General features: G+C 39.1%; 1 protein-coding gene across 1 annotated transcript; it reads right to left on the minus strand.

Annotated features, from left to right (window-relative positions):
- Positions 1–11,075: 11,075 nt before the first annotated feature.
- Positions 11,076–52,695, minus strand: RAB11FIP2 (RAB11 family interacting protein 2). Its single transcript, XM_082720265.1, has 5 exons — positions 51,749–52,695; positions 45,704–46,146; positions 44,508–44,976; positions 21,483–21,528; positions 11,076–15,445 (listed from the first exon to the last, which is right to left on the minus strand). Exons 1-5 carry the CDS (start codon positions 52,099–52,101, stop codon positions 15,218–15,220), a joined length of 1,539 nt encoding a protein of 512 aa, XP_082576391.1. The 5' UTR covers positions 52,102–52,695; the 3' UTR covers positions 11,076–15,217.
- Between the last annotated feature and the right edge of the window lie 19,394 nt (positions 52,696–72,089).

Raw genomic sequence — 72,089 nt, forward strand, 5'->3', positions numbered from 1 at the left:
TTTATTGTTTTTCATGACATTGAAGATTTAGACTAGAATGACTAGAATGTAGTACTTCTGGATTTATCTGATTAATTTCTCATAATTAGATTAAAATTAAATATCTTTGGCAAGAATACTGCATAGGAGGCAACTGTTTTCTTCCTAGAAGGAGAGCATGCCTTAATTATATCTCACCTAGAAGACAGAAAAGGTTCTCATCAGAGTGACATTCAGCCTGATCATTTCTTTACAGTTTACTCTGCTGGCATGGTTTCCCCCATAAAAGATTTACAGTAAATGTCTTGGTCCTAGACCAGATCCGTAAATAGTCATTAAGCATCCAGTTATGTACTGAATTCTGAATTTGGGGCTAGGATTCCATGAAAAAAAAAAAAAGGCAACATTCTGGTAAAGAAACTGAATTTGAGAACTTTATGGAACAACTCATACAGAAATTTTAAAAAAGAAATTCCTGGACTGATTTCTGCTGGAAATTTATCCTAAGAAACATAACGGGCAGCACCTTCCCTGTGGTTCTCTAGCAGAGAAGCATCAGTCCTCATGAAGGGTCTGGGTCCCAGGGATTCTGTGCTCCAAGGAGAAGGGCCCCACGTGTTCTGGATGCCAGATGTGACAGTGGGAAAGCTGACAGTGGTGGAGCCTGACTCCTATTCTTGGCCAGGTGGTGAACCCCTCACCTCAGCAGGGCAGCGGTATAACTGAGGTTCTCTCTGTGTTATTTTCCAAATGCCCCCAAATTAAATAAAGAATGGCTTACATCTATCATCAGATAACAGTCAAATATTCCTGAAATGGAGCAAAAGATGTATCTTATTTCATTCTGAAAATGGCACATGGATATGATGAAAAATTAAAACAGGCCAAAAAGGGCTTATGAAAAATTAATCTTGTCTTCTATGCACATACCCAGTCTTATGCTTCATAAATCACCACCATCCGGGAATGTTCCTGCAACTACACATAGCCGTACCACACAGAGTTTAACAAAAAAATTATTGGGGCTCGGTATTTTTCTGTTGCCTTTTCCTTCTCCCTCTACAATGTACCTTGGATATTTTGCTGTATCAGCTTATATACAGATGTCCTGCTTTTTAATTGCTGCATAGTACTCCATTAGAGACCAAAAATGTTTGGCTAGTGACCCATTTCCAGTTTTTCGTTTTCATCAACAATGTTACAGTCAGCATCCTGGCAAGCACATGTTTGTATATGTTCCAGAACATTCGTAAGATAAATTCTTAGAAAAAAAAATCACTGGATCAATAAGAGATGCATTGAAGATATTAATGGGTCTGGTGAAATTGCCCTTAATGGGTCTTGTGAAATTGCCTTCCAAAGAGCGTCTCCAGTTACACTGCAAATGTCCTGAGCACCCACATCCCCTTCTCCTGATCAGCCGGTGTGTTGATACGGCCGAGCAGTCTGCTAGATGAAACATGGCATCTTCTTTGTTTTTTCTATTTGTAGGTGTTTATAAGGATCTTGGGGTTTCTTCTGCCTGTTCATCTACTGAATATTTTCCTGCCGGTTTGCCTTTCTCTTACAGGTGTGTGGTGGCAAAAGTGAGACCATGTTTGCCACATGGGGGGTAGTCTTTCACCATTTTACCATTTGCCTTTTGACTTTAAGGTACTTTGTTGATCAAATGTTTCAAAAGGCTTATATAGTCAAATATATCTATGTTTTCCTTCATAGAATTTAGGTTTTGTGACTTAAACTGAAAGGTCTTTTCTGCTCTCACATTAAGAAACAAGACAAAAACAGAACAGAGATTCCCATGCTTTTTTGGTGCTTCTCGTATTGTATGTTTAAATTTTTTAAACAGATAGAATTTATTTTGGTATAAAGAGTAGGGTTTGGATTTGAATTTCTATTTTTTCCAGATGGCATTCAGTTGCCATAAATCTATTTATTGATTGGCCCATCTTTTTCCCATTGCTTTGATGTTCAGTTTTCATCTTTTGAAGGTAGTTATTCTCAATAAAAAGACTAAATCAGACATCATTAGATCCTGGGTATAAAGATTTTTCAGTTAGTTCATTCAGTTTAGAAGCTACTGAAGAAAATTCCTTTTTGTATACAATTCTTAATCCATTCAGCAGTTTGATTCTTAATTTCTCCAAACCAAAGAAATTATGTGTCCTAATGTTGATGAAGGTTTTTTCTTTTCTTTCCTTTACTTTTCTTTTCCTTTCTTCTTTATTTCTTTTTTTAAGAGAGAGAGAGAGAGAGAGAGAGAGAGCATGTGGTGGGAGACAGGGAAGGACAGAGTGAGACAGAGAGAGAATCTTAAGCAGGTTCCTCACCCACTATGGCCTAATGCAGGGCTGGATCTCACAACCCTGAGATCATAGCGTGAGCCAAAATTGAGATTTGGGTGCTTAACCAACTAAGCCACCTAGGCACCCATTAATGAAGTTTTCTTAAATAAAATATACTTTCTTCATCTTTTATTTCTAAATGAGAGGGTCATAGGAGAATGAGTTTTCCGCAGTGCAGAAAAGGATATCAGTTGGGACACCTGGGTGGCTCAGTCAGTTAAGGATCCGGGTCTTGATTTTGGCTCAGGTCATGGTCTCAGGGTGATGGGATCGAGCCCCACATGGTGCTCTGCACTCAATGGGGAGTCTACTTGTGGACTGTCTTTCTCCCTCTGCCTCTCTCACTGCCTCCCCTGTTCTCTGTCTCTCTCAAACAAATAAACAGATTTAAAAAAAAATGAAAGAAAAGGCTCACAATAGTCCATTTACATCATTACCCTTAATCATTCAAGAATTGTCTCTATACTGGAGACATTTCAGTGTTTCCTTTTTTTCTTCAATCTTGTTTGGAAACATCTCTCAGGTTTCAACTAAGTTTCATCAAAATTAAACTTGAGAATTAACTAAGAGAGTCATGGAAGAATTGCACGTGAGCTCATCATTACTTCTTTGTCATCCTGGATTCATCTGTCATTAGCTGTTGGCTAGTCCCAGCATCACCAAATGACATAAATGTCTATGCTCATAAGAAGATAACACCTAACTGGTTACTCCAACTCGAGTAGACTTAAAAGACTCAAAAAAAAAAAAAATGAATGTCTCTTAAAACATAGGGTGAGGAAGAGAGATCATGAACTTCCTAAGACCTTGGTAGACATCACTGATTCTTATGGCTCTGTTTTTGTTCTTCCGTCTGTTCAACTCTGTATCATTCGTGTTTAAGACAGTACTTCACACACAGCAGGTATTGAATTTGTTGAGTGGAAGGAAGGACAGGGGGGCTCTAGGGTGCAATCAGCAGATGGGTGGGAGGTTTTGCCCATGTCCACAACATAGCAGTAACTGTTTATTGATCAGTTAACACGGGAGGGGAAATCTATTTACCTTGGTGCACCGATGTTTTATTCTCGACTCGTTTTTCCTGACTATGCAATGAAAGATAGGTGCATTACATAAAGCACTTCCGTCAGAAATGCCCACCTAGCTTAGTGTCCTCATCCAGATGGCATGTTTTTGCATCATGATGTAATTATAAATAAACTGTGTTTATATCTAGAATTTCCATAAGATTCCTAAGCAAAAGTGGATCGAAGTACTCCCCGTTTCAATTAGGGACCACTCAAGGTTTCTTTTTTTCTCATTAATTACAAATAGAAACCATATTAGAATGGGAGCTCCTCCCTTCATCAAGGACAAGGAGTGTCTTTCTAATAACCATGGTTGCAATGTTTTAAAGTGCAGATAATTAAAATCTCAGCATGCTGCCATCCAAACCACGTAGGATACAAAAAGTAAGACCTTATATCGTATTTCAAAGAACGAGCTACAGAACTCCTCCCCCCCCTCCTTTCTGCAGCGCACATCCAGTGAGGGCCTGGAGCGCGATGCGTGGCCCATGAGTGGTGGCGAAGCAAAGGTGAGCAGCTCTTCCGTTCTGTTGGGCTCATGACGCGCAGGACATGCAGACTAGTGAACAAACACCTGCAGCAGGACACGGCAAGCCCTCACTAAAATATGGAGTGAAGAAGTTGATTAAGCGTGCTTATTAAATTTTGATAGGTTGCCTATAATTTGAGAATTTATTTCTGCCTGCTCCCGGGTTCCCCTGAGCAATGTTTCGGTAGCTGTCATTCCTCCTCCAGACCCAATTCCGTCCACTTATCCCACACCCTTATTCTCATCCATTTCAAAGAGGGCTCTCTTCTAAGACAAAATCCCTCTTTATAATACATATTAGTAATAACAAATGGATCTTGGTAAAAGTAATTTGATCACTCGTTCAACAAATATTTATTGAGCACCAGCCTATATACCAGGCAGCGTGCTCCCTGTCAATGCCGGGGCTCCGATGACTAGAGGCTCAACTCCTCACCGGGAACTCTTGGTGTATTTTTATAATATTTTTAAAAAATAACGATTAGACTCAAAGACAAGGGCAAATAAATGTGTAGGTTGGGGGTTTGCTGGAGGTCGGGAGAGATCAGATGTGGCAATTTGTGTGGAGTGAAACCAGCAGGGTTGGAAGAAATGTACTCAAATGACGTAAATGTCTTCATGAAAACTCATTCCACAGAAGAGCTGAGGGGACTTGCAAAGATACGTAGGATTCAAAAATGATGAAACAAACTGAGCTGGGACAAAGAAATAAGGATATAAAGATAATAAAGATTGGCGTAAGTTTACCATTTAAAAATGCATACTGAAATTCATGTAGTTACTAGGAAATGCCAAACACTAGTGATTGCCAATCTGAAGGGTAACTTTGGGAAAGTCTGTTCAACTTGACGATTCCCTACAGATATAGGAAGCACTCAGTGGGGAGACAACGGAGAGGCCTGTATAACGTGGCCCATTTGTGGGAACCAACAGACGAGAGAATCCCAAACTATTTTAGGTGCCTAATAATAAATACCTGCGGAGTCTGTAAAAACGCTGAGAGCAAGGATCAGACAAAATGTTGAAGCATTCTGCTGGTATCCTAAAACAGAGAGCTATTTGCAATAGCGAATCAGAAATTGAGGTGTGGTCCATTGCTGTGGTCTTAGCCTGGCTTTTGACAGGAGATGTGCTTTGGGAGTCTGAGGGGCACCCGTGAGTAAGGTCACGCCTGTCATTATGAGGCCACTAAATAATAGGCACTAAAAATAGGTTTAATTCCAAGGGAGTCTGGTTTCGGCTACAAAACCCAAGAGTCGAACGCAGTCAGAGAAGGCACCGCCGGTAGGTGAATCCCAGGTTGAAGACTTACTACTGTTAGCTGGACATTCCCTAGGTCTGGTTGGGGCTAAATTTTGTCTCATGTATATACTATTCTGGCACATTCTTAGAAGGCACATTCTGGTGCCTTCCTGATAGGTGTCTCTGTGCTACCTCCTCTAGTGGTGTGACCCCAAAGTCATGACAAGCCTCCCAGGAATGGGCAAGTCTCCTTCGGAATCCCTTCTGGCTAAAAGGAAAGTTAGGTGGTGTAAGAGGCCGGGGTCTCCATGCAGCTGCGTGACTTAGGACACCTCTGTTTTCAATTTTTCACAGAAGGTCCCTTGCTCTGGGGACCCCCATCCATGGTGCCAACCTGACCCCGCCCACTTCCGTCCTCCGCCATCCAGAGAAAAGAAAAAGCCTCAACCTGCAAGGATTGGAATTAAAGGATCCTGCACGACCTCGGGTGCCACCCTGCCGGCCCCGTGTTTCCAAGCCCACCCAACTAAACCCAATGCTCCCTGCAAACCCTTCGTCCAGGCATTGGTCCCGCTCCGGGCCCCTCTGCACAAAGCAAAGCGCTTACCATGGATCCTTTGTCTTTCTGCGAGCCCCCCTCACGCCTACTGAAGAGCTCATATAAGCGCCATTCCAATTAGTATGAATTCCCATGTTTTCATTTAAAATCTATTCACTTAAAGTCAAAATGACATCTTAATGCCACTCAGCAGAGCAGTTTGCCCAGAATAAGAAGTGAGCTGCATTTTTGGAAAGACTTACTGCTAGATTTGTCCACTTTTTTTTTTTAATTAAAATACACGGATTGTCTTCACAAACTCTTCCTGAATATTTCATGTGTTTTGTGCTTTACTAGCTGCACAGATCTTCACAGCACGCGTATTATTCAAATATTCCCAACAGATGGTTCCAAGTGCTACATATTATATAGCATTAAGTGAATAGCTTGGTAAACAAATGAGTCAAGGATTAAAATATTTTACAGCTTATAAATCATGAAAGATGTTCAATAACAGTACATTAATGAAAAAAAAATCTTTAAATGTAAACATAAAAACATTAAATGCTGCTCTTGGATCAGTCAACTGTTTATGACAAATGAATTTTTTCCTAGAACAGGTGGTTGTCTTGTACGGTCTGAGATTAGAACCTAAATTAATCTGAGGCTGGCAGCTAGCTCACCTGCAGGCCTGGTCTCGACCCTCGCCTCCTGCGCCCACCTTCCGTGGTTTCCTCTGCCATCTTCCCCTCATTAATACCTCTCTCATAACTAGCAAAGGAAATGCATGAGCCAATTCTGGTAGTCTTTGGACAAAGTTGAGCAGAGTTTTGCTGAAAGAGATTCAAACTACAAGTTCAAGTTGAGGATTCTGAACTCGCTGTGACTTTGATGCCCTGAGCTCTGGGTTCCCCATCCACAATCGGCTAAGCAGGTGTTTGGCACTGATGTCTCCACGGAGAAAACGAACAAAAACAACAACAACAAACAACTCCAACCTACAACTTTTGCCAGTGTTCAGATGGCTTGGAATCCATTTTATGCAGTTCCTGTTCTAGCCCTTTTTCCACTGAGGAATTAAAAACCAATAAAATGCTCTCCTGCTGGATTCGCTCTGTCCTACCACCCTTATTTTCGATGATGTTACCTAAACCTAAGGCATAATGGTGTTTTCTAACTCGTTGGCATTTCTAGTAACTGATGCAGGATTTTGTAAGACTTTTAAATTTCATTCTAGATTTTCCTGGAAATGAGAACTCAACCCAGTTTTGACTGTGAAAACAATACAAGCTTTCGTAACTATTGGTGCCCGTTAAATAGATCTGTATTCTCACCTACAGTCATAGGCTGCCTGCTTTTGTCCTATTAAGGTTCATTACCTGATTTTATATACAGAGTCAGACTTTATCCTACTACATTCCATAATGCTGCTGTATTCTCTAGTTCTTCTCTATCTCATATCTTTGACTTCAGATAAAGGCCTCTGTGAGGAGGAGACTGTTGCACTCCTTAACCAAATGTGGAATAGCCATGTCACCACAAAAGAAAAACACTCTGGCATTTTTGCAGGGAGGCCCATAGTCTCAATCAGAATCCCAAATCTTACTGCACAAACCAAAATATGGCATCAATAAATCCATAGTATTTATTATGTATCTACTTTACATAATGCACTATGCTTATCTTAAGACATTCTATTATATGACATTTCATTGTACTTGAAGTTAAAATATGAGACGTCCATTTCACCAAAAAAACCCACAAAAAAACAAAAACAAAAACAAACCAAAAACCAAACTAATAAAAACAAACAAACAAAGAAAAAAACTCTCCCCGATTCATAAATTCAGGACTGGCAAGGAAAGTTACGTTAACTTAAAAAAAAAAAAAAAAAAAGGATTCTCTATGATAAGTTACCCAAAAAAGGGCAGGGGCTTTAGCTCAATGGTTCTCAAATTTGAAAGCCCATTTGGAATACTTGGAGGGCTTATTAAAAGAACAGTCTGGGTCCTACCGCCAGACTCTGATTTAGTCCGGTCTGGAAAAGGGCCGGAGGTCATGTGTTCTAACAAATTCCCAGGTGACAGTGACATTGCAGCTTTAGGGACGACACTGTAAGAACCAGGGTTCCACACTATGCACCTTTCCTCATCTGGTCAGAGTCAAATATAGTAGAATTTTTATTTCATTATTCTTTTTTATTATAGTAGAGATTTAAAAGACTAATGTATAAAATCAAGCAAACTATGGAATTGATAGGCTTTATATTTTCACTGAAATGTGTATGTATTTTAGGTCCTAAAAAAAACATGAAAACACATCTACTCAATACAAATTAAGTACGACTGGCAATTGTCATATGCCTTATGACCTTCACACAGCACAATATTAGGAGCGTAACTAATCTTTGGGACACTGAGCTTTTTGGTTTCTGGATTTTGTTTGTTTTTTTCTAGGGGTTGTTGGTTGATTTTTAAAGAATTTTAAATACCATAGAGTTTTGCTTTTTTAAATAGTTTTCATAGTTTTATAGTTTTTTTATAGTTTTTTTTTAAGATTTTGTTTATTTGACACACAGAGAGAGACAGTACAGTGAGAACAGTAGGTAGAAGTAGGGAGAAGCAGGCTCCCAGCTGAGCAAAGCCTAACACAAGGCTCGATCCTAGGACCTAGGATCCTTCTCTCTCTCCTAGAGGGAGAGAGAGAAGCAGACTCCCCACTGAGCAGGGTGCCTGAGACGGCTTGATCCCAGGACCCTGAGATCAGGAGTTGAGCCAAAGTCGGACATTTAAGTGACTGAGCCACCCCACAGCCCTGTTTTTGGGGGGACACTAAGGGTTTTAATACAATTTTTGCCAAAAGCAAGACCATCATATATATTGAAAAATTATAATTGCCACAAGAAGGGCACATAACAGATCCCGAGCTAGCATTCTAAAATGCTTTGAACATAAGAGCAGAGGCCCTTCTACTGGAACTTGGATTTACCCGTACCATTTCCTTCTTAAAAGCAATGGCAGGTGAGGCTCAGGGACAGGCTAATCAGGGAAAGTCTTTGTTCTTTTGCGTAGTAAGAAAATGTAATGAGACCCAGCCTCTTAACTTTTTTAAGTGTACAAAACAGTGCTGTTAGCTACAGACACTAGTTTGTACAGCAGAGCTCTAGAATGTAGTCATCTAGCAGAAGGGAAACTTCATACCCATTGGTTCCTTCTCAACCCCTGCCAGGGTCCTGAGCTGGGACTCTTATATCCCACACATAGCCCACACACCCCTTGGCCAACACAGTTTATGATTAAACTGGGATTCATTTGTGGGGGAACTAAAACATCCATAGTCTGAACTGCTCTGACGATGGCTAGATGGTAAATTAAAAATAGTGACTCAAGATGTCGCACACTGGCAGCCCTTGGTTTTGTTTAAAAAAAGTGAATTAATTGCCAACACTTGGAAATCGTATTTCATACAGAAATCTGTATTTTCATTTTCTCTAGGAAGATCAGGTTTAGCAACCCTGGACTTATCTTCATTTCCATGCGGCCACATGAGCCTGAGCTGAACAGCTGCTGTCCCCTCTCCAGATTGCACACCCCCCGCCCCGCCCCATTAAGTCCTACTCTGCTATACCTGGCCTGCCTGGTTGTCCATCGTACTTACCTGGCTCTGTTGACTCTGGAGTTTGCAACCCCTGCACTAAGGCTGTTGCACAAATAAGGAGGTTGGCTGGGGACTGCAAAGGACCTGTAGGCTTGGTCTCCTGCATGCCCCTGTCCCGTGCCAGAGCCTAACAGAATGCAAGTAACGCTCTAATGGTGAAATCTTGATTCTGTTCTAATTCGTTAGAAAAAAAAAAAAAAAAACAACTCGTTTGCAAACTTTGGTACTAATGTTAGTAACAAACTGGACCACAGCTCCCATTTGGCCACAACACATTATCCCTGAAAACCTCTGATAGAGAAATTTGATTCTGTGTTTCCCAGCATCAATTCTGGCTTTTGGGTATGCCTACAAAATGATGAAACCATTGAACATCAAACGAATTTTAGGGTGTGAAGAGTAAAAGAATAGAATCAAGACTTTCTAGTTCATGTAATTACAAATGTTTCTAAAAATGTTGCTTCTAGGGGCACCTGGGTGGCTCAGTGGGTTAAAGCCTCTGCCTTTGGCTCAGGTCATGATCCCAGTGTCCTGGCATTCAGCCCTGAATTGGGCTCCTTACTCAGAAGGGAGCCTGCTTCCTCTTCTCTCTCTGCCTGCTTCTCTGACTACTTGTGATCTCTCTCTGTCAAATAAATAAATAAAATCTTAAAAAAAAAGTTGCTTCTAAGTAAAAATTTGAAAGCATGACATTTGCGTTACCATGTAAAATTATTTGGGGGAAAAATGCAGAATGCTAGGCATCCAGGTTACAAGGCCATTACCTTGAAAAAGTGACATTTCTGAGACAGGCATTGCGTTACAACAAATCCTACAGGGGAAATGGCCACTTTAATACGTCCCTATTCTCAAATTACCCAAAACATCTCTGTCTCAGTAGACTAAGGAATTACAAACCTGGGGAGAGGCAGAAAGGGGAACAATCTAGAGATACAACGGGGGAAATACAGAGGTGTGTTAAATGGGCCCCCCAAAACAGAGAGCAGTTAAAAACAGGAAGACTTTCTAGGCTGCCGAGAAAGCCCTTGCTCCAAATGTGTATTTGTGTCCAAAAACTTACTGCATCCGGATCGTGTCTCCCAGTCTGCGGTAACCCTGCTGCCTGAGACGCTGCCATCCGCGCCCAGCCACACCACGGCTGTCCTGGCCCCGTTGCGTGCCTGCCTCCCGCAGCTAACATGGGACGGACAGGTGCAGCCCTGCACTGCTGAGCTGGGAGGGTGGGAGGGGTGTTGAGGAGTCACTTCTGAGTAAAATAGACGATGAGAAGTGGTGACAAATGCTGTAGGTTTGTCAACTTGATTCTTGAGTTTCACCAATCGATTGTTCATTCGTTGTCTTACATTTCTTCTGAACCCCTAAATGGTCCTGACTGCGAGGAATAAAGGAAATAGTGCATAAATAGGAAGCATTCGGGTTCGGCCTTAGCCTCCATCGAAATACTCAAATGTGATTTTCTACCCAAACCACGAGCTCCAGCCCTCTGAAGGCAGGCATCCACACCTGTCGAAGAATGTCCAGTCTCGGGTGGTTGGAAACCACTCTCTGACTTTTCAGAACTACTTTCACAGTGAATTGAGTTTGTAGGTCTTACAATACGTTTGCTGTGATACACCAACCAAGAGGCATCCTAAGTATTGTTCAAAGATAAGCAGGACTCATGTACGAATGTGTGCGTCGTACAGTCTTCTCTGCGTTAAGAATGTACAACAACTGAATTAAGATTAAACACTTTAATCAACTATAATAAATTGATAATTATATATTATATAAAAATTCTGATTCATGCATCAGATTACATAAATTATACAACTGTCACATTATGCAATGCTTACAGACTTTTGGGTTTGTACCTGTAAAAATGTATACAAGTTACCAGAGCATTTTACTTAATAGGATGTAATACTCTTCAGTTATAAATAATGCTTGTGTCTTTCAAGTACCTGCTAAATATATACATTTCTAGATCTGCAGCATTTTTTTTTTTTTGTACCTCAAAATACAAACCGCCTGGAAGATTCAAAGATTAATAGGTCCAATGTATCGTTTTTTACGGACCTCAATTCCATTGTAAGAGTGGAAATTTTCAACACAGAAAATAAATGAAATAAAACGTCAACTCTAGTTTAATGCTTGAAAGCTTCTACACTTCTTATTAAATACATCAGAAAACCCTTCATATGCAGATTAATTAGTTAAGGTGCTACCTATTGCATATTAAATACTTCCAATGATTGCATCTGGATTATTAAAGTTATAAATCTGTGAAAATGGGGGCTTTCGATGGTGCTGACAGACCCTTACATCTCTGTGAACCAGCGGCACTGTGGTCCTTTACCTCTTACTTCAAAGAGCTCGAGTGAATGAACATGCTTTATACTTCACTTACACACACACACACACACACACACACACACACAGACACCCACCATATCTATAAGACATATGAGTACATGGACATCAAAAAGTTTCAGCTTGAATTACAAATCCAAAGTAGGTTGCTTCTCCTAAAAAGCTACAGGGGAAAATAAAAGCTCTAGTGTAACAATTACTAGATACATTAAAGACAGCAGCTTTTTAAGATTCTCCTTGCTAAAGAATAAGCACCCTTATGGGGGTGGAAGGAGTGGGGTGGAGGGGGTTCCGAGGATGGAGAAGTAGGTGAAGGTAGGATGGAGGAAAGCAAGTCTGTCACTAATGAGCTGAGTTTTACTTGGGTTTCCATTCATGAAATCCTTTTAAATACAAGGCAACATTTTCACAGCTGGAAAATTACAACAAAATCTTCATTTACTGCCAAAAGCAATAGATGTAGTTATGCATAATCTCTGGATACTACTACGTTCACGGGGGGGGGGTGGCAAAACGAGGTTCTATGCACAATGTAGTAGCAAAAAGCAATACTTGAACGTTTTTCATGAATGGGTGACATGTCACTTTATGTACAATTCTAAGCTATAACCCTGGGATTCAGTAAATGCAGTTTGAAGCCTAAGTGGTCAGACAGGAGATTCAATACTGTCAAAGCCAAATTTAGAACTGGTAGGGGAATCGGTTGGAAAACAATACTGCTTTGAAAATAACAGCAGAAATACTTTAGTCAGTAACAGAAATGCGTTAGCTCAAGATAGGTTTAGGACAAACATCGGTTCTGTGATTTAAAAAAAAATTCTCTTATGGTGGGAATATTCTTCAGCATGCATTGTTTACGCCTAAAAGCAAAATCTGTCTGTAAGTCTACTGTGCTGTGCATTATTTAACGAGTGCGTATCTTTTATTTCTATGTCTAAACTACTAACAAAATATACCATTAGAATACTTAAAAGTTACATTTTGGAGAAATTAACTGAAGGTGAACTTCTTGGCTTTTTTTCTCCACAATACTAGAAACTAAAACTACTCTGTTTGCTCTTCTGCCCAAACACAGGAAACACTGACATGTTTGCTTGGGAATTCATTTTTACTTTTTTTAGTGTTTCCTATTGACCAAATTATGAAAACACATAATAAGTCTGACTCCAGGTCATGAGCAGAAGTTCATAAACATTGGGACAGCACATTTTCAGGCAGTGACAAGTGCGGATTCATTTTCAGCACAATTCTTGTGTCAGGTTGAAAGATAAAAACATTGATTCGGTTATAACCAGATTATTCACGTCTGGTAAGTTTAATCCTAAACACTTCCAACCTGGCAGAGAACCTCTCCATAGAAATGAACTTCCTCACAAAAAGAATAGTAGTATTTGAACAATACTTTTTAACGAATTCTATTTACATAAAACAAATCCCCAATACAAAACTGGCGTCTTGGTTCATTTTATAAAGAATAAATTTGGCCCAAGCATATTAAAATATCTGCAGATAATCTGGCATAATACTGAAAACACATGGATTTTAGTATTTTACAAAAGTGTAAGAAGAGGTTCAGTTATACTAACAGAAAAAAATGCTAAAAATTTCGTAATATTGAATAAAACGCTAACTAAAAATGGCACTGTGTTAAAAAATAATAAGTACTAAGACCTCAAGGAGAAAATAGAATTCTAAACCAGATTTTGAGGTTTAGTACAGAAATTCAGAAGTGGAAAAAAAAAAGTTGGTAGAAGCTACTTTTCCTTCTCCATTTCTCCATTTAAAAAAATTATTTAATTTTTTTGTGTTTAGGAAAACTTCCTAGAATTTCAAAACGTATGTTCCCATAGGAAAACTAAGGAAACTCAGAAAATACAAATGAGCAATTTTAGCTCACGAATATATACTTGGCCAAGATATCTGACTCAGAATATTAAAATGAGCAAAACTATTCTATCTGCTTTGTACCGAATTTTCAATAAAGTCTTTGTGGAGAGAAATATTCGACAACAGTGCAGTTCATTAAAAGCCTGGAGAATACAGGTCTCCACATATAGATGAAGTTTTTTTCTTTTAAAACCAGAAACACAGGTTCAGTGTTTCATAGAAAATGTATTTCAGATTTTTAAGGGAAAAAATAAGCAGATGACTAGTAATATTTTCATACCATTGTTTTCCACTTTATATTTCAGGCTTATTTTGCACAAATCTATGAGATAATTCACGGAAGTAATCGATATTTTGGGGGAGAGACTTAAAAGAGCTGACACAGAATTTTGCAATAAACCAATTCTTAAGGGTCCATGTAGAACAGTGTGTACGGTGCCATGCTAGCGAAGGGCGGTTCCAACAACTTACTCCTCCTTTAGTGACTCTTATTTTGGTTCAAGACCCAAATGCAACCATCTGTTCTATTATTTACGTAACCTGAAACCACACGGAATTCTTCATTCCTAGAATTTGCCCATTGCTCTGGGTTATCAGGCCTCAGACGATCCCCTACTCCCCCCCCCCCCCCGCCCCCAGAATTCTTTTCAGATCTAACTTCCTAATAATGTCCTTCAAGATATTCAGAATCTCAACAGGACAGACTACATTAGCTCCCCTTCTACTGAACGAAAGCAAATGTTAAAATGCAAATGTTAAAAGATGAACTTAAGAAATTTGTACTATTGTGATGCTAGTCAATTTTCCTTAAATATGTCATGCCTAAAAAAAGAAAACCAAAAAACCCTGGAATCATTCTTTTTAGAAAAAGAGCAAACATCTGATGCTGGAATAATATATAGGAGCGGCTCTCACTGTGAAACCAAGATTTGCAAAGTCAAGAGTGATCTGAAGCAGCTTCCCTACAACAAACTGTACTAGTAGCAATGATGGCTTATTTTTGCATTGATAGAGCACACACGGATTTCCAAATTAAGAAACTGGTATCCTAATTTTTGAGACAATCAGCTGTTTTTAAATGTTCTAAAAACACATGTATATGTGAGGTATATGCATGTATTTTATATACAAAGATATATGAACATATATTCATGTACATATATATGCATATAAAATGTGAACTTTTTTTAGTGTTTATAATAAGCAGTATTCCTGCAGCTAAGTCAGTCTACAAACTGACTTCTAAGAAACCAGCCCCAGCATCGATTCTGCTTTATGAGCTCTAGTCCTGAGGAATAAGAAGTCGGGTACTTCTGAAGTGATCCCTAGGCCTACGGCAGGTTAGGAGGCCGGCGCCCGCACCTCAGTGAAAATCCTACGGAACTGCTTATTCATTGAGAATCTGGCCCATTTTCACTTTAAATGTTTAAATTATTTAGCTCACTTCAAAGGTCACTCTTGATGGTCCCTGCTAATATTTACAGGTAAAGGAATTTTTCACAACGGAGTCGAGTATATAATGAAGCCTGATAATGTAGTTTCTTGCAGTACCAAGATTTTCTTCTTTTTCTCTTTCTTCTTTCCTTTTTGCCCCAATCACAAATGCAGTACTCCTGGCTGATTAACTATTGGCGAATTTGCCAGCTTTCCGGGACGGTTCGTATGGCACTCTGAGAATACTGGGGGTCTCCTCCATGACCCTCACGAGGAGGTTGTCGATGTAGTCCTCGAGTTCCCGGATGTGGGTGTCTTTCCTCCGAAGGAGCTCTTTGTGCTTCACTAGCTCCTGGAGGACCTCCTCGTAGGTCAGACCACGATACCCTGCCGTGGCATCAAAAGGATTGCTGTCCTGGAACAGAAAAGATGGGTCACTTTAGGAGACAGAACGTGGGGGACAAATTCAGAATTATTTTAAACAACTTTTGATTTTTCAAACCCTGACCAAGTTTTTTCTGTGTCCGTGGTTAGAACCAATGCGACCGTTCATACTGCAGCTACTGAGTCCTGAGGCAAGAAGTAGGGCAGATGCACCAAACCATTGACTGTAATTCTAAATCCTGCTAGAATCATTTTTTTTTTTCTTAAAACACTGTGGACAATGTCCTAATATACGGAACTGACCATATAATTTAGGATTAAGAGATAAAATGTTCTATACCAGATATAACTGAAATAAATTTAAACTAAAGATCTCTAAGAGTTTACTTGGAAAAACTCCTAAGAAGCTACTGGAAACTATTCCTTTGGACAATGGCTTCGTCATCTTGGAATCGCTTCCAACAAACTATCGTTTAATGTTATGACTTCGGCTTTTTATTGAAGAGGGCTTCAAGCAGCAGCAGTATCAAGTGTGCTTCTCCGCTTTGCTACGAACTGTTCAAGGCCTCCAGCATTAAATCAATGAGCAGCCTTGGAAGAAGCCCCATGGGGGTAACTTCTGTTTTAATTTAGAGGCAAACGGAGCTTTTTCCCCCTGAGGAACCAGTCTATTTCCTCCTCCTAGTGCTAATCCCCACATAACTTATTTCCCTTTTTGCCTTGGTTATTGGGAAACTCAGAATTCAGCTACAATCATGTGAAGGAACACCGAGGATCAGTGTATCTGTGTCCCTGCAGTTCACTCACTTACTTATTTTGCTAACCTTATTCTATCGGTATTCCTTTTTATACAAAAATAATATAAACAAACAGAAAAAGACGCTGATTTAATTCATTTTTACTACAAGGCACTCAAATAGTAAAAGAAATATATTTGTCGGAAATTTCATCAAAATAGCACTGGAACATCATCTACAGTGTCTAGGATTTAGATTTCTCGTCATATAAACACCCAAATATAAAGCAGCAACCTTTATGCTTTTTTATTCATAGTTCTAGCCTTAAAATTCAACAGCTTAGAAATGGTTTTTATCACTTTCTTTCAAAACATTTCCATTCAGCTTTAAGGAAAACAAGCTAACACTGAGGAAACAGGCCTTGCTCCAAGGACTACCTGCTTCTGATCTATGCTGCGGAGGATGGAGAGCAGTGACTGGAAGGTAAATGCGAAAAGGCTTTTCTCCCTTTTTTGATTTCATTGGATTAAATTTGTCTTGACTCATTTTCAGGATCTACTTAAATTTGATATATGTCTCCCACTCATGAGGAAAGCGAAAGTGTAACTTTTAGCCTCTCCCCCTCCAGACACCCCAACTCTGCCATCCAGAGAAACACCTGAAGAGCAGGTGGCAGTTGGATGCTTCTGTTCCCAGAGTCACTTCCTTCTCAAGCAAAAAGGGAAAAATTCAGGATCGAAAACTGCTCCAACCTCATGGAATCTGTCACGTTTTATAGGGAAGAGAGAGCTCATGCCAGGCCTTCAGAGACTCGGCCAAGCAGAAATGGTAACAGGCAAGCAGTGGGCTCTGCTTGTTTAAAGGAGGAAACCGGGCTGAAGGCACAGGGGGCCGGACAGCAGGAGATCGGGGAGGACGGGCGCCGGGAACCAGGGTTCGGGGCAGAGCACGGCGAGGCTGAGATGGGAGGTTCCGACAGACTGTCAAGGATGCTGGATTCTTGCAAGGGAAAACGGGAGGCCACTGAAGGTTTCTAAACAGGGGCAGGATACGATTGAAGTGACGTTCTAGGAAAATTAAAATGGCGGCAGTGGGGAGGCTCATTTGGAGGGGCTGAGATTCCGTGTAAAGCAGCTGAAATGTTCAAGACAAGTGAAAAAGTGAAAAGAAAGTGAGCCTCCACTAGATGAACAGAAAGAACAGAGGGGATGCCAGCGGAAAGTGAGCTTCGGTTCTGTAAGACTGTATTTAAATGACTGACTTTAGCATAAGAAACTGCGGACAGATAAAACTTTAGCAGCTGTATTACCTTTGTCCCTAAAAGCCATTTAAAAATACTGCTTTACCACAACTCTGGAGACAAGTGTTGGTTTACTTTTCTTCTCTTTCTCAATCTTTTGTAATAATTAGAGTATACACACGACCCCCCCCACACACACACTCTCATGTATTTACTAATTTTTTTAATTGGTCATGAACAGTTTAGACATTTCAACCTTACAATTTCCTAACCACACTCTTACTAAACATTTATTATATTAAGCAAATTTCTATAGAAAACACAAGATACAGTATTGAGGTTTAAGTATATTTTTTAAATGTATTAAAAATAAGCTAACTTTCTTACTGTAACCCAAGTAATTCTGCCTAGATTTGAGAGTGATACCGGCCTAGGCCTCACTTAAATGAGATGTTCTCCACGGTTCCTTTCAACTCTAAAATTTCCTAGTCTATAAAGTAATTTTTTTTTTGAACTGCATTTTAGAAAAGTAATAACATCCAACTAATGTGATTTCATTTATCTAATAAAACATATACTTAAAAACACGTGTTCTTGTGCGAATTGCATGGGTTAATGAAATCGACTAAATGGGTTTCATTACTGACTAGCTGACTGTTTTATGTTTTCTTGGTTTAACAAAATAACAGCATCTCTCTAATCTTAATCAAATTATACATATATGAACTAATTTCTCCAAACTAATTAAGTGATGATATTCAGTTAGAAAATCATTTATATTGTTATATTTAACCACATCAGCCTACCAGATAATGTGATTAAAAGTTTTTTTAAACATTTCTCTAAAGACAATGATGAAAGACATGTTGAAAAATTCTTATTCTGACATACATAGTTTTACATTAATGCCATGATATGAATCAATCTAACAATTTAATCTCTCAAAATAATTAATCATCATCCCAAGATACTGTTCAATGCTTTAAAGTCATAATCTAGAGTAGAAAAGCCATTCTTTTATTTGGCTTATCCCCCTGCCACCATGACCATCTAATACTTATGTACAGTCAGATTCCTGGAAATACATTTCTGACCTTTTCAATATATTTTCCATTTATCCTTTTATATGAAAAATTTCCCCCAAATTTCTGCATCAAGTTTCTAGGCAGGAAAACATCTTAGAAACGCACGTACTATAAACTATATTCTGGAAAAGAATATAAAATAATTAAAAACACTTTTGTGCTTAGTTTCAGGTTTTATCCCATATTTGAAAAGCATTTAACCCTTCTAATTTCAGGCATAAGATTCTCAAACTGACTGATATACTCAATACATGTGTATAGATCTGTGTCTCCTTTTGGTGTTGACATAGTTCCCCCCAAAATAATAAGGATTAATATTAATCAATATAATAGGATATTAAATAATTTTCTGGTCACAAAAATTATTTTGCTTAAAAAGGAAAACTCTCAGGCAAATACAAAAATTGGTTGTTTTTCCAAAGGATAGTCTAATACTGTCCTTGGAAAAACTTCTAAAATTGAGAAACCTCCAAACTGGTAGAGACTCGCGTAACCCACAGTGGGACTCCGGACTACTTAATATTTACTCCCAGGGCTCCACACAGATAGCACATGTGTTCTTAAGATGTCTTCTTATATTGCAATTTAATGTAAATTTGTCTTCTCTCTTCCCCTTTCACAACCAATCCTTTGTCATTCCCACCCAACCTCTGTTCAAAATTTCCATATGCAGATATCAGCAAATAGGGAGTGGGTGAGAGATAGCAGAATTATTACACGAAGTTTCCCGATCGGAATTTTAAATAGCAGACTTGTACAAAAGACTTTGGAGAATTCCTAGTGATCTATTTTTACTTCACAGAGAGCCTCGCCTTTTAAACTAGGAAATGTATATTTTTTGCAATATTTAAATTTCAACAAAAGCAAATTATCAGGACTCAAAATAACTGAAGATTTAAAGAAAGGTTGTCCTGGTAACCAAATATTGGTGGGGCACTAACTGACATCCAAGGCAGCTCGAGGAGAGAGAGAGAGATAAGAGGAAGGCTTGGCATTCTCTGATCATCTCATTATTGTTCTAATGAGGAACTTTGCTCTGGGAATATCATCTCAGCTACTTTCACATCTTTTGTCCTACTGCCTTCATCTCCCTTTCAGTTCTTAATTAGGCCTTAAAGAGCTCGCACTGCCCTTTCAACTGGCTACTGGTCCTGTTTAAACACTGCGCTTTCACAGACAGGTGTTGGCAACAGCATGGAAGACATACAAACTTAATTACAAAATACTACGTCCAGAAGGGGGAAAAAATAACTTGGTGGATGGCTATTATCAGAGAACTTAATGTAAATTACTTCAAACATCTTATAATCTTCAACACAAAAATCGTTCAAATACTTTCCCTCAAGAACGCTCGCTAGAAGGATGAGCTGGCTCCTCTTAATTGTATCCTGCAGTAAATTAACAACACCTAGTAATCCTTTCACTGTCATTTAGAATAGTTAGTATTCTGAAGAAAAATAATCACACATCAAGGATTCTTTTATCACCTTTAAATCCTTTAACTAAAACAATTTTCACATTTTATTTCTTTAAAGAATTCTAAGGATGCTTTTACAGCAATAAATTACAAGATTGGGAAAAGTACATTTACAAGCACAGAGAAATTGTAATTAAGGTTACTTAATAAACAATAGCTGCACATTCGATCGATTTTTTGATGTTGCATTTTGTTTGAGATTAAGTAACTGCCTGATAGAATTCATTTTACTATCTGATCAAAGGCTGGCTTCATATATTCTGACATTTCTCACCAGACTGCCATATTCTAAAGACTTGAGTATTTATGAAACATCAAAACTTATAAATCATTTGCATAAAACAGCAAAAACGCAGTACAAAGTCCTCGGTTTCTACAATGTTTTCTACAATTCTAAGTACAAATGACTACATTTAGAATGGTTTATACACCAAGCCACACTGTCTTCTAGGCGTATCACATCACAGAAAATTGTGATATGTTATTGCTTTAAAAAATTCTTATTATACATCTGGATCACACACATTAAGGACAGATGGTTCAAACAGCAACCACCAGCCTTTTGGAATAAAGACTCTATTTCTGTTACTCAGTGAGAATTCAGTTTTCTACCAAGAACATGTGCCCATATTTTTGTAAAGTAACGTACTCTCTAGGTCTGATGCATTTAGAATTAATTGACTGAAGATGCAGTGGAACTCGGAACAGAGAGTCAAATCTGGACTTCAAATAATAACAAAATGAAGTTAAGATATCTGAACGGTCCTTGCAAAATCTGTGAGTTAATCCGGCTGGTCACTTCCAAGCCTGTTAATATATTTTGGTTTTGGGGGCGCCTGGGTGGCTCAGTGGGTTAAAGCCTCTGCCTTCAGCTCAGGTCATGATCTTGGGGTCCTGGGATTGAGCCCCGCATCGGGCTCTCCACTCAGCAGGGAGCCTGCTTCCCCCTCTCTCTCTGCCTGCCTCTCTGCCTACTTGTTATCTCTCTCTGTCAAATAAATAAATAAAATAAAATATAAATATATTTTGGTTTTGTCTGGACTAAGAAAGTAAGTGTCCTAAAGGTCCCTTCAAAGCCTCTCCCAGTTAACTAGACCTCTTGCCAGGATGCTTTCCTTATTGTTTAATAAGGCAGTTATTCTTTCTTTGATTTTGCCACAACAACAACAAAAACTTGTTCATTTTCTCCACATGCTCTTATGTCCTAACTACAATGTTGACCTTGACATACAGCTTTCACATCCATTTTAAAACAATCTGTAAACAAAATATGTGGATATTAAATCGGCTTCAATGAGAACGATCATATTTGCTTGAATTTCTACAGATCATAAAGCCACACCCTAATCATATATTAAAGACAAAGCTGGAAGTTTGCTTTTCTTCTTTCTCTCCAGATCGCCACATTAAACTATAATCCAAAGGTAACTGGGGGATTCGGGATGAAGGTCTTTTTAAAAATGTGTACCAGACAGAAGGCAGGCTTGTGGCTTCTTTTCCCGTAATGCAGTAACCCCTCTATAACTTACCGGGATTTTCCTGAGCTCCTCATTACTTGTCGGATTCATATGAAAACTAAGGAACAAAAGACAAACACAAATGTTAAAAGTGTATTGCACAGTCCACGTGGTTGAGGGAACATAAAACAGAACCTTTCTAACCAACACTGCAACATCCTCAATGACGTGGATAAATGAAACTTAACCCAGGATGCAGGAGAAAAGCAATATTTACTCAACATTGTAAAGCACCTACAATTTTAAACCTTAAAGGAAAACCCTTCAGTTATTATCAGAACTGAAGAACTGTACCTCTAAATGTATAGTTTCTAAAAATCTTTAAACTTGAGTGATTTTATCACTTACTATTCACTTTATACACACACACTCACCTGAGGCTCTTCTGATATAAACTGTGGAGAATTCAATAAATTTTAGTTGGAAAGACTGTAGAATGCCAGAGTTAAAGCTATCTTTAAAAAAAATTATATAGGCATTAGAAATATTAACTTTTAAATATTACCCTAACAATGAGTTCAGAGTTGTAAGAACTATTTCTGTCATTAATGTGATTTCTAAGTAAGTGATCCTCAAAATTTCAATATCCAAATGGACCAAAACAAGATGGATTTCTTCCAGGTGGAGAGTTTAAGAGAACATCACAGCTGAATGCTGTAATCACTTTCTTCTTTGAAACGTGTCCATTAGGAAGGGACTGCAACCAAAAAGAGGCTAAACTTCAAAGCCATCTGATGAGTAAATATTTCATCATTGCTATTCAAGTTTAACTTTTACCCAGCACTTAAGAGTATTGGGCATTAGAGCCTCTACAAAGCCCTACTGTCTTAGGAACCTTTTTATCCCCCTCCTCCCTCCAAAAATACTTAACTGTAAAATAGACATTTTTTTTTTTCATTATCTGTGTTTTATCAGCCAAATAATTGGGATCCTCTGAAGAAATTCACTCCTACAACTTCTGGTGGTACACACGGAAAGTCTGAACACCGGCTATAACATCTGGACAAACTCTATTCCTACAGGCACATGTCCCAAGCTATAAACCCATGGGGCACACTTGTGTTTCTGGATTGAGAGAATGCCTCACACGTCCAACATTTCATTTGTGTGACTAAGATTCCTAGTATGAGCTTCCCCAACTGATGACTGACCTTTTCTAGCAGAACTCCTGTGGATAAATTTGAGTACTTCAGTAGAGCTGGGTGACACGGTGGAGAAGATTAAAACATATTTTAATTACACACAAATGAACACCGCAGCAACAGGCTAATGCAGCTGATCCACTTTCTCATCCACAGTCTTTATGGTGTTCTGGATGGTTTCAGACTAGCGTCAGTGGACCAGCAAAACCCTCAAGAGGGTGACCAAAGAGTGGCTTAAAAGAAATTAACAAAAATAAAATCCAAAAGCCATGATCATACGGCACACACAGGCCTGGAGAGCCGCGGGAGCGGCTGTTAACACATGGGGTCCCCGTCCTCCCCGATTTCGAGTCCAAGGCAGTCAACGTCAGGTTAGTCTTGGAGGGCTAAGTCAAAGAAAGGCCAAAGTCAAGGAAAAAGTTGGATTTAAGATTACACAGGTTTGCGAGAGAGAGAGAGCAAGCGCGCGTGCTCTGAAGACAGACGTGTGGCCTGGGGCGCAAGACAGCAGGGCCACTGAAGGACACAGAAGAGACCAGAACACAAGGCTGTGCGGAAGCAGCAGCCCTGAGGGCTCTTGATGCAAAAGATGGGGTTCTCGGATCTGATCCCTTAGAGAAGCGGGCGAGTTTTTGACAATTTCAATCTTTCATAAAAGGTACTTAGACAGTTCACTCCGGTAGCATACCCCACAGTGTTACGGTTGACAACAACGATGACTTTATGAATATCACGAGCAGTATTATGACTGTACAAATGTCATCCTGTGTCTCAGGAAGAAAGCACTGAACTGGGAAATGGAACTGCCTGCTTTATATTTATTGTAATAAAGATTTTTTTTCCAAAAACAGACATGGAGGACACAGATTTTACCCGAATCACAAAACTATCAGTGTGTAATATCCAGGAGCTTTGGCCTGTGGAGCCCAAGTGAGACTGAGTGGCAGCCGGAAAAATGTCTGCGATTCTTAAAAATGCTGAAATCACAAAGGTCGCCTCCGGGAAGGGGCAAGGGTGTCGTGCGCAGCCAGCCCGGCTGCCCCCCACCACGGCTGCCAGCAGTGTGCAGAGCAGAGCCAAGGGACAGGGCCCTCGCCCGGGGCATTGTCTGCAATCCAAAGGCACGGCCCCTCCCTTGTGGCCGGCTTTATTTTCACACACTGACGTGTCAAACACACGACACACTCAGTCATTCATGGCTGCCTTTCTTGATCTGTCCTGAAGGGGGGAAAAAAGAGTTAACTGAACTGGACTGAATTAGCTTGGTGAAAAATAAAATGTGTCTATTTATGGAAGTGTGGCACCAATTTGTGTCATCTTTCTCTTTGGACTGCTGTCCTCCTGTCAGACAAGATACTGCACAATGCGGTCTGACTGCTCACTGAGTTGCTGACAGGTTAAGGGAAATGGCGTTTTTAATCAGGTGTAAGAGAGACGTGCTCCTACCCAAGAAGTCTATACAACTTTCAACTTCGTGATTAGAGAAAATTAATTTTCAAAGTCAAAACCGGAAGGAGTTTGAGGGTGACTAAGAAGTTTAAAGGAAATTTTAAGCTGATGGAAATATTTTAAATTTGCATTTTCCAAAATATTTTAAGCTAAGAAGGTGTTTTACCTGAACATTCTGAAGTTTTGGTCAAAGTTTATTTTTTTACCTCCTGATTATTCCCCAAATTTTAAAGATTTTCCCAAGTAAACTCTATTTTACAAGTTTAAATGAATACTGTTCAAATATATTTCAAGAAATCATTAGTGTCTCTTCTATAACGTCACTTATCAGTTTACTGTGAAGTTAAAGTACCAAGTAAGGAAATAATTGGTGAGAACTTGAAACTGTCCTAAAATAGCGGACGGGCCAGCCTTCCACAGAGAGGCCACAAAGGCCAACCAACCTTTACAAAGTGATAAAACTAACCACTGCACGAATCACTAAGGCAGCTGGCTGCATTCATTTTCTTCTCTGTCCTTCCTTTTCTCTACCAAATATACTCTTTGAGAACAAGAGTACCTAAGGAAGAGTAGAGACTATTCAGAGTGAAAACGCATAAAGTACTTGTCAAGAAAAAAACCCAAAAGCCCCACCGAAGAACAAAGCTGAGTAACGGTTTGTTAGCATCAGACAATGCACACTGTGCAAATTCCTGGCTCTTGGACCTTCGATCTTTCAGTGAGAAGTCACTTAACCACACTGGAAGCTCTTCTGAAGGCATTTATTATTCTGAAGTATTATTACATCTTCCATAATATCTCTTTCCAAGCCCCATTACTGCTGAAAATTATAAAGCTAAATGCATTTTTTGGCGTATACCTTGGCCCATTTCGTGTTGGATAAGGGAATTCAAGCTATTCGCAAAATCCCGGAGGTGACTCAGCCGGCTGGAAGGGGGCGAAGAAGGAAGGGCAGTGGAGCAGAGAAGTCCGATTTTCAGACACAATCCAATTCCTTATTGTGGAGGGGAAAGAAGTGTAACTTTGAACTATCACAGAGGAACTTCAAAGATCATTTGCAAAGGACACTATTCTATTGCTCTTGTTTGATTGTGAGAGTGGACACTAGAGACCCAGGGCTTCCTCTGGTGATAAATGTAGTTGGGAGCAGAGAACTCTAATGTAGGAAAACTTGTAAAGGATCAGAATAGAGGAAAAGGAAAAATAACGCAGGGACAGTGAAGCAGGGGCAAAGACTGACAGTAAGCCTTGCGACAACTGGTGTTTTACTGACTGTAACTGTGCTGACAGACTCCTTTCAGAGCACCTCACATGCTAACTCACTTAATCCTTGTAACATGCAGTTTTTGTTTCCATTTATGGCAGCAGAAAGAGGCACAGAGAAGTTAAGAAGCTTACTCAAGGTAACACAGTTATCAAGGGGCAGAGTCAGGATGCCAAGAAAGGCAGCCGGATTCCACAGTCCAAGCTCCTTAGCCAGGGGCTGGGCTTCTTGCCCTCAAGTGTTCTAAACCCTCAGTCCCGCCCTGAGCTCAGAGAGGGCTCGCTTCAGGGAATGCAGGATAATTTCCCGAGGTTTCTCCCAATCAGAAATGACTAAGAAAAGTCCATGACGATCTTAAAAGAGGTACAACACGGGCTGCAAAGCAACAGGCTGGGAAAGAACTGTGCCCGCCGCCCTGTGTGCCCTTGCTGCTCCGTCCTCTGCCCCTGCCCAGACCCCAGGAGGCTGACCCCTGCAGCATGCAGTCCTCTGGGCCACCTTCCCCAGTGGCTTCCAGTTACTCTCTGGCCCTGGGAGGCATCTGAAAGACAGGGGGACAGCAATGGGCAGCAGGGGGCAGGCGTGTATTACCCCCAAGGCTCCCGCTCCAGCCCCCACTCACTGCTGCCTCAGGCCCTCCCCACCGTGCTACAGTTTTAAGCAGTAGCTTAGGTCCCTTTGCACCGAACACGGCAGTCCCTTCTAGACACTGCTGGCTCCTGGGGCTACACCTTCCATCCTCCTTCCCTCAATCCCAGGCACCCCTCTGTAAATGGCCTCTTACTAAACATTCTGGAGTTATCCGTTTTGAGTATGTCATCTGGTTCCGGCTGAGACTCTGTAACTGATACAGGAATATGCAATAAATACAATAAACTATTAACTTCGTAATAAAAAGCAGTTAAGGCCAAAGGTTTGTCCTATTTAGCTACTGAAAAGAAAGAAGAGAGAGCCAAAGAAAAAACCATATCCCACAATTATTCTTACGAATTATCTACACTTCCCTTCTCCCTTCAACTTCTGGCTTTTGCTTTCCAACTGCTTATTTTAACACTCTTTTCTTTCTTCCCAGGATATACAGTCTTCTACTTTGTAAATGATAATTCACATTTACATGCTGGCCACAAAAAAGTTCCCAGCCTTCATTTAACAACACTTTCCACATTCACAGAGCTAGAGCACTTTATGTTCAGAATTATTTTCAATTTCAAATTACATTATTAAAGACTGCTCTTGTGGTTTTGAAATGGTGTAATTGCTTAAAGTGACTTGAATTTGAATAATACCACCTCATATTTATATACTACTGTACAATTTATAACACATTTCCCCAAACTGAATTTCTCTAAACACATTTCCAAAGGAAAAGTAACCAAGGGGGGAATATGGCTAATCATGGTCAGGTCCATTCAATCAAAACCGCATTTGATCCATTTCATCTCTGATTCCCCCACTCGCTCCCTCTGAGGGACCTCTTTTGTGGACCCACCACCATCCCAACTGTTCCCTCATCTACTGTATTTACACACTTCTCCCCCCAGAGCACGCTGACAACCTGTTACCCCTCCTACGCTGTCCCATTTTTTATTTTGCCAATTTCTAATCCCTCCTGAGTAACCCCTGCTGACTTTGTCACTCACGTACCTTTTGTAATCTGCAACACATCCCCCACCACCAACACTCACTGCTGCTTTTATAAAGGTCACCAACCATTTTTATCAAAGGCAACAGCCTCCTTCTCTTTAATCTCTCAGCTCCATCTGATTCCAATGACTGTCTCTCTTTGAGACTCTCTGCTGTGATATCTGGTAGCTGAGATTTTCTCCTATGTTTCCAATTCCTCCTTTTCCTTGTCATCTTTGTCTTCTCACCCCTGCAAGAGAGACACTGGGTATTTCTTAAGGTTCTGCTTTCAGATCTCTTTGTATTCTACCTTGGTCATTTCATATTCTTCCCTCCACCTCCCCTGCCAAAGCGATATGGACCAGCGACTGCTCAATCTTCTGTTTTCCACTACAGTTATGGAATACCTTTGAATACTACCTTTACAAATTGCTTAAAGTCTCAGACTGGATATCCTACCTGTACCTCAAAGTTAGTATGTCCCAGACTAACCATCACCTTGACTTTGATATCAGTTCGATCTGATGTTCCAATTTCTGGCATAACCAAGTATCCTGGTCGCCCAAGGTAAAGCCTTCAGGGATGTACTGGCCACCTGCCTTCATTCCGGCTGAAAGCTTTGGTCTCGTCAGTGAGCTGCCAGACTCTCCCCATTCAGCTTCTGGACATGGATCTCTCATGTCTCCTTGCTACTCAGGGTCACTGCTACCTTTCTGATCACAAGACCTGCAGATCACATCACCCGCAGCCCAGACTACTGCCAACGGCTTCTTACCAGTCTCTGCCAGTCCTTCCTTGTCCAATCCAGCCTAAGCAACAGAGCTGGGCAGGACACTCTGAAGCTCAAGTCTAACCTTGCATTCATCTGTCAAAAAAACTTCTGTCCTTCAACTTCCTCCTAAATAACCAATTTCTTAGCTTGGCTTTCAAAGCCAATTGGCTCTGACTCAAATTATCTTTCCAAACTTACTGCTCATCACCTAGTACCCAGGCAAAACCTACTTGCTCCAAAATTTAAATTTTTAATGAGGAAATAAGAGATGCCACCTATTTCAAAAAGTTAGGATCGAAAGAAGGTTAAAAGAAATGAATACGAAATTTTTTTTATGACAAAGTGCTACTCTAATGTAAGGTAAGTAAACCTAGACACAGACCTTACTTCTATCCTTCATAAAAATTAACTCAAGATTGACTATAGGCTTAAGTGTAAAACATAAAGTGTGAAACTCCTAGAAGATAACACAGGAGGAGCTCCAGATGACCTTGGGGATGGTTATAACTTTGTAGATAGAAAACCAAAGGCATGATCCATGAGACAAACTGATAAGCTGAATTTCATGAAAAATTTCTGCTCTGTGAAAGGCATTAAGAGAATGAAATACAAGCCACAGACTGGGAGACAGTGTTTACGAAAGCCATCTGATCATGGACTGTTATCCAAAATATACAAACAACTCTTAAAACTCAACAGTAAGAAAACAAGCAACCCCATGGAAAAATGGGCCCCAAATCTCAACAGACAACTTCACAAAGGAAGTGACACAGATGACAATAACCATGGGAAGAGATGCCCCACATCATATGTCATCAGGAAAATGCAAATTAAAACAGTAACAAGGTACCATTACCACACCCATTAAAATGGCCAAAATCCGGAACACTGACAGCACCAAATGCCGATGAAGATGTGGAGCTCTCGCTCACTGCTGGTGGAACTGCAAAATGGTATGGCCACTTTGGAAGGTAGTTTGCAGTTTCTTACAGACCTAACCTACCTTTTTTTTTTAAAAAAAGAGAGTGCGTGCAAAGGGAGAGGGAAAAAGAGAAAGTCTTAAGCAGACTCTGTGCCGAGTGAGGAGGAGCCCGATGTGGGGCTATCTCGACCTCAAGATCATGACCTGAGCCAAAACGAAGAGTTGGGACACTTAACTGACTGTGCCACCCATGCTCCCCACTAAACATAAACTCTTAGAATACAATCCATGCACAATGACAATAGCACTCCATAGTATTTACCCAAAGGTTTTGAAAATTATGTCCACCCAAAAACCTACACAGAGCTTTATTCATAACTGCCAAAACTTGGAAGCAACCAAGACGTTCTTCAGCAGGTGAACGGATAAACTGTAGTACGTACCAACAATGGAATGTCAGTCAGTGCTGAAGAGACGAGCTATAAAGACAAGGAGGAACTTCAGATACATATTACTACGTGAAAGAAGCCAATCCGATAACACAGACTGTATGAGTCCAACTATATGACATTCTGGAAAAGGCAGAAACTATGGAGACAATAAAAAGATCAGTGTTTTTCAGGGTCTGGGGGAAGGGAATGATCATGTGCACAGGCAGTGCACATGGGACTTTGAGGGCAGTAAAAATACTCTGTATGATACTGTACAGGTGGACACACATCATTATACATTTGTCCAAACCCATAGAATAATGTAAACCATGGACTTTGTATAATTATGATGTATCATTATAAGTCCATCAACTGTTACAAATGTGCCACCCCTGTGGGAGTGTTGATAATGGCAAAGGCTATGCACGTGTTGGCGGTGGGACACTTATAGGAACTCTCTGTACTTTCTACTCAATTTGCTATGACGTAAAATGGCTCTAAAAATAAATTTTATTTAAAGTTTGCCTTTTGTGCCTCTATCTTCATTCCTGGGTTCCCCACCCCTTCTGCTATAAATTACTTGAAGAAAAGAATGATATTTCATTAATCTTTTCAGTCCCGGCATCTGACCTAAGTATGGCAGATGCTTAACAAATATATATTGAATGAGTCAATAGCCAGTGCTTAATAAAAATCTCTAAGAACTGGGCTAATAGTTGACTGAGCAAATCGATGGTAGGTCAATAAAAGTTTTAACAACAAGATATCACGTCCTCAAAGAGCAGAGAAAATTGTTTTCACTGAGTAACAAAGATTAATTATATCTAGACCAGATAGTATATTAATGGAATGTTTTTCAGTTCTTTTTAAGATAGGAAGAATTATTCTGATACTTACAACTGCTAATATGAATTGAAGTAAGTTTCAAACTGATGACCTACAATAAAATCAATTCAAGTGGCCAGTTCATGCACTTTACCAACCAGGCCTACCAGTTTAGGAATTTCACCACAATACAGATGAATTTTGAGATTTTTCCAGTAAATCCTGAAAACATTTATTCCACAAAAGCTCAATGGGAAAGAAGTTTAAAGAAATGTTCTTTAATGATCCTCTTTCTAAAAGCCCTAAAAAATAAGGTGTCCAAAGAGAGATCCCACTAACAAACACAACCCATAACATATTTCAGTTTTATTACACATGCAAAAGGGCTTAAGAGTCAAGGTACAACTCAATATTGCTTCTTCCTTCTTTTTAGGGAAAGTAAAAACGTTAGCACAAATCAAATTAATGATATTATAGATTAAAATATTACATTCTCTCTCCTGGGACTGGGCACACACACTGAATATCTGAACAGCAAAACAAAACCTAATACATAAATGTCTATGGGGATTAACTGTAATTTACTTATTAATATTCTCACAGGATGTCTTTCATGAGATCTCATAGGCAAGACAATTAAAAATTGTGGTCAGTGACATAAGAGATCATGGACAGCAAATTAAGAGCAAGCTGCTTTTCAATCATGAATAGTAATGAATATGTCACTAAAGAAGTCCTAAAACTTGATGACTTAAAGAGATCTATGAAGTTAAGATATATTTCATCAAGAGTATCATATTCAATCCAGTTTAAGTTACCATTTTCTCCTGGTGAAGAAATGAAATAATTATTTTAAATACATTCCTAAGTTTCCAAACATAAGGCCTATGGCTTGTGTGATCAAGGCCAACCCAAGTACCCTGATCAGCCCTTTCCTGTAAAATGCTGAGGGCTGAGGACAACATGGGCACAAGGAACTCCTCCATGAGGGGTGGGCAAGGCAAGTTGGCCCTGGGTCCCTTTGGCCAAGGTGAAGAAGGCTGGAGAGCCCACAACATTGTGGACCAAGGGCACTCCAAGCTGGAACCTGGGACAAAGCCAAGTTCTGGAGATGAAGCCATAGTGACCTCTTGTCAGCAGGAAGGCCTCCGATGTTCCAGAGCAGCCTGCAACAAGGCCGCTGGCTGGAAAGCATCCGCTTCCCCAGCCTGTCATCTCTGCTGAGTCTTCAATGAGGGGCTCCCGAGGCAGCCAGACCAACTGGGGCCCCTCCGTCAGGCGACACGAACCCCAGACTCCCATGCATACTCCTTGGAGGCAGAGCTGCTGGGGTGACTGGGAGATTCCTGGCCATTCAACACCCTCATATGAGAACCCCAGCCTTAAAAACCATTCTTGGTGATCAAGAGCCGGTTTCACGGAGCTAAGAAATTATAAAATTTTCCTGGAAAAGAATATATTGTTTCGTATAAAAATATACTCTCTAACGCCTCCAGAAGTTGATGAATATAATAATTTTATTGGAAATTACACATTATACTGTATGCCTCAGCCAGCTTTTTCTGAATGGTTATTTAAAAAAAAAAACAACAACAACAACACTAAGAACATTTTAAACACAGGCACCCACTGATTTTTTGAGTGTACCTTGTCACATTTGCAAACTTCTGCTGCCACAATAACTTCCCCATTGTCCTGTTCCTACAAACTATATAAATAAAATTACTTTTCACTGCAAACAGTTTTTATTCTGAATCTAAAAATCACACTTAGAAACAAGGTCTCACTGGCATCTTTCTTTGATTTCTTGAGTGTCTCTCCATATTCAGGGCCCATATTATATATGTATTACCTGTATCATTATTCTCTGGGTGTCCCCAAAATTGGTTTTCCATCACATCACTCATAGGCCAAACTATCTTTACACTTACCATAGAATTAGGTGCAAAGTCTTCATTCTGATATGCTACATTCCCCTTAACAAGGTACAGTCTCCACTGCTACCTCCGACCTTAATTTCAGGTAGGCTGGGTCCCTAATAGCCACTTAAAACATATATTTCTAACACACTGCCTAACCACATTTTAATCTCCATTCATAAAAGCACTTTCTTCTCTCTCTTCATAGATCCATCTTTTGAAACTCTGCCAATTCTACCTTTTCCGTGATGCCTAGACTGCCTGACCTTACCCATTTAATCTCCTGTCATTTGTAGCTCTCTGAGCATTTACTAACTGCATCTCCAATGAGGACAATTACTTACATATTTTGTATCTACCTGCCTGTGATCTAAAGACAGATACATTGCCTGATGCATTTCTGTTAACAATTCTTATACAAGACAGGAGAGCAATTGTCCATATCTTATTATCAAGTTCTAAAACTAATATCATTTTTTAGAATGTTACCCTAATATATATTGCCTCCTTATAGTCTAAAGGTGAAAGGCACAAAAGGTGACATTTTAAGACCCTACCAATCCCTATTATTCCATAAAAGAAAGTGATGGCAATACAAAAATATCTTACATTTAAATTCTGCTTATAAGTATATTTTCTCTTAAGTGAGGAATATTTTTTAAAACAGGAATGACAATATTATAAATGAAATTAGTATTATTTCGGGCATATTAAAGAACCTTGAGCTCAGAATTACCTCCAACAGGATCTTATATTCTTAGTGAAAACCTGAGAGAAAAGAAGGCACTCTCCCCAACAAAGAAAGACCCTACCTTCAAATCTTGGTTAGAAGGATACGCTGGTGCCTGTGTGACTTTCCTAAGGCAGAGACCCTTTTCCCAAAGATGACTCTGGAATGTTCTCAAGGAGTTTTCCATAAGTAGCATTTATCCCTTCTTATGATGATAGTTTGAACTGTCTTCTCAAACAATTTAATCTAAGCTCAGCCACGTGAGTTTAGAAAAATTTCATCATGACTTAAGGAAAAGCCAAAACTTAGCTGTCTACCCTGCACTGTCCTTACTAGCACTAGGCAAGAATTTCACACAGGATTTTATAGAAATATTGATTATAATACCTTTCCCTTATAAAGCAATGAAACAAATTTTCTACTTAATACAGGGAATATTTTACTTAATCTGAATGTGTTTAGTTTATCAAAGATTATTACTGAGCATACATCTTGAAAGAAACTAGAAAAAGTACCAGGTTTATTATTTTCTGCCAAATATATATGTCCTCTACCAGTCAGTGAGAAACAGGAGCTCCTAAATTCTACTTCAAGTTGAGAATACATTATTACTTGGAAATAATTTAGCTTATTTAAAGCAATTATTACATATTCTGGAGACACGGCACAGTAAGGTCAGAGTGAGAGCTACCATCTCCGGGCTCACCCTGTGGCGAACCACCCTCAGTGCTCCACGGGCATGACACTATTTACTCCCTCCTAGAACATCAAGGTTACCAAGGTCACCAAGGTTGTTATCCCACTTTACAGCTGAAAAAAACAAAACAAAACAAAAACAAAAACAAAAAAAGAATGAGGCTTAGAAAGGTTAAATAAGGTCATACAGCTGGCTATTCAAACTCATATCCAGACCCGAGTCCAAAATTTGAACTCAATACCTATCCTTTACTTCCTTTAGAACATTCTACTATTACTATATTTATATTTTCACATTATATTATAACATCTTTGAGGGGAAGAAGGTAATCAAATATATTTTCTGGATCAAGTATTAAATTATGTTCAGCATGATTCTCGTTTTTCATTTACTTGGGGCATTTAATTTTTTGAAAATGAAAAGATCTGTATGAAACAAAATATACTGTAGACCTCTGGTCAACAAAATATGTGATGAACCTGAACACCCCCAATCCCACACCAGGATCCTAACAAAGAGGTCATTATACCCGAGGCAGAGGCCCACTGCAGGGCACTCACTAATTGGCTCCTTGGTAGCCTAAAGTAGCAAACACACTTCCTCAGGAATCTACCAGGCACGGAGTACAGCTCCACGACTCCAACTAAGAAAGAAATGGTAGAATTACCAAACAGTGAGTGAAGAGCTAACGATACAAGAGTACTTAGTCATTATTTATAAAATATTCCTTCAAAATGCATCTTGCCATTTTTTTAAACAAGCTTTCTGGTTATTTACTGAAGTAACTGTCTATCCACTCATTCTCCAACTTAAAAAATCATCTTTGATGGTCAAGAACAAGCTCAAAGGCCTCTTCCTTGAAGAAGCATTTCTGAAATTCTAGTGAAGTGTTCCTTTACCTTTTCTACAGTAAATTCTGTCTGACACAATTCCTTCTGACTGGAATATGGGTCACTGCTTACACGTTCCTGTCCCTAGCTGTGTAGTTACTAGGACTTCGGTCCTCTATGAATTCTGTCTTCAAGCCACCACCCCTAAGCCCTGGCAGGGCTCCACATACATGTCTGTTAAAACAATTTTTAAAAACTGGCAACTTGAATTAAGCTTTATTCTAGGCTGAGCTGATTCATGTAACTGCTATTTAAGTGGTATTAGCACTTTTGTCAAAAAGATTTCTAAGGTTAAAACAAATACATAAAAAACATACATTGTTACCTGACGTAAGAAGATACATTATATTTAATATAATACATATTTATAGATCACATTTTAATATTTATATTACAGTTATGTCATATATTAATACTAGAATATATTTAACACATTGAATCAAAGGGCAATAATTTATCCTTAAAATACAAGTTCGAGGAGACAACTGTCAAACGTCTGCATCCCGATATTCTTAGAAACTAGCTAAATGTGTCAAAAGAAAATTATTTCATAATCAAATTAGTTGCTTTATTTTCTATCGCCACTGCTATTTAGAATACCCCTTCCACAGGTACCACCACTACTGCCGATTAAAATATAGAAACAGTCCATGTATTTCAAAAGTTAAAGCTTTATTGTTATGGCAAAAAGTAACTGCAGGTGATGTGGTCACAATGGCCCAAAAGGAAGGGTTCTAAACACAGAAGCAGGGCCTGAAAAAGTAGAGTTCACAGAAGTAGGGCTAAATATAAAAGAAACAGAAGTTATTCTCTTGTGAGAAACTAACAAAAGGGGTCCAACGGGGACAAGATTTAGTAAAGCCGAAACTGCTGGAGAGAAATACATGTAGTAATTACAATTCTAAGGTGAGCACACTTGAAATGCATTAAATCCATAAGCAATTACTGAAATTTGCACTGCTATGTTCAAAGAAGCCAAGTGTGTTTCGGTATTTAAAAACAAATGCTCAAGAACTGTATTTAGTGTGTGGATTCTAACTTGCTTGTCTTCAACAACTCAAAATACATAATTTCTATCTGTAAAACAAAGTTCTAAAATAAACAAGACAGGACCTCATAAAAAAAATAAAGAAAGAAAGAAAAAAGGAAAAACTCAAACCTCTCCCAACAAGATGAAAATGCCAACTTTGATTCAAAGATAACAGACTTGACATTGTTGCTAATATAGATCTTCCCTGACTCACAATGGGGGGTTACATCTCAATAAACCCACTGTAAACTGAAAATTCTGTAAAATGAAAATGCATTTAATATCTCTAATCTACCAAACATCATTGCTAGCCCCGCCTATTTTAAATGTGCTCAGAACACTTACATTAGGCTCCAATTGGGCAAAATCACCTAACGCAAAGCCTATTTTATAATACAGTGGTGGATATCTCATGTAGTTCATCAATACTGTACTGAAAGTGGAAAAGAAGATGGCTGGATGAGTGGAGAATAGTTTTAAGTTGTCTGCCCTCTCGATCACGGGGCTGACTGCAAGCTGTGGTTGCTACGGCTGCCCAGTCTCACCAGGGAGAATCCTATGGCATATCCCAGGCCTGGGAAAAGATCAAAATTCAAAATTCTGAAGTATGGTTTCTACCAAATGCGTATCACTTTATCACCATCATAAAACTGAAAATTTGTTAAGTTGAACCATTGTGAGTGGGGGGACGGTCTGTCCATTTACAATGCAATTTCATCAAATTTAACACACTGATTAAAGACACATCATCAGAGTACTCATTGTTTCTTCTCCTTTACCGATCCCCCACCATCCCAACCTCCACATACAAAAGAAACACATCTCCAAGATGTTCCCTTCTATTCCACCCTCACCGCCAAGTAACTTACATCAACTCTCACCTTCACAGCCCTGCTAACTTTCTAACTAGCTTTCCTGACCCAAGTCCTCCCCCTTCCCATTCCTGTCTCCACCAGACTCTCCCATGCTACAGGGCTATCTAAGACTTTACTCTGATCATATCACAGCCTAACTTTAAAATCTTCATGGTTCCCCGCTGCCTCTACAACGTCCAGTCCTCAGCTTGGAATGGAGACCTAATATTTACATGCCCATTTCTATGAAGTCTAAGAGCAGGAATTTATATTCTACTAACCTCTGACTTTCTTATATAGTAAATAATCCAAAAATAACACAAATGAAAGTGCCATTTGATTATCAGACCGGAAATTCAGAAAAAAATCATCTAGAAGGACTGGAGTAGTCACACGGAGGAGGCAAAGGAATGAATCAGGAGGCCTGCAAGGGCTTTCTTTTTGTTCTTAATCTTCAAAATATAACATATTTATGATAATAAAGGTCTACTGACTGTTGGGAGTTTTCTGAAACAAAACTCGATTCATACCCAACAATTTCAAATTTATGGAGGAAATAACTGCCAAATGTCTGAAATTGGGAATATCAAGTCTCAACTAGAGAGTACCATAAGAGCAGGATAAGAGCTGTACATATCACGTAAAAACTATGCTGGTGAAGAAGAGCCTCCTCTCTGGCCTAGATCCCAACAACTTTAAAGGGGATAAGGAAAGTAAGGCTGGTTTAGAATAGACAGTTTTAGCCAACAGGCCACCAGTGAAAAAGAAGCATAACAACAGATAACTAAAATAATTTGGAATCAAATAATTTTACATCTTTCCAATGTATTATTCTCAAAATATACATGTTCATTCATGGTAATTAATGAAGATTATTAATCTATATGTAACAAGCTTGTTGGTTTGACAAAGAAATAATCCTCTCAAATTCTACCTTAAAAGTTAAAATCTACATATTGATTTGCACTGGGGTCACTAGAATATAATCTTAATACTTTCTTATCAGAAACCTCAGGAGGACTTACATACTATATCTTGTATTTGATCATATCATAACAACCTGTTCTCTTTAACTATTGGACTCGTCCTGTTATCCTGTGTCCAGTGCCTAAGAGCTCGTTAATTACCTAAACTATATCTCCATAGGTCTTGTTAATTACCCGTCTCCTGTCTCAGAGGACCTTGTTAATAACTTGTACAGTCTCTCTAAAGAGGTCCTAACAACACATTAAAATTAAAGATGCTTTTCTTTTAGCACCTGTCAAGTGCTGTAAATTGAGAAATTTTCACATCAGTTTATTAGCCTACAGTAGTTTTTGTGGATTTTTTTGGCTGGTTTTCTTCTTTCACAAAATCTCTCTGTATCTCAATCTCTCAACTCAAAATAATAATAATATAACAACTCGGCAAACTTTTGTCTTTTTTTGTTACAGAGCTTTTTTTGTTTTCAATTTTGAAGTCTATAAATATCAATTTGCATTAGTGAGTTAGCAAAAGGATGGCATGGTTGGTATCTGCAAATTAACCCATTGGGAGATGTACCAATTAATGAGAGCTATTATAATGAGTATTAGGATGACAAAGGGTAAAAAAGTTTCAAGTAGTATCTGGGGAGTTTAGCATAAAAGTTCTAGTTAGTGTTAAGGGAACTAATCATATTGCATATTTCATGTTCCTAGTCACTGTTTCATTGGATACATTCTGCAAATCCCTGGACACTAATGGATTAATGGCTCTAAAAATCATCTCAAAAGTTTTTGTTTTCTGTCTTGTAAATGAGGCCACAAATTTTCAGCTGTGTAAAAGATTTATGGCCTGTCATGAATGAGAGGCAAAATTATCTTTACTATTAGACAAATATGAACAAAAAATAAATACTGTTATTAAAATAAACCTTATACATGTTAAGGTTTATTATATTTATTATACTAGAGACTGAGCTTTAAACTCACACAGGGGGAAAAAAAAAAAAAAGAAAAGGCCCATAAGGACCACTATAAAAATGAAAGTTTTGAAACTATGAATAGGATCATTTCTTTTGGAACATTTGTTTACTCTAACTTTTTAAAATCAAAATGCAGGCCTACAGTAAACAGTCTCTTTTTTTCACGGACATGTTATATAACTTCATAATAATGACTACATGTTTATATGCCTACGTGATTTGTAAAAATTAGAAACACATTTAAATATACATTCCAGGTAACTGATTTTTTTGGAGTTTCTAAGAAAGATACGATACAATTTAGACAGGAATTGAGTTAAGAAAGAAAGGACGAAGGGAAAAAGAGAAGTAGGTCAACCTGATCCCAAAAGTAAAAGGCATACTGTCATGCAAAATTATAAAATATTAATGATAGACAGGAATTCTTGATCTTAGACACTATTTCTGTACTGTCCTAAAAAAATAACTGTTTCACCAGCTAAGCATCAAGCAGTAAATACTATAAATGTAAATATATGTATATATGCCCTAATAAAATCAGTAACACCAGGAATGATATTATAAGACATACCATTAAGTTAACATAGAACAACTAGGAGTTTGCTACGTTGTATTCACAACAATACAACAGGAAAATATGAAAGGAAAGCATGTTCTTTGTATGAGTCACATACAGAATATTCACCAATCAAATTTCTGTGGTAAAAATACCTCCCATAAGTTCTTGCTTTCCAGTGAGCCTCCTTTCTAAAATCAAACATCAGCTCTTCATACAGAGCACACTAATATTTTGGGGGAAAAAAAAAAATATATATATATAGAGAGAGAGTTTTTTTTTTTTTTAAACATTTCAGAATGAGACATACACAGTGAATTCTCTTGACTGGGGGCAGTTCTTCAATCCGGAATCTTCTCATGGAGCCTCAGAAGAACACATCACAGATCTTCTTTTCAAGTTATGAGAGGGAGCGTATAAACACAAGCGTATTTTCTAAGTGGTGTTCATCACTACTGATGTCTAGGTTTTACTTGAACTCTGAGACACTATTCATCCACAGATGCCACAAGTATTAAGCACTCAGACATTTCTGCCTGGTCTTCAATACCTACCATAATTTACATGTTTCTTAGCTATTCAGCCAAATCTCATACTCCTCTCCATGTCCCTGTTTTAGTCTGGCTGACCTCCACCTTACTTAGGGCCCAGTGACTAAGTCATCTATTCAACCATGAGTTCACCAAAACAACTCCAGATTTCTATTCATTAGTTAGAACTTCCTTTAGTCTTATGAAATAAAGGATATAAGTTGGATGGGTAATTTTTAAACCTGACTGAGAATCAGTGGGAAGTTTTAGAAATGTTGACTTTCATTTCAGGGCCCATTCATCCTAAAGATTCTGATTTAGTCTGAGACAGGACCCAACAAATTGTAGCTGAAGAGAAATCCCCAGGAGCCGCTGACGATCAGCACAAAGGAGGACATGTACTCATCTAGGTGGTATGGGGTGCCCACAAAAGAAGATTCAGCATAGCTATAAGAAGCTTAGACAGCTTAGTAAGGTAGACTAAGACCCAGACACAATATATATCCTAGAGCAGTTATGTTCTGTATCAGCAGAAATCCAAAAGGAAACACCATGTTATTAACCAAGAATGAATTAAAGAGTTCTTAGCCTAAAGGACGGGTTGAGCACACTCAGATGAGTTAAGAGGACATTCCAGGACTGAGCCAAGAAATGGGCACAGTAAGGCTTAGAAGGGCCTCAGAGGAGAGAGGTGAGGAAATTAACTTACCTAGAACAGAGAGATAAGGAACAGTGAAAGAAAAGTTGGCGAATCAAGAAAAACCTAAAATACAGTAAGTCTTTAAAGTTAGAAGAGTTTGGATTTGGTGTTACAAATCAGAGGTTCTTAAACTTTCTTGAACTAGGCTTTTCCAACAGACTAAAGTTACCATGGCTCCCGTGCCCTTAATACTAAGTAGTAGTAATGCTAAGTGTTGTGATAAATAAAATGCAAAAATTGCAGTTCACTTAATACTCTCAGAATGTCTCATTCAGATAAGGTTTAATCATTTATGCTTGGTGAGGTGGCCTTCCACATTCAGGGACCCAGGCGACCCGTGTCTTATGGCTCTGTCTTTCATGAAGATCTCCCTTCAGTCAGCCTTGGGCTCAGCAAACTATTTCAGTAAACTTTGCAGGCCACACAGTCTCTGTTACAAGGACTCAACTCCACTGCTATGGCACAAAAGTAGACAAACCAGTGGCTGGGCTGTGCGAAGCTGAAACGTTATTTACAAAAATATGGTTTGCCAACATCTGGCCTAAGGTACTGAGAAAGACAGGCAATCGAGATGACTGCACAGGACATTCTCATGGACCAGACCTGGACGTGGTAGATTTCCTCTCTCACTCACTCCTGTAAGCCAGAACTTCGTCACCTGTCCCCAGCTAAGGCTCTAGCTGTGTCTCTGTTTTTCTAAAAAAAGGACATCCTGTTTGCTGAACATAGATACCATGTCCACTTTTCACTGGAAGACCAGCCTGGTGTTAAATTAGACATGGCTGTGAACAAATGATTAAAAATGGCATAACACACACGGGTTTTTTTGTTCTTGGAAAATGATCAAACTGCCGATGCAAATAAGCATTACTTTACAAACTGTGTGGGGTCAGACACACGACACCGCAGTTGGTCCTGATGACACCAAACTACCTGCGACTGTAACGAAAAAGCAAGAGTAGCCGTGATTTGAAAACACAAACTCCGGCCCAGTCACAAACCGATGAACCATCTTCCTGAAAATGCCAAGAAATCCACCTACACTTTGCAGCGCATGTGCAGTATGGGTCGCGCGGCATGCTCAGTGTGAGACAGCAGCCAGACTTCTCAGAACCGCGCAGACCACACACACAATGCGGCACCCTCACCGCACCCAACTCAGCTTCTTCTGGTCCACCCCGGAACGGAACCGGCTTTCCTCACTGGCTGCCCTGGGGCTGGGACGTGACGGACTCTGACCAAGGGGACAGCTGTGGAGGTGATGCACACGGCAGCCAGGCCTGACACAGAGACGTGCCACACGGGACCCTCGGCTCTTCGCTCCTGAAGCTCGACCCTGCCAGCTGGGTGGTAAATGGTGGCACCACAAGAAGGAAGGAGCCTGGCTCCTGAATAACACTGTGCAGTTGAATGACCGCAGGAGCAAAACACCACTTCCCTCCTCCCCACCATCATGAATCAGGAGGTGACAGTGAGTGACACACTTTGACTGTGATCAGCCACCGAGATCTGGGGTTGTTTATGACAGCTGATAATCTACTTAACACAGAGATCTGAAGAAACTCCAGAAACTGCTACGGTAGGGTCTGAATATTAAATTTCAAGAGCCCTTTGACACTCACTGAGATGCTGAATAATGCTTAGTTTTACATAAAAATGCACCTATTTGCCTTTGTGGGTCTATTTTTGGTGTGCCAGAAGGTCTTCCCAGCCCACACTGGGCTGGAAGAGGAGCCTAAAGGAATAAAAGCACATTTTAGGAAATGGGTCTGCTATCCTGTGTTCACTGATTCAAAAGTGATTTGCTCTAACCCCTACTACCTACCAAGCATCAGGCTGGAGATTAAGGGCAGAAAGATGAATGAAACGCCCTCGCCCTCAAGCTGTTCCTGGTGGTGGAAGGGAGACCAGTGACTGGTCCATTAGTGAACAAAGGGATGCCCACAGAAAGTAAGACTTACACAAGAAAAGGCTGTCCCCACAAGGATCAAGGACCTCTTCCAATGAAAGCAGGCAAGGCTTCAAAGAAGAGGGGCAGGTAAGAGGAAAGAAGCTGTGAATTAGTAAACACAGGGCAGCAAAGGGCTTCAAAGAAGCCCGTTTTCCTATTCCTTGTTGGAGTAACCTTACAAAGAACTGATTTCATTTCTTCTATTGGTTTTATGCAAAACTATTATCAGACCTATTCCAAGAATGGTAGCATAAGGTAGTATTTTTTGCGGTTTACAAGGCGATTTCGTCAGGTGGATTTTACTTTTTCTTTACCAAGAAATAATAACTCTGACTTCTAAGAAAGCATTCCTCAGTGCTTTCAAGTTTTCTGGAATAAAGAAAATTCTCCAGGTTCAATCACACCGTGTGCACTCACAGGGCAGCAGCACGCTTCCCCTGCACCTGCGATCCCAGGTGAGCCGCTCACTCAGAGGATGCCCCCTGGCTCCCCAGCCTAGTGGTCTGCCTTCACTCCAGTCAGCGCTCTCACAGACGTCAGTCACAGGAGTCCAGGAGACTCAAAACAGCACTACTGGAAAAAATTATCCACAGCCCATGTCCTAGTGATGGCAGTCTGTGGCTTCCAAAGTGCATGTGGTTGAGATGTGAACCTGGGAAATCTAAAATGTCTCCTCTCACTGAGGGCTGATGTCAGCAGGAGAAACAGGAACACTCGGTCACGGTCACGGACAGACGAAACTCCCTCGACTGTATCCTCCCAAATTCCACTCAAGATCAAGCTGCTTTCCAGAACTTTGAACTGCATTCTCTTCCTTGATCTACTTAGAGTCAATCCTTCTTTTTTACACTGTAAATTAGAGCGACCCTTTAATTGCAAACGTATTTACCGTGAACATGGTTTGCAACACATAGGGAAAGAGTACAATATTGTCCTCATACCTGGCATCCCAAAGAACACGAAGAAGAGAAAGACTTAAAATTGAAGAATCTTGTTTCTTACACATTTGCAAGCATTTTATGCATTTATCAAGAAACAGCTCTAATTTTGAAAGAATCAGCATTTGTCCTGAAGTCACCCAAACAAAGCCTAAATCTGGCAAGATGCCACACTCACATTTAAAGCCCACAGCAATCCACATGAACAGCCCAAGTAGAGGGCAATTAAAGATTTGAGGATACTTATTTTTCCACATGCCTCCATGATGTAAAAACATTATTTTCTTACCAGTTCCCATTTTTCTTGCTTTTCTTTGACTTTAAAATTATTTAACTTACCCAATCTCCAAGTTATCACAGACAGTTATTTTTAATTATCTTCTTCTTCAAAAAAAAAAAAAAGTTTAGCAAAGGGAGAAAAATACATTTCTATTTACCTCTGTAATTTAGGACTTAAGACAATGTGTAGACTACGCTATATGAAACACCAACATAAAATATGTGAGTAGCATAACAAAACTATGGACTCTTCGATTAAGACATTAATACCACATGATAAAAATGCATTTTTTGGTGTACAGTTTATAAAGAAAACTGAATACTTTTTAAAGCCCTAGCAAATATTTACTACTAAAAGAAAATGAAAGAAATACACTTTTCCCTTGAAAATGTTAAATGCCTACTTTCACCCATCTTTAGAAAATCAGAAGACAGGTGGGCGAGCACCGTCTAACAGGACGCTCCTTCACACTATATTCTTTTGTGAATGGTGGGACAAAACAAGGCACTGTTTTTGAATAAAAGATGATATGACAGTATATAAAACATAGTAACAGCCACCATTCACTGGCTTTATACCATGTACTTGATTTATAATTTATCATCACCCAACCCTACCACGCAGGTATTCCTTTCCTTGTTTCAAAGATGGAGACGACGAGGTTCACAGAGGTCCCAGAGCTACTGAGCCAGGATTCCCACTCAGGTCAGCATCCTATACGGTACTGCCTTAAGGAAAAACGTCTACACTCAACGGCAAACACTCTATCCTGCTTAGGACCCCAATAAATTCATCTTATATCTTGATTAGGTTTTCTTTAATCAGCTATTCCACCGTTCACTTCTGCAAAATCCATAATCTCATTCAAAGGTATATAGTTCCAACTTGCACTAAGGAAGAAGAAAAGTACCGTTACACGTGTAGCTGCGAACTACGATTTTTGAAAATCGAATCTTTATCATGATAGTGATTATTCCTATGACCACAAGTCATCATGTAGAAAACTCTTTGATAAATTTATAGTACCCACAAGGGTCACAAAATTCCAGTAAACATTCACAAATAAAAGCTACTTCTAAATAGACATTTGATAAGGGTAGTTAACATCTATGATGAAAACCATTAATACTTAACCTAAGCCAGTATTTCTTAAAGAACAGCCCATGGGCTGCGATTGGTCCACTAATCCTCTCCAGAGAGCCCCTGAACTAATCCCTGGAAAACAATATCCAGAAACATAACATATCACCTAATTTCTGGCCTGAATTAACGCCCAGTGGTGATTCACTCTCCCCATGTGTCACTAAAAGCTACGCGGTTTCTCTTCGTTAAGTTTCAGTATGTTTCTGGCTCACTTAAGTAGAGATAGACTAGGGTGGGGATTAAGAATTTTTATCCTTGTAAGATAAAAAGTTCAATTCCAAAGATGTATGCAATGTTGCCTGGTTCCTTAATTGATTATAAAAATAAGATTTTTGTTAAAATCAAATAAAAGGAATTTAAAACATTCAAGTATTTAAAAGGGATATTTGATACTTTCAAGTACAGTATTTTTCAAAATAGCACAACTTCCCCCATGTTAGGCTTACCTTGAAGATGGCATTATATTTGAAGCCCTGAATTTTGTTGTAAACGGATTAGTTGACTCATAATCAAAATAGTCCTGACGATTTTCACTAAATGCGTTAGGTGATTTCAAGTCACAAGGGCTATCAGATCCCCCATTGCTAAGTTTATCGGATCTTCGGCTATCTTTTTTTCCAGTCACTCTCTCAAATAGGCTAACTTTCTCCCTTTTCTCTCTTTTATTTTCTTTTCTTACTTCAACTGATTTTGAAAATAAATTCATGCCGCTGTCCCATGATTCACTGCTTTCTTCAAATGGATTTTTCTTCCTTGGCAGTGTTGCAAATTTTTGGGGTAATGAAGCAGTCACATTTGTAAATGGGTCATTTTGTCTTCCGAAAGACGATTCACCTTCATCCACACTGCTGTCAGGTTGGTTCATTTTAGAAGTATCAAAGCTTAATGTTCTTCTGTGTGGAGATTTGAGACTTCCTGCAAAACAATTTTGTAGTTAGTACATAATCAGTGACACATTACATCACACTAGTTGACACATTCTGTGTGCACACTGCTGCTTTTAGAATGAGAGCAATTAGCTATTTAAAGATATTAACCTTTAAAATAATCAAGGAAAACAATCTTAAAATGGTGAAGCATAGCAGTCTCAAGTAGGTAGGCTAATAATAATTAGCATATTGCTAGACAATCAGGAATTGACTCAGCTCAGAAAAAAACAATCACATACACAAACTATAATGTCAAAACTAGAGGTTCTGAGGGGCACAATGGTGCTATAAATTCCCAAAGACTTTTTTCATCATTAGCATTAAACATACTTTGCTACTTCTGAACATACAATATTTTTTTATAGAAACTTTCTGATTAAATGGAATATTTATTTATGCTTCAGGCTTTCAAGACCAAAGAAACAGCAGTCAAAAAAAGACGCCAGGACATGAAAAGCAACTGGGACTCATTTTTGTTATCATTTAATAATATAAACACAACGGTGAATTATATTCACCATTATTTGTCACCAGACAAATTCTGCCTTTAATAAACTTACCAATTTTGAGCGTACTCAGCACCCAATAAAGGGCTGACAACTAAGAAACTATGAAGAAATTGCAATTTTCATTTTCTAACTTCATAAGTTTGACTTTAAAACTTAAAATGGTAGTTCGGATCACTAAGGATACAATTAGATAGTGTTACTTACCACTTTCTGGAACCGCTCCAAAGGCATCTATCTGCCGTCCGAGAAGATGCGTCTGACCAATGGTGCCGGACTTGAGTTTCTCAGAAGATATGTGTGTCCCAGTTAAATCAGACATTGAATGTGCTGAAGAGAGTCGCTGAGGACCCAAAAGGAAAGGCTTTTTTGGTTTGGATTTCATCTGTATTTCACCACTTGAAAATTCAGTACTGGCATCGGGTATGTGAGAACTTGGAATGATTGCAGAAGACGTATCCGAAAATGTTCCATCATTTTTTCTACCTTTCATCTTATCTTTTAATTTTGCAAAAGGAGATCTTGTTTTGTCCTTCATTGATAAGTCAAACATACTTGCTGTCATATTGTTCCTCATGAATTGAATATTGACTTTGATCTCACCCCTGTTTTTGGCTCTTTTTCCTTGTTTGGATTCTAATCTAAACCACCTTAAAGAGAAGGAAAAAAAAAAAAAACTGGGTTGTAACACGTAAGGAAGAAAGGATATAAGCTTGGTATATACAAAGAGCTTTTTAGGTTAAGCTATTCCACATCAAGGCAAACTAAGCACGAGAGCTATTATGTATCCATCTGACATAAGTATTGCTAGTGGCCTAAGAACATTTGTTCATGTTAAAAGACACTGAAGTAAAGGCCAGGAAAGAATTCATCAACACACTACTCCCGAACATCATATAATAATGACCACATTTTTAATAATTAAATATTTAGCCCATTTTTCTTCTTGTAAAATCTATTGAAAGAATCTTGTTAACATCGAAGACCACTGCATTATGGTTTGCTAACTGTGAAAATTACATAAGATGTAATTTAGATTCATATAAAGTGGGTCAAAGCCTTCTCCTGAATAAAATATGAAAAATGAGTAAAATGTAGGAAGTGACAAATAGTCACAAATCCTGTGAAGTTTTTGAAAAAGCAAGCTTAAATGCTTCCTGTTAGAATCTATTTGCTTCGCTTACTATTGCTACTGTAACAGCACCAAAGAAAAATAATTTTAATTGGAGCCAAATCTTGTGCTTTCATTCAGTTCGCTGAATCGCACTGCCCATTGTCAATGATATTACAATAGTCCCCCCTTATCCATGGTTTCGCTTTCCCTGGCTTCAGTTACCAGCGGTCAACTGTGTCCTGGAACTTCTGTGTCCTCAGAAGGTCAGTAGTAGCCTAATGCTATGTCCCAAAGCCTACGTTATTCATCTCACTTTGTCTCAACACAGAGGCATTTTATCAGCTCTCATCACCCCACGAATGGTGAGTAGAGGACAATAAGATAGAGAGACCACATCCGCATTATTTTTATTACAGTATGTAACTGCTCTATTGTACTACCGATCTCTTGTTGTGCCTAAGTTATAAATTAAACTTTATTATAGGTATGTACATACAGGGAAAAACTCACTATATCTAGGATTGGGTGCTAGCTACGGCTTCTACCCCCATGGGGGTCTTGGGACGTATCCCTGTGGGTATAAGGGGGCTACTATATAAGCCAAATTTATTTTGGTTTTGTTCATAGTATTGTTATCCATGAGAAAGCCTCTGGTGGGGTCAGTGATACAAGTGGTTAATCCACAGGGAAACAGCAAAAAAAAAAAAAAAAAGACAAAATCAAGCCTAGGAAAGAGTTTCTACAGTGTTTTCACATTACTTAACAATGAAGCATAACTTGCAGACAGGTTATTACTTAAATACGGTTCTAAGAGAGTATAACAAATTCTCTTAGCTACCAAGGAACTCTGATCTAATTTTACATTAGTACTTTCTCTCCTTGTTACCAGGAAGATATCCAGAAGCCTATGTTTACTATCCACCAGGTGGAAGATTAGTTCATGAATCTTTCCAGGCAGGAGGGAAAATTGGCACACCACATCCATACCACTTCCATCTCGGCAAGTAACACACAAGAGAAATATTTGCCTCATTAATTTGAAGCAATTCAGTCAATTAAGATCTAGGTACATCAAAACAAGCAGTTTTTTAAAAATAAAATATTTTCTTGTAGGAAGCATGATCCCAAGACCCCAAGTTGAGACCCCCCCCCCCTTGAAGCAAACAGTGAAGTCTGAAGACACAGGACTAGAAATGAGAAATGACAGAAATAAACTCTGTGGAGTAGAGAACCTTGAACAAGATACATTTAGCACTCGAAAAGCTAGGTTATAGCCCCAGTTATTAATTCCCAGTTCTGGAAAATAAAGCCATTTTCAATGGGAGAGAAATGCTTCTGATGGATGGTACGTGGGTAATACTCTGAAACATCTAGGCTTTACACAAACTAATGACTACACTGTGGAAGAAGTGTGCCCAAAACAAAAAACCCAAGCATGTCCTCTTCCATGTATATAACAAATCAAAGCAAATCTGAAAAAAAAAAAATAATAAACCAAAAACCCAATAGATGGAAGGAGGAATAATCAAAACTCACTGAATTTCAGAAATAAGACCAAATCAATCATCTACTTTTTAACATCCATTTTTCATAGATGAGGGACTTGAGGCACAAAGGCGAAGTACCATCCCAATGTCAGATTAAAGTCAGTAAGGAAAATTTCCAAGTTGATGAATAACATCTGCATGAAAATAGAAGTTCTTTACTAGTTGATGAAGCACATATGTCAATAAGGTTAAAGGCAGGGCTGGCCATGTGGTACAGGGCTCTGTGTTCAATCAGGAGGCGGTGACAACCAAGGAGGAAGGCAATGCAGGTTTTCTACTGCCAAAGGGTAAGCTCACTGAAGGCAGTCTGCCTTGCGCTCCATAAATATTTATTGAATATTTTTTGCTAAAACTATACTCTTAACACAACCAGGCTACAACTCTGTGTGTGTGTTGTGTCGTTTTGTTTTATGGTAGGGAACACTACTCAAGTTCGCTTTAAAGAATCAAGCAAGTCAGTGTTGGAATACAAACTCAAAATACAGAGCCTTCTCCACCCTCCCCCCACTTCAAGACAAAAACAAAACAAAACCAAAGAAACCTGCGAAGAATTTTAACAAATATACAAAACTTAAAATTTAGGCATGACAAACTACTTTAGCTGCTTTGTTTTGAAAGTGATATAATGGGGAAGTCTTAATGAGGCCGTCAAGAACCATTCCGGAGATAGCACTTACTTTCCCAGGCTTCAAAAAGATAGAATGAAGACACAGCATTTGGGGCTTAGTGGATTAATGCTGATTTTTTTCACCTCTGGAGTGCTGTTTTTAAACTGTATATGGCCTCTGTTCAATTTTTAGTGGGCACAGGTCCATGTTCAAAAACCACCACACATGTGGGAACTATTCCCAAGCAATTGGTGCTGTGTGGTCAGGAATGGGACAAGATTGGCAGGAAGGGTGCCAGGGGCCAGGACACAGGTGCACTGCAGAGACTCACACAAAAGTCCTAAAATCTGCATGTTATGGAGTCATACCTAACTCTAGGGACTCTGATTGTTATTACTTTTCATGAGCATTTAAAAAAACAACAAAAAACCTAAAACATAACATCACCCATTCCTGTTGTAAAAAAAAAAAAAATCAATAGATATTACATAACAGCATGAACGATTTTACCATTCTATTATTAAACATTGTATTATTTCCTTAAATTTCATGCCAGAACCAATCCAGACACTCGTAAAAGTGGGAGATACAGAAGTTCTCTTTCCATGCCCCATTCAAAATGTTCTGGCTCAGGCCCTTCCCCTTGCCTTAAAAGAAAAAAAAAAAAAAGAAAAAGAAAAGAAAAAGAAAAAGAAAGAAAGGTATTTAATTTCAAATTATAAAAATAAGTAAAGTAATAGTTTTAGCCATCACACTTCTTTGCCTATCATGACACAATTGGAAAACAAGCTGTAAATACTTGTCTTCAGTGTCAAAGAGTATAAAGTGTCACACCCAGCAGTTTCATGGGACTTCTAAATCAGCTGGTAGCCTTCATCACTCATACCAGTTTTCTAAAAAGCACTTGGGGATATGCCGACAAGGCTCAGCACTGTGCAGAATATTAAATATCTTTCTTGCAATACACCGGTGGCTCAAGTTCATCTTGTACTGTGCCACATGCACAGCTGTGCTGGAAAAGGAAGCTATTAAATATATTAAAAAACTAGAAATATTACCAATAAAGACATCTCATCAAATATGTGGTCCTCATTTATCCACAACGAAAATGGGATTTGGTAACATCTGAAAATCACTTTGCATGCAATAACATCACAAGCCCTGTTAAGAACATTTTAAAGCATTTTCCCCCTGAAAGTTCTAATCAATTTTATATAGTAGCCAATAGAGATTTTCTTTAGGGAAACCACAACAGGAGAATTGCTTACGGCCAAATATACTGTTATTCGGATGCTGCCAAAGATAAAGAGTAAAACAAGACGGAATTTTAAAAGCTCATTTCATCCTCTGAATCTCTGGATTCACAGTTGGGCCTACTTTCACTCAGAAAATTTAGATTTTAGAGAAGGCCTGTAATAAGTCATTAACATAAAAAGTATCAAAAAGCGCAGATAAAACTTGCAGTCACAATATACTTAAAGTTTACATTCAAAACACTTGAAATATTAGAAAGTAAGTGTCATCCAAAATTGGTGACTTGAAGCAAATTATTTAGTGATTATCCACTTTTCAGTTTCAACTTGATGGAAAACCCCTCAGAGGAAACAATACCCTTTTGGAGGTAACAAACAGTTATCAAAAATCATCGGAATACATTTAACTTCACATTTTTTGAAACTTTTCTCTCCTTTTTCTTAAAATATTGTTATCTCCTAATTAAATATTTACCATTTTTCCTCCTGCATTCCTAGTACTTATCTCTCTACCCTTTTACCCTTCATGTATAAACCTTACATGAAATCCTGATTTTTTAAAAAATCTACTAAAAACTCTAATCAAAGGAAGGCGTACAGAAAATATTAAGTGACACTTGTTTTAAAATATAAGAAATTAACATGAACTTCAAGAAAGTTACCATTATCAAAAGTTTTTAAAAGCCAAATAAACTTCAATTATGATTAAAACACCAAAGCTGCTTTGGAAACTTCTTGTCCTCTTATAAATTCAACCTGTATTTTTCTCTCATTAATTCCGATAATCTTAAGGTTCTCTCAGATCAGAATAATTATAGGTTTAAGGAAGGGTGAGTAAACCAATCTCTAAAAACATATTATTTTTCAACTTAAGACATAATATCTAAGTGCTAATTTATATTATCCTTTTTTAAATGAGAATATATCTATCCTAAGCTTTAAAGTCGTAGGTTAAAGGTCATGTTTGCAGTGAAGATGTCATTAAAATCACTTCATCACAAGAATTGAATCACTGTCTCCAATCTGAGAGCACTGAACATAGTCTAAACATGCCGGATCTACAAAACTAATTATGAATATACTAACTCCAATATGTTGTAAATTCACAGAAAAATGTTATTCAAGGTTAAGATTGTTTGTACACATTTTAAAATTTTTCTTTTAACAGCATTAGACTCCATCGAGATGTACTGACCCCGAAAGATGGTTAAGCTAAAATAAAGGCCAACTTGTGTTTATAAAGCTGCAACGAAATACTGAGCTCTAAATTTGGTAATTTATCTTTTGACAGCTTCAGAGTTCAATATGAGACCTTACACTGGTAGATTTAATTTTCTGATGTTACATTTCCGGGAAAATTGTGATGTTTAATGATCACAACAATTTGAACACATGTTAAGTTTGGGTTGATCAACAATGTGATCCAGTCCTCTTATAAGTATGAAACAATGTCAGTTTACTTAAAATTCAGTGCAAGATATTCAATTATTTAAGATGTTTACCTTAAACAAAAATAAGAGAGTAACGGATCATTAACGCCTCCATTTAAAAAATATTTCTTCACAAGGGCTATTTTCACTTCAGATTCGTGCAGATATGGTGCTTAAAACTAGGTCATATTTCAATGCAAAAACCAATGCCCAAGCTATACAAATAATTTCCAAGAACACAATATCCATAAATAAGATAGAGTTAATCTCCCCCAATTCAAAATAAATTACATAACTTACTCTGTTTTCCTTCTTTGTTTGTCCTCAAAGATGTCATTGAGATTGATTGCCACCTGCCCTAAAAACTTATCCAGACCCACCAGGGACCTGTGCATAACTATGAGGAAAAGAATGTATTTCTCTGGATTCCCCTGCATTAGCAATCCAGGTAGCTCAAAAGAGGCCTCCTCCTTCCACACTGGCTCAAGGGTTTTCTCAGCTACAGAGGTGGAGTACTTTTCCTTGCCCAGCTGAATTATAGTGTATGTGTCATTGGTGCCACTTTTGCCTTTTGGCTTAAGATCTTTGGCTTGGAGCACTGTGACCTGCACGTGGGTAGGAAACCACTTTTGGGCTTGCTCGGACAGCATCATTCTGTCCTTTTTCTCTGCACGGAGTTCTCAAGCGCAGGCAGTGCCCCTCCCGGAGGGAGAGCCTAATTCCTTAATCACTGCATCCTAAGGGCACTTAACGGCGACAGGCAAACTCACAGCTGCCCAACTTCCCCAGGGTTCACTGTCAAGCGCCTCGCTGGGGCAGCCCGGGGGCACGGCTGTCCTGGGGGTGCCCTCTCCGCTGCAGAAGCCCAGGGGCCCAGCATCCCCCGGCCACGCCGCCCAGGCCTCCGCGCGGACCCCCGCGCCTGGCGTCCGCACCCTCACGCGCCGCCGGCCGCGGGGACGGACCCTGGGCGGCGGCGGGCGGCTCCTGGGCCTGCGGGCAGGTGAGGCCTGGCCGCCAGAGCCCCGCGGAGGGCTGCGGGAGAGGGAGGGCGCCCCCCGCCCCGCCGCCTAGAGCTCTCCCGCCCAAACCCGCAGCCCCCCGGCCCCAAGCCTGTCTCCTCGCGGCCGGGCCGCCCCGCCTCCTCCGCGCCTCCCGCCCGCCCGCGCCTGTCGGCGGGCCCGGCCCGGCTCCTCCTTCCGACCCCGGTAATACGAACCGCCGCCGGCTCGCGCGGCCTGGCTCCCTCTCGCAAACCTCTCCCTCTCCCTCCTCCTCCTCCCCCTCCTCCTCCCCCTCGCCTCGGCTCCTCCTCTCGGGCGGGGGCGGGGTGGGTCGCCTGGCCCTGGAGCCGGACGGGGGACAGGGGACACGGCCGCCCCAGCGCCGGCGGGCCGCGGGCTGCAGGGCGGCGGGCACGGGGCTCGGCCTCGCCGGCCGGTTGCTCCTAACACCCGGCGGGCGGCGGCGGCGGCGGCACTTCCGGGTTGGCCGTCTCCATGTTGATCTCGGGAACGCGACGGGGCGGGGCCGGGCGGGGCCGCAGGGTCAGGGGTCAGCGCCTCCCTGGTTGCCGTGGCGACCGGGGGGCGCGCTGCGCGAGCTCCCCTCCCGGGGCTGGGTGCCCCTCCTAGGTTTCCCCGGCGCTGCTGGGCCCTGGCACGGCGCTGGGCCCCCGGGGACGTGGGGCCTGCACAGGCCAGCCGGGGGGCTCAGGGGGAGCGGCGGAGTGCTCCTGAGTGGAGGCAAGCAAGGCCCGGGCCTGCCGGGTCTAGGGAGAGACCCGGGTTCGGTCTTTGGAAACCAACACGGTCTGGCTGTACCCTGATGCCTGGAGCCTGGTACGGAGCGGGCGTTGGATAAATGGTGGCGGGGTGCGTCAGCCTTCTTCCCGGACCGAAAACACGCTTTTCCCCAACTCCTTACCCACTGTTCGCTAATTCGCTGGAAACACATCTCCCACCCCCAATGGAAGAAGAAAGACAAGCAGATAAAAGAGCCCAAAAAACACAGGAATTTTAAAAGATCGGGAGAGACGCTGGGCTAGAATCAAAAGACCTGGTTCCTACCCCATGTCTGCCGCCATCATCAGTCTGTGTGACCTTGGACACGTCATTTCCCTTCCCGACACTCAGTTTCTTCAGGGCCACTGTCTCCACTGGGCTCCTGAGCCCCTGGTGGACCATCCAGCTTCCGAAGACAAAACCAGAGATGGTTCTCCTTCACCAAGGGCTGCAGCCTGTTGCCTTACCTGCACCTGAGGGCACAACCTGATGGACACCAGTGCTGTTGGAAAGGAGGGGGGTTTTTAAGAGAAGGAAATGGAGATGTGTTAATCTCGAGCTGTTCCTGGACTAACCAGATCTAGTGGGGAAAGTACGGGTAATAGCTGATGAGTCAGGAGACTTGCTGGGGTGTCCTGCCTCTGCTGGAAATTCAGTATGTAGCCTGTGATGGGCACTAAGCTTCCTGAGGCAAGAAATCGAGATTCTGGAAACCTCCATCTCTTGTCCATGCATTGTAGATAAAATGGCTTTTGGGCTGTAGATAGCTTTTTATTTTATTGTGACTAAGATGGTTTGGAGGAGTATTCTGGGGTAATGTACATTTCTTAGCATGGTGTGGCACTGAGTCGCCTTTTGCCCCTCTGTTTCTCAATTACAAGAGACATTTATATGACTACTTTTTTTTTTTTTTTACCTATACAGGCCTCCTCATGTTTTTAAACTTTTTTTTTTAAGATTTTATTTATTTATTTGACAGAGATCACAAGTAGGCAGAAAGGCAGGCAGAAAGAGGAGGAAGCAGGCTCCCCACTGAGCAGAGAGCCTGATATAGGGCTCTATCCCAGGACCCTGAGATCGTGACCTGAGCTGAAGGCAGAGGCTTTAACGCACTGAGCCACCCAAGCGCCCCTATATGACTACTTTTTAAAATTTATTTCTGCTCATGTCTTATCTTCCCAATGAAATTCTAAATCCTTTGGACTGCCTTGTGTTTCTTGGAACATCCCTTCACAGTCCCTAGCGTTCAGTAGGTACTCATTTTCTTGAATGACTTAATGCCTCTTCTCCCTTTATAGGATGAACTTGGAGAGTAAAACAATTTGATAGATACGCATATACTTTTCCAACTAACAATGGCCATAAAAATAAGATAGGGTGTTTATTATCTTTTTTATTTTTATGGCCATTGTTAGTTGGAAAAGTATATGCATATCTATCAAATTGTTTTACTCTCTAAGTTTCAAAACTTTTCCATTTAAAGACATTATGTTCTCGTCACCCTGCCACATATAAGCTAAGGAAGTTGATGAAATAAACGGATGAAACATTAACACCAAAAAAAAAAAAAAAAGAGAGAGAGAGACATTATGTTCTCCATGTTCCTCAGTTTCCCATGCTTGAAAGGTACTAGCTGCAGCCCTTAAAACTGGGGTAATGTACATTTCTTAGCATCGTGTGGCACTGAGTCTCCTTTTGCCCCTCGGTTTCTATATAAGGAAATATATATGGTTCTAAATAAGGGCCTGTTCATTAAAAATTTTTTGAGTGGATGTATGCAAGTCCTCAATATATTTGTGTCAGAAGATCAGTCACTGAAGAACCTCAGTGGGGGAGGGATACCGTCTATATTATTTTAGTCTTGTGGAAGGAAAGTACTTTACTAACACTAAATGGCAACAACACAAACCTCAAAGAACACCCAGATTCTAGCATATTCTTTCAGGGACCCACTGATACTTACTAGTGTCTATAGGTTTCCTTTCATGTTAGGAACTCCCAGTTTTTTAGTGTTGCTTGCACACAGTGGCTGGTGTGAGTTCTGCATGAAGTAGGTGCTCCAAAAAGAGACACTGGATTAGTTTACCACCAGAATCTTCAGGGAAATGAACTACAGATAAATCATAAATAATCCTGAGCTAGACTCCATCTAGAATGAAAAGACCTGGTTTTAGGTCATTCTAGGGAAAGCATACTATCAAAATTAGAAAAAAAAAAGCAGAATTTTCTATCTCTGAGACACAGTGCATGAAAAGGCCATGTGTGGAAAATAAAACAAAACCATCATCATACTGTGAATATAGCATCTGGATCCCAGAGTGGGCAGTTGTCTACTTTAAAGAAAAATATTCTTTGGGATTTTTAAAGAGTGTACTGAGTAGTCAGTGGTGGAATTTCAGCCAGCATCTCCAGAGAGAAATGAGTAGGAAACTTACAAAACTTACAAACTGAAACTTACAAAAACAAAATAAACATCATGAAAACAAATTTCAGTTTAGAATTTTCACAAATTGCATTTTTATAAGTCTTCCTGTCTCTAGGAAGGTTGTAATTCAATAAACAATACACAATTAATTATAATAGTGGATGTGTGTTTCTAAAGAGCTTAAATTGTTTGGTAAGCTTTATTAATGATTATAAACTTGTTTACAAGTATCATTTCACTCATCTCTGAAATATAGTTATCTCTAGGGTGGAAGTTGGCAGCAATAGTTCACAGCAACACAATAACATACTCCTCCAACACAATTCAGGGAGTACTCTAAAGGCAAGAGCTAAACAACTAGAATTAATAACATCTCCTGTAGCACCTACATTTATTGTGTTTTCCCCGAAACCTAGCTGGAGCCAAAATTCTTTAGATTTACTCTCTGGCAAGATCAGAAGTTATGACCTAATGTTTGTAAGCCAGAATAAGAAAATAGCATATTTTTGCCCCAGGGAAAAAAAATAAACAACAGCAACAAAAATGAGCTAAATAGAAGCCAGAATTACATTATAAAAGTGAAGTCATTTCCTATAAGAACGTGTTTTTTTTTCTTTTTTGATTGTTTATTAAAGAGTAAAAACATGTCAGTTGGATGAAATATGTGGTTGGTTCAGAGAGAGAAATAATGGCAGTTATATCAGATCTGGGATGAAAGTGGTTCTGCAAAATGTTTATTGTCATACAGTTTTAAAAATCCTACTTACTAATTTTAAGATATACAGGGACAGCAGTTTAAAAGGGGGAGAAGGATTGCATACATAAGGGCAACATACCGGAGGTGAAGAGAGTCACTTATTTTAACCTGCCCATATCCTATGCCCAATGACGTAAACAGAGATATTTGGTGTTGGGAAACCAAATACAAGGGCTTGAGAAGATAACACATCTTAAAGGAGTAAAATGTTGAAATTTCTAATTTTAGACTCTTATAATGTCTAAAATGAGTAAGAACAATTTGACCAGAAAGTAAAAATAGTCAACACTTATTCTCCAATTGTGGAAGATTTCACCAGTTGAAAATATTTACTAAGTGATGCCCTTTAAGTCAAGTCCCTTAAGGAGACTTGTTCCAAGCATTGTGAAAGATTTCTCCCTTTGGACATCAGCATGTCTAAAATTGCACCTTGTGAATCGATTGTAGGACAATTACAGTGTTTTTAGTGTTTAAATAACCCACTAGGTCACTCCCATGTACGTTACATAACAGATACTAGTTACTTTCCAGTTGGAAGTTCAGAGACATAAGAGCAACAAGAAGCTTTCCCGAAACATCATCATGATCTTTAGACCTCAAATACAGACACACACACACACACAGATTTCAACCCAAATATATACAAAACTTACATACCTATGGCAAAACTCCAGAATTATGTTAAAGATACATACACAGATAGACTAATCTTCACATAACCACTCAAAAAAAAAAAAAGGGTATTTGACATGTTGAGTTGGAACTACAATCACAATAAGCTAGTAATTGGGGGGTTTGATAATCATTTTGCTTTCATCAATGAATTGATTGATTTGTCTTCTGGGATCGTGCAATGTATGGACACCGTTTGTGGGGCAAGAGAAGCAGTGTGATGTATAATAAAAAGAACGCCAGTCAGCAACCTGGGTCTTAATCCCAAGTCTGCCTATTACTAGCTACATCTCTTTAGGGAAGTAATTTTCCTTGTTTCTTCACTGTAAAATAAGAGACTACAATAGGAACCACTAACGCATTCTATAATATTTAAAAATTCTAATTAGTACATCTACAACATGAAGAAGAAAATGGCATTTTAATTTAATTGAATTTGGTCAGTACACTAAAGCAGTTTCCCTTTCTATGTAACTCATTAATAAAGGATCTTCTAATTCAAGAGAAAAAATCTTCCAAATGTCTTAAGAGTTCTCTTTCCCAAGTGAAAATGATCATCACAGAAAGGAAGTAAATATAACTTTTATTAATGGACTTTGCATGAGGGAATTGACACTAACAGCTCAAGATTTGGAAGAAATCACACATAAGTATAAGTGGTTTTGGAAAGACTTAAACTTTTCACTTGTAATTAACATAATTGCTATTCATATTAGTTGTAGCTTTTTCAAGCTATGAAGACATGCTAACTGAGGACGGTAAAAATTTATGGAAGAGAATAGGTATTTGCACATCAGAATATTTTGTGTGGCTGCCTTTTAATTTCCTCCTCATGCTCTCATACTATTATGTTGTGCAATTTTTGTGCCCTCAACAAAATTTATGTTAATGCACAGAGCATGAATCGATTTACTTTAACTGTTTCATGGTATTGGACCAGGTGAATAAGCCCCATTTGCTCTTTTACTTTCCAAAGGATGTTTAAATTGTTTGCAATTTTTCACTATCATAAAGAATGCTTCACAGACACCTGTATGAGTCTCCTATGCCCATGCGCAGGGAATTTTTTTTTCATAATTCTGCCTTTTTTTTTTTTTTTGACAACTGGCAGTGAAATTATTAGGAATCTGTGAATGATAGGTAGTGGAAAACCCACAGGTCTGAGCATCAGATCTATGCTCTATTCCTGGGTCTGCAACTGAGGAGTTGTAATCCTGACAAGTCATCATCTTTCTGTGCCACTGGGTTCCCTTCTATCTTCAGAATTCTCAAAGTCCTTTATATGTTACTATATATATTTGTCTATTATATAATGTATATTATTGCATATATACAAATATGTACTATGTATATATAATATGTATGACATATAATATGTATTATGTAATATATATGACATACAATGTAATATGTATTATAAATTATGCATTTTATATATGCCATATAATATCCATTAACTCATAACAACATATATACTATTTATATCTCTTTATACTATATGCACTATTAACATATAATATGTATAATTTACAATATATTTTAAGTATATCTCATAGGTATTAATTTATATAGTTATATTTATATATAAAATCAAATAAATTTACATATATCTGAAAGTACTGAAGAGCGAAGATTATTGTTATGGAAGAAAATTTTGTGCGACTTAGATATTTCACGTTTCAGTTGTCTCATCATGATGAGCCTTTCTGAAATCTCCTAGGACATTGCAACCTGTATAGGCAGACATATGTAGAGGCTAACAGAGATGGGGTAATTCTGAGTAATGTTCCATTATTCAGAATATATATATAAGTAATATAATATATAAGTAATATTTACCACAGTTACATAAACATATCACCTTTATACTTTGTAAATATGCTAGCATTTTTTCATTTTCAGTTAAAATCCAAGATGAAGGATTTTAAAACAAATAATAAGGGATTAGAATTGTGGTATTTCTGGAACTAATATATATGTTCATTTGGAGCACATTTAACTAGTGGGCAGTTGGCAAAACATTTGGTGGTCATGTTTATTTTCCCCCTACATCGGATCTAATAATCTAGTAGTCCCTCCTTTTCTACTTGTTTAATCTATGCTAAACAAAGCAAAGGGCTTTACAAGTATTTAAGATATCTATCTATCTATCTATATATGGGGTGTGTGTGTGTGTGTATTACACCAAGCCTGGCTTGGTGGCGTGGGGGATTGCATTTTGAGGGATAGATCCAACTCTTCTTGTTCAGAAGATTTTATATCATTTCTACCAAGCAGTTTTCAACCAGCCAGAACAATGTTTTAGTTCATCTGAATATCTGATAATAAAGATAGTTTTGGCTTGGAACTGGGTGCTTATCTTTTACCCAGCCCAAATTAGGTCACCTTCAGAGCACTTACAGGTTAGGATATAGAGAAGACCTGTTATAAGACTGTATTATAATCACTTTCTAATTATCAGAATCATCATTTATGATACAAAATTAAGTATAGGACTTAGCTTGGCAATGTAGACCTAAAGAAACACCTGCTTTGAGGAAGTTAAGTAGTATAATGGAAGCAACATTGAACTGAGAGAAGCTGTTTGACTCAAACAGCTAATGGCTTATATGACCTTGAGCAACTTAAATTCTTCCTTAATAAAATAATGGCTGTCAATTTCTTTTATCTCCAGACTTGGACCTCATATTACCCAAAACATCTTTCCAATCGTCTGACATCCATGAGCCACTGTGTTTTATGGTGGTTGCTTACCAAGCTTATGCAGGAGGACAAAGTATTTACCTTGTGTAATTTGTGCCTATAACTGTGCTCTTATAACCCGACGTCTTAAAAAAATTGAAGTTTAAAAAAAGAAAAAAGACCACTGCCATCCAAGTATGAAGTGCATCATGTGAATTTCTAAGTTAAAGTTTTGCCAAATCATTTTTGTAATTTTGAGGGGTTTTGTTTTCCTTTTCTATATGCACTTGGACATTAGAAAGGAACAGAGCAAACTGGCTTCATGAAGTCTTGTGCCTTAGGCACTTCAAGAATCAAGAGTTGGCAACATTTTCTAAGACAAGGGTTCTCTCCGAAGTTCCCTGGATACAGACATTCACTCAACTTTCCTTGAGTGCCTAGCCCAGGATAGTTATCATCCTTTGGGCACTAACTACCTGTGTGACTTTGGGCAAATCATGAATTTAGGTTGGTTTGCCTACAAAATGGATTGTTGGGAGGATTCAATGAAGGGCTGGGTACAGCTCTGGGAGGGCCTGGTAAATGGGAAGGGCTCAAAAGATGTTTGTTGCTGTTGGGTTGGTTAGTGGTACCACTCTACTTCTCTTTGCAACTGCTTTCCTCTTTTCTGAAGGCAGAGACTGGACAGCACAGTTGTTCTGGGTTGTTCTTCACCATGTAATTAAGGATCTGGGGTTGCAGCAGGTACCCAGCAGGCAATAGCAGTGAGGGGAGACCCTGAATTACTTTTGTCTTAAGCCAAACCCAATGTTGTTAGATATTTTTTCCAAACAAGAATAGAAATAAAATGACACCTTAATATTACTCAAACCTTCATTTGAAATTTAATAATGATTTGCTAAACTATCATTTGAACATCCTCATAGGAATTAATCTGATTTCTGAGTTACAGAAAAACAAGGACTCCCTAAATCACACAGCTTCCATCTCTACAAGTACCTGAATTAGAAACTGAATAGATCATAGATCAGATAATATTTTAATATACCAGATTTTCACATTGAATTATGAAAACAATGAATTTTTTTTAAAAAGGTATGCCACCCTTTGCTACACTTAGTAACAAACGTTTGGCAATGAATCAGTGTTTTCTGACTCTCATACTCCTCTTATTTTAAACATGTTCTCTCTTTTAATAAAAACAATAGCTAACAGTCACTGATTGCTCACCTTAACGCTGAATTCTTTAACATCTCGACTTGTTTCATTTCCAAGAGGTAACACTACAGTCCACACAAACATTTCCACTGTGTTTTCCTAACCCATCACGAAGAATGAAGGGAGTCTGTGTGGTGAACTCTCCTCTTGAGGCATTGCTCTCATCAGGCGAGGCAGGAAACTTGGGGACCAAATCCTTCATATCCTTTGAACAACTCTCGTACTTCAGTTGGCTTTAAGCATTATCATAATATCCTTGACACAATCCCAGAGCCTAGCGCTGCTTTAGTGAAATCACAGACAAGCAAAAGACAATTGATCTATCTTGCAACTCAGATCGTCTTCTGTCAAGCAGCAGCTGGACATCCAAATGCAGAGGCATTGAAATGTATTAGTGAACACATTGAGAAAAAAAAATCACTATTTACATTACCAAATTCTTGCACTTTCATAATCAAAATACAAAATGCTAGTATGTAGTCTCTTGTGGACAAATACTGGGTTCTCATGCAGGAGTATAAAACCCACACACCACCTCAACCTACCTATTACATTTATTGGACATTTGCTGCTGAGTAAAACATAATACTCTATGTAAAAGCATTTCATTAAACTTTTTATAAATATAAGAATTTTATAAATACAAGATTTTATCATAAGAATTTTATACAGTTAAGATTTTTTAATAAATTGAGAATTTTATAAGATTTTGTTATAATTTTAGGTAGATGTCTATTAAATATATCTGTCTTAACAGTCACACATTCTCCTAGCATCAACAGTTGCTTAAAATGACTAAGACTTGAACAGATTTAAAAGCAAGAAAATTCTAGTTTGCCATCACTCAAACTATGTTAAACCCAATCAATTTTATAAGGCAATGAATAAATAAGAACTTGATAGCTGCGTGAATAAATATATGTGATAGATCAAAACTGGCTGACCATTGCAGAAAAGATAGATTACATTGTATTGACAGATTAAATTCAAATTTATTGTGAAATGAAAAGCCTAGTGCCTTCTTGGAAAAACACACTTTCACAAGCTCATGTGGCTGTAAGGCTGATAATATGTTGATAATAACTGATGTGTTTTTCATTCCCAGTAGGACCCAGTCCCCTTGTGACTTTGCTTCCAGTTTCAGGCAATATTAGGCAGAGACAAACTCACTGCTGCTCCAGAATCCATTCTCAACTTTTCTATTTCAAAGTAGCCAGGAGGGGAGGTATAAAAATCAAAGTTCATGCAGTAAATGAAGAATTTTGGAAGGAAATTGACGAAAAGCATCACCGGTTGGGGGGGGGGGGAGACTGGGAGAGAAGATCAAGTTTGTCGCATATTTTTTAGGATATCTCCAAGATTTTTCCCTTTTCCCCTTGTTGGCATGGAAACTGGACAATTGTTTATAGAGCCTCCAGAACAATTTGAGCACACCAGAAGCCGTTAGTTGTATCTTGTTTTCAAGGAGGGTCTTTGAAGATGAGCAAGGTCTGAGAGCACACCCTCCCCACTGCCCCCAGGGCCTTGCACCATGCTGACTTGGAGCAGTGACAGTGGTAGTAGGCTAGCAGGGCAGTGAGACTCTAGGCAGAGAAGATTGGAGGCAACCCTATGAAGCCCCTGTTTAAAATGAAGAAACAGAAAAACTCTGAGAATTTTATCTTTCCCAGAAAAGTGCAAAAATTACTAAGAAACAACTGGTAGACCTCAATGATGCTCCAAGTCTGGATCTGGAAGATCTGGAGTGTACTCCAGGATCAAGGAACAGGGACCAACCAGGATGGGACCTACATGTATGTCTGTACTCAAGGATAGGCTAGTGGGAGTAGGTGCCTACAGCTATGGATGCACCCTGGCTTTTCCCCTGGGACCTCCACTTCTGTTCAGCCCTAAGAATTTCAGTTCTGGGGTGCCTCAGTGACTCGGTCGTTAAGTGGCTGCCTTTAGCTCAGGTCACAATCCCAGGGTCCTAGGATGGAGCCTCACATCAGTCTCCCCATTCATCGGGTAGCCTCTTCTCCCTCTCCTACTCCCCCTGCTTGTGTTTCCTCTCTCTCTGTGTCTCTCTGTCAAATAAATAAATAAAATCTTAAAAAAAAAAAAAAAAAGAAGAATTTTAGTCTGTCCCAGGGAGGAAACTAGAGAGGCAGAAATTCCTCCCTTACTGAGTGTAAAACCTGAAATGACTGAGCATATCCAGTCAGAATGTTTTCTGGATGAATTTTGACAGAAGCAGAAATGGGAGAATCCAAATAGAGATTAAGTTGCGTGACAGGGACATGGAGTTACCGATCTTGCCTATCACCTGAGTATGTGGCCTGAAATCCTACACTTGCTAGAAGGTATAATACATTGGAAGAAAAGTGAGGGAATTGCCCATGGACATGAGGGCCACTCCATGATGTTATGAGATGGTGTTGGATCTCCTTTTCTATCAGCTATGGTTGTACATTAGAACTAAATATTAAGATGTATTAATATATATAAAATGTATTACAGATGTATTATCCTGAAGTGCTATCTCTAATGATCTTGGTCTAAAAATATCACCTGCGGATGGACTGGACAGTCTCTCAGCAGCAAACAGGAAAAAGATGGAAGGCCACCGTTGATCCTAACAGCCACTGACATTGATAGCATGGTGGAGCTGCTTGCAAAGTTAATGTAAATTTGGGGTGCATTAATGGAAATATTGTCCATGAAGATGCTCCATACACTCTTTCCCTCTCCTGTCCTCTAACAGTGATCATCTATCTGTGCTTTCATCTGAGGACGGTTCCTGAGCACGAGGAATTGAACTCATCCCTTCTTGTGTTCTTGAGATTTTTGTGTCTGCCATTATCCCTTCTCACTCTGCTTCCTCAATTGGTTTCTTCTCTGCTGGACCAAATCTCATCTACATATATATCTCGAATACTTCTCAGATTAAAACAATGATTCATTTGACCCTACATCCCCTTCACCTACCACCGCACTTTTCTGTTTCTTTTCAGAGAAGAATTTCCTGAAAGACTTGTCTATACTTGCTCTCTTTTTCTCCCATTTTCTCTTGAATATGCTCTAATCAGATTTTTGTCTTGGCCATTCTACACCTACATTCTGCCTGGGTCAATTTTCAGTCATCTTCCTTGGGTGATTAGCAGCACCTGGTATAGTTAATCGCCTATATCTTTCATTCATTGGGTACCATTACTGTTCAAGTTTCTAAAGCAAAAACGTCCTAGAAGAACACCAAGTTTCAGAGGGTTGCCTCCCCTGCTGTAGCATCTGGTGTTTTGTAGCATAATATCACTGTGATACATAATGGTGAATAATGAAACCATAAACCAGTTTACTGTACTCATTTGGTGTATTTTTTAAGTTATGCTTAAAATACATTTTATATTCATTCACTGCTCTGACCACAAAGTTTGCTAAATAACTTAAATCAACTGATTCTCTAAAAACCGTGATCACTAAAGAGAACTCTAATTTGATAGCTCTGACAAAGAACTTGGGACCCAGACTTCAGGCATATATATTTGAGTCTTGGGCCTATACACACACACACACACACACACACACTTATTATATAAGCCTACAGTGTTATGTATGTAATATATAGTAATAGATATGTGATTACTAATATAGTTAATATTATATATTATTATAACTATATATAAATACTATATATTATAAACATTACACTATACTATATTAAAATATAAAATATGCAATCACATAATATACACCAATTATTATATTATTTATAAGCTATCTATGGGATATATATAATTAATATGCTTTGTTTTATACTATGTATATCATTTATACTATGTATATAATTGGGCGGTGCAAACCTGAGATTCCTACCAGTTAGTTTGCTTAGGGTGGCTTTATTACATTGATAAATGTGGAGGAAAATTAGAAATAGGGAATAGAGATATGGATGTTGAAGTCTAGGAACCAGTTCTGGGCTTGGTGTCCTGGAGATCAGAGCTGGAACGGGGGGTGTCTGGGATTCTCAGCGGCCAGGTTTCCAGCTTGCAACTTTTCTTGAGGCAGGCCACATCACAGCAGCCCAGGCTCCATCACCTGTGCATGGGGAGGGTGGAAGCAGAGAGCTGGGGACCTGCGGGCTGCACGGGGTTTCCTCTTCATTAGGGACGTGGGCGGGGCCAAGTCACCAGGACTGGGCTGTTGAAAGACAGATACAATTATTGACATACAAAACATACTAAAACATAGACACTGAAGACTTTCAGTGTGGTTCAAATTTCAGAGTCAAGCTTCATTTAGGAACCAATACATTCTACTTCTTAGCTTAAATGAAATAAAGTGTTCAAAATCACTAAGTGTAAGCTCTTGGAACATAGATGTTGTATGATAGAAGCATATATTACTCCAAGTATTTCTTTCTATTTCTATTAATGTTTGTAGATTTTTTTCCTTTCAATTGTTGGCCTAATAATGACTGCAAATTATAATTGCTAATATTCTCTAGAGTAGAAGGTTTTCAAATCACCTTCCAGCATTAATACCTATTAAAAAAAAAAAAAGTTGCTTTTGGAATTTCCTGGATTCTTCTGTTTGTCATGCAAATATTCAGTTCTGCTCTTTTTATGATAATATGAAATAAAGTAGTTTCTCATAGTAACATTGTAAATCATTTGCTTTCTATTACTTGCAGCTGGTTTTGTTACTGTAATGATTTTCTATGAGTGCATATTGCAGAACACATAAGATGCAATGTGATATTCCTTTATTCAGAATTTATATGCAATTATTGTTTGCCTAGAAATAATGAGACAATTTGGAAATATAGTAATTTATTGTAATACATTTCTTTTTAATAGGAATCTACATTGAGGGGGGAAAATCCCAATTTCTAAAAATGACATGCCCTCTCTTTTTGTTTTATAGACTAGAGTTTTCATCTCACTGAAAATTTAATATCAAAATTAAAAACAGCTGAGGTAGTTACTCGGGTGCCTTCCTGCAGCTTATTCAAAAGAATATGGGATGAACGGTAAGAATTAAGTAAACCACAAATTGTTTTGGAGTGTCTGGTTTGTATTATAAATAAATTTTTCACTGCTGGTTGTTTTTTCAAAAATATTGACTGTATTTTTGATATTCATTCCTGTGATCTAATGTAAACTATGTCCTACCAATTTAATGTATTGTTTGTTCATGATTACATTTTTTATTACACTCATATGCTATGACTATTTCTCACTCTGCTCCTTTGGATCTCCCCCAAATAGCCCTAATGTTTAAGACATGTCATGGAAAATGTTATTAAGAGAACTATCCCCCTTTCGTGTTGGCACATACTAATTTCACACCTTGAATAGAGACTAACCACATCAACAATGAAATATCTATTTTTAAGAAACTGAATTGAAGAACATTTATTAAAGGGCAACAACAAAAAAGTCCAAACAAAATATCACTCTGGCATCAAAATTTTCTTCTTTATAGCTCTGAACTAGGATTTTTTTTTTAAAGATTTTATTTATTTATTTGACAGAGAGAGATCACAAGTAGGCAGAGAGGCAGGCAGAGAGAGAGGAGGAAGCAGGTTCCCTGCTGAGCAGAGAGCCCGATGCGGGACTCAATCCCAGGACCCCGAGATCATGACCTGAGCCGAAGGCAGCGGCTTACACCCACTGAGCCACCCAGGCGCCCCTGAACTAGGATTTTAAAATACTTGTTGGTAAATTTGCATTAGTGTGCATTTCGATGACACAGAAGTCAGTTAGTTTTTGGTTTTGAAGTATAAATGCTTGTGAACCTTTTCTTATATTCTTAAAATTGGTAAATTATTACAATATCCTCACATTTCATTCTTAATTAGAAATAATAAATTATATAAACATAAATTATAAATTCTTAATTATAAATTATTATTATCACCAACACAATCCATTGTGTAAAATAGGAAAGAAAGATTACCAGTTACTGTCTATGGGCCACATATTTTAAAAATGTGTTTAATTCTCAGAACACTTCCATTTTATTCTCATTCTCTCAGTGGTTCCTGTGTCTCCTTACAAAGGAACACAAAGCTGATAAGAGAGAGAAGGACAGGGAGAAAATACACCAAAATGTTTTAGAGCTAGGAGACTGATAAAAACGATTCTCTTTCAGTGGACCATCAGTGATAGAGGGGACAGTGTGACAATGACTCCGCTCAAAGAAACCCATGTGCTCTATCTACACTGGGGCCACCATATTACCGGGCACAGAAACACATGGAACCAGCCAGAGCAGCAGAATGACAATGAACCTCTCTTTGCTGCTGATCAATGACCACTCATCCATAAAGATTCTTCCTCTTCCCAGAGCTGTTACGTCTTCAAACAGGGTAGGGTCATCTCAAACTGCATGTCCCCTCTCCTCTTGCCCCATTCCCATCAAAAGTGAAAGCCAAGCTGCCTCCCCATCTCAAGTCCCTTGAGCCATTCACCTGGGGTAAGGTAAGGCTTAGTTTAAGGATTTTGAAGGGGCTATAAATTGAAGTTTAAAAGCCAGAACTTAGTTCCAGAATGGCCCATTTTGAAACCTGATGCAGAAACTAAAAAATGTGCTGGCCATTACATCTTTAAAAACCACCAGAAAAAGCAGCTGATCAGACGAAGAATAGTTTATTAGATCTATTACAAGAGTGAACACCACCTTGACACGGTCCCAGGGGTGCCTCAAAGTGGGGAAATTGGGAAAGGGATTAGCCCCTGAGCTGGTGATATTGAAGGGAGTATTGCAAGGCCAGAGTAGAGGTCACCGGGGGAGAAGGGGCAGGCTGTGCCAGAATGGCTCTGAGAAGTGCAAAGCAAGGCTAGGGTTTTGAAAGAAATCTTGTTGAACAAGTTCCCAGGCTTGATCAGTAAGCTATTTGCAGTTCTACAGTCTTATCTTCCAGAATGGGTTTATAGTCTTACCCTCCAGAACAACTGCTTTCTGGATCAAGCAGACAAGTTATTTTGCACATCCCTATTGCAAACAGATTTTTCACTGGAAAGTTTTTCTCTTATGTTCAAAATCTTAGACACACACACACACATGGTGTCTCAGCTGTGTAAAATAAAGACCAATGGGCATTTCAGCTCCAAGACCAAGGGTGGATTTTGTTCTCCATATGCTAATCAAAGATGGTTATTTCAGCCAAATGCCCGGTGAGACTAAGACACCAACTCATGGAATGGTGGAGACAGTTCTCCCTATGTGGAGAAAGAGAGAAAGAGAGAGGGAGGGAGGGAATGAGGGAGAAAGAAAGAAAGAGAGAGATTCTTCTCTCACATCACAGGGAATGGAGTGGAGACAGAAACGGGAGGGGTGCGTTTCCCTGAGAACATTCTTTGGAAAATATGGCCTTTTAATATTTCCTTATCTGCCCCTCATCACCTCCACATACCACCTTCGGGCTGACCTCCTTTCATTCTTTAGGGTTGCCACAAAGACTCGTGTAACTTGATTTTTCACCTGGATTAAAATGTTAGTCATTGGAGACCTTATGAAAAAGTTATTTCCTGAGGGCCCCTCATTCATCCAGAGACAGCCAGAACTACAACCATTTTGATGAAAATTATGTGCTTTCCGTAAGATTTTGAATTGTTAAAAGATGGAGGAAACATGCACAAAGTGGCCAGTGGTCATTGAGTGCTTTTGGTGGTTTGTTTTGAAGCTGAGTGAAACAGACAGATTCTATTGTCAGCATTTGGATGGTGATCATGGACTGTTTTTTCTCTGAGGAGGTAGAGAAGTAGTTAGAGATAGCTTGTCACCACCATGGATGGGCGCATCTGCCCAGTTAAAACTTCAAAACGAATCGAGTATGTGCATTTCACACTCTAAAAAACCATTTGTACTTTTCCTAGTGTGCATCAACTAGCAGAGGAGAATGGAAAGCTAGGTAATTATTTTAGATACAAATGCTTTGATTTGAAATGGTCTAGATGATATATGTGTTGAATTTTTGTGGTGACCCTGGAGCGATTCTTTGAATGATTTAGGGAACAACTTTAATTTCCATTTTCCTAAGTGAGTGGTTTCGATGTCAAACATCCAGGGAGTTGAGAAAATGTCCAGGCTCACGTGAGGATGATTTTCAAAGCTTTGAGGTGGCAGCAGAGCGTGGCTCCTCTTATCTGACGGGTGAAATGCACCCCCCCTGCCCCCACTACCCCAGAGGGAATGCTTTCCTCTATAGTCTGGCTATCTCTTCCTTCTTCTCACTTCCTTGGTCTTTACTTTCTCCATCTGCCTCTACTTCTTATACAAACTCACTGCTTTACTGTTCCGAGTTCAGCACGTTTTAAGTCCTTTAGACAAAACATTTCATTGTTTGATAAAGAAATGTCCATTTTTATGCAAGGTCACGTTCAAGTTCCTGCCTGCAGCATTATTAGAGTTCCTTCCTTACATATTTACTGCCCCTGGAGCTTCTCGTGTTAAACCATAACCTTTTAACAAAAGATAAACTGCAATCTCTTGTTCGGGGTGGGCTTCAAGGGAGAGCTCGTTATTGTTACGAGACCCTCCACAAAGCCACCTGAACGTCCCAACTTCTTTTCAGGCTGAGACGGCCCAAATACAGAAGCTCTGCAGAGAAATTTTGCTCTAAGCACTTGACAGCTGGGGAGGAACGAATACCTCAGTTCTGAAGAATGTCACCTATTTGGTTTTATCTCTGTTTGGTTTTCCGGGAGTTGGCTTCCATCTTGATAATGGCTCTTGCCCTTCCTTGTGACCTTCACCTTCTGGTACCAGGCCCTTGTTTTCGTCTTCTCAGTGCCTACTCCCTTTGTCTTATTTTAACCTCACTGACTCGGGCTACACAGACCTCTAGTAGAGGCCAGGAGGCCAGCTGTACCCCACCAGCAGGCGCCCGCCCCTCCTGATACCCACCGCGGCTAGCCAAGGCCCAGGTTAACCCAGAACAGACACTTTTACTCGCCTCACATCTCCCCTCAGGGAGCCAGAGGTGAGTTCAAGTAGGTTAAAGCATTACATTTGTAAATTTGTAAAGGATCAAGTTGTGAAAAGAAAGGCAATCTTGTTCTTTGAGACTTTATTAGGCAGTAAATGCAATATGATACATTTATAGGAGCGAAGACCCAGATCTTCTGAACTTCACTGAGCCAGAGAGATGTGTTTTATTTCATAGAGTTTATGGAATGACTGCAGCATCGGTACGTTTTTACAAGGCACTACATTGACTTAAGGTAATCATAAAGCAAAAATGGGCAATGAGTACGTTCGAGTCTAAGTATAATTTATATACGTATTTGCCCAATCAAATCTAAAGACCCAAAGCCATGTGTTTCTAATTTTTGGTTTAATTTTTAAGCTTTTTAGTCATTGTTTTTTTTTTTAACGTAAAAAAAAAAAGTTGGGTTCACTTTTTAGAAAATTTTCCTTGTATCATAATAAAATGCACCAACTATGCCAATAAACACTCATATCAGCAAAATGTGACATGAGGCCATGTTAAAAAATTCTTCATTGTGACAAAATACATCAGAATTATATGGCAAACCCTTTGCTTGTTATCATTTTGCTAGGAAAACAGAGCTACTGAATCTTTTCTACGTGGAAGCTGAACATAGACAAGACAGTTTTTTCAGATGATGTCAAAATTCTAAAGCTGTACTTTGATATATTTCTTCTACTGATCTGGTTATTTTTGCTACTGAATTCTTGTTATCTGCCATTCTACTCTTGTTATCTCATGGCTTTTGAAAAATAAACCTCCTGAGGGGGGAAAAGGCACAAATTGGGGGACTGACAACAGGGCAGACCGAATAATTTAGGAAAGGCAGAGAATACGGATAGCGGAATAGAACAAAGAAAATTAGTAGAAAGGTAGACATGTCAATCCATAAGTAGATACTAGAACTTTCCTTTTAATTTTACATTTTTTGCTTATGTTTATCATACCCCAGAAAATTAGCTGACTCAGCAAGAAGTTTGCCAAGGAAGGACAAAAATACGTTTAGGTGTTTGGTTTTTTCAATATTTATTATTTTTTAATTACCGAAGTGGGTTCCTCCCCCCCCCTTAGAATGGTAAAGAGAAAAGTGGTACCACTTTATTTATTTCTGCTCTCAGTGCACATGAGCCGAGCAACCTACGTTCACAAACAAAGCATGAGAATCTGTCTGGTCACCCTCCTGCTTCTACAGCCCACTCAGAGGTGTGGGTGTTTGAGATCCAATGTGTGTACTTGCAGTTCCCTTTCCATATGTTTCACACTTAAGTTCATATCTCTGCCTATCTTGTTTACACATGCACAAGATCATGATCTATATATTATCCTTTAGGTTTTTTTCACTCCAGATGTCATAGAACTTTTTTTTTTTTTAAGTAAGCACTCCCAAATCAACTTCTTTCTTTTTATTGGCTACATAGAATTTCATGACATGAATCTATCACAGTCAGTTCTTTATTATAGTACATTGAAGTCATTCCTGGTGTTTTACTGCTATAAAATTCTAAAATGAATATTCTGTCTATTACTTTTTGAAAACTGGGAGCGTTTCCTAAAGAAACACTTTAGGACAGTTTCCCAGAAATGAAATTGCTGGGTCAAATGGTAAGGCTTTTTAAAGTTTTATAGGTTTTGGTAAATGGCCTTCCAAAAAGCTTATCTTTTCACTAAATATATGAGTGCTTGTTTTCTCATATCCTGGGCTGCTCTTGAGATTACAAATCTTCTTTTGTTTCATCTTTCTAATTGTGTGAATGAACATTAATATTTATATTTAAATATTTAAATATTAATATTTATTATTATCTTGATAATTTATTTACTTAATTATAAGAACAATTGAGGACTTATGTCTTTATTTACTATATATATTCTTTGAGAATTGCATATTCATATTTTGCCTATTTTTCTTCTGGAGTGTCTCCTTTTTCTGCAGTGATTTGTTGAAACTTTTCATGAATTTTGGATATTAATTCTCTCTCTCTCTTAAATATGTTGCAAATATTTTCTCTTAATTTATGCTACTTTTTTTTAGCTTTAGTAGATTTCTTTTTTTATATATATACTTTATTTATTTATTTGACAGAGATCACAAGTATGCAGAGAGGCAGGCAGAGAGAGAGGAGGAAGCA

The sequence above is a fragment of the Mustela nivalis genome (assembly GCF_964662115.1).
Source record: "Mustela nivalis genome assembly, chromosome: 2".
In the NCBI taxonomy this organism is placed as follows: Eukaryota; Metazoa; Chordata; class Mammalia; order Carnivora; family Mustelidae; genus Mustela; species Mustela nivalis.

What these genes read in the sequence shown, in the direction of transcription:
- RAB11FIP2 (XM_082720265.1), bottom strand. Translation starts at nt 52,101, where the DNA reads ATGATGCTGTCCGAGCAAGCCCAAAAGTGGTTTCCTACCCACGTGCAG. An exon ending in AAACAAAGAAGGAAAACAGA is followed by an intron (nt 46,147 to 51,748) that starts GTAAGTTATGTA and finishes CTTCTCTTTAAG; the next exon opens with GTGGTTTAGATTAGAATCCA. An exon ending in TGGAGCGGTTCCAGAAAGTG is followed by an intron (nt 44,977 to 45,703) that starts GTAAGTAACACT and finishes ATTGTTTTGCAG; the next exon opens with GAAGTCTCAAATCTCCACAC.